The 71866-nt window shown below is 44.9% G+C and overlaps 3 protein-coding genes and 1 pseudogene across 3 annotated transcripts; 1 reads left to right on the top strand and 3 right to left on the bottom strand.

The window, feature by feature from the left end:
- Positions 1–18369: 18369 nt before the first annotated feature.
- Positions 18370–19272, bottom strand: LOC145496749 (uncharacterized). Its single transcript, XM_081476487.1, has 2 exons — positions 18812–19272; positions 18370–18596 (listed from the first exon to the last, which is right to left on the bottom strand). Exons 1-2 carry the CDS (start codon positions 19016–19018, stop codon positions 18372–18374), a joined length of 432 nt encoding a protein of 143 aa, XP_081332613.1. The 5' UTR covers positions 19019–19272; the 3' UTR covers positions 18370–18371.
- Positions 19273–19473: 201 nt separating this feature from the next.
- On the bottom strand, positions 19474–21007 carry LOC145496449 (uncharacterized; annotated as a pseudogene).
- A 32794-nt stretch (positions 21008–53801) lies between these two features.
- Positions 53802–54998, bottom strand: LOC145497444 (uncharacterized). The gene has a single exon (XM_081477247.1). The coding sequence runs from the start codon at positions 54996–54998 to the stop codon at positions 53802–53804; it is 1197 nt and encodes a 398-aa protein (XP_081333373.1).
- Positions 54999–59479: 4481 nt separating this feature from the next.
- On the top strand, positions 59480–64569 carry LOC145497543 (uncharacterized). The gene is made up of 2 exons (XM_081477356.1): positions 59480–59604; positions 59704–64569. Exon 2 carries the CDS (start codon positions 59919–59921, stop codon positions 64476–64478), a length of 4560 nt encoding a protein of 1519 aa, XP_081333482.1. The 5' UTR covers positions 59480–59604; positions 59704–59918; the 3' UTR covers positions 64479–64569.
- Positions 64570–71866: the final 7297 nt, after the last annotated feature.

The following is a 71866-nucleotide window of genomic DNA, read 5'->3' as shown; positions in this document are numbered from 1 at the left end:
GATATTTTCCAGTCCCGAAGACTCTTAAGTAACCCCTGATGGCCTTCGTTTGCATTGAAATGGATACAGCAAAACTTTTTGAACGCTCACTTTTGAGCTTCTGGGCCGAAATATAGCCCCACTTCACTTTAAGACTGAAAGACTAGCCAAGACCGTCTTGCGCGCATCGTGATTTTGACCAACGTCTTCTCGATTTTCCGGAACTTGGGAAATATATTGCAGTCCCGGGGACTCTAAACTAACTCCTGATGGCCTTGGTTTGCAGTGAAATGGACACAGCAAATTTTCTGCAGCGCTCACTTTGGAGCTTCTGGGCCGAAATAGAGCCCCATTTCACTTTAAGACTGAAAGAGTAGCCGAGGCCGCCTTAGACGCATCGTGATTTTGACCAACTTCGGCTTTAGTTGCCAGAACTTAAAAGATATTTTCCACTCCCGGGGACTCTAAACTAACTCATGATGGCCTTGGTTTTCAGTGAAATTGAGAGAGGAAAACTTCTTGAACGCTCACTTTCGAACTTCTGGACCGAAATATAACCCTACTTCACCTTCAGACTGAAAGAGTAGCCGAGACCGCCTTAAGCGAATCGTTATTTTGACCAACGTCGTCTCGATTTCGCGGAACTTGGAGGATATTTTCCAGTTCCGGGGACTGTAAACTACTTCCTGAGGGCCTTGCTTTGTAGTGAAATGGGCACAGCATAACTTTTTGAACGCTCACTTTCGAGCTTCTGGGCCAAAATATACAGCCACGTCACTTTAAGACTAAAAGAGTAGCCGAGACTGCTTTACGCGCATCGTGATTTTGACAAACTTCGGCTCGATTTCCCGGAAATTGGGGGATATTTTGATGTCCCGGAGACTGTAAACTATCTCCTGATGTAGCTTGGTTTGCGGTGAAATGGACACAGTAAAACTTTTTGAACTTTCACTTTCGAGCCTCCGGGCCGAAATATAGCCCGAGTTCACTTTAAGAATGAAAGAATAGCCGAGACCGCCTTACGCGCATCGTGATTTTGACCAACTTTGGCTCGATTTCCCAGGAAATGGGGAATATTTTCCGGTACCGGGGACTCTAAAGTAACTCCTGATTGCCTTGGTTTGCGTTGAAATGGAGAGAGCAAAACTATTTCAACGCTCCCCTTCGGGCTTCTGAGCCGAAATATAGCCCCACTTCAGTTTAAGACTGAAAGAGTAGCCGAGACCGTCTTACGCGCATCGTGATTTTGACCAACTTCGGCTGGATTTCCCGAAACGTCGGGGATATATTCAAGTTGCAAGGACTCTAAACTAACCCCTGATGGCCTTGGTCTGCAGTGAAATAGACACAGCAAATTTTTTTGAGCGCTTACTTTCGAAATTTTGGGCCGAAATATAGCCCCACTTCACTTTAAGACTGAAAGAGTAGCCGGGACCGCCTTACGCGCGTGGTAATTTTGTCGAACTTCGGCGCTATTTCCTGGGACTTGGGGGATATTTTCCAGTCCCGGAAGCTCTAAACTAACTCCTGAATGCCTTGGTTTTTAGTAAAATGGACACAGGTAAAAGGAGCGCACGCTCGGTTTCCAGGTTGTAGGCCGAAATATAGCCCCACTTTATTTTAAGACTGAAAGTGTACACGAAACCGCCTTAAGCGCATCGAAAGTTTTAGCCACTATGGCTCGATATGCCAAAACTTGGGGGATATTTTCCAGTCCCGGGGTCTCTACCCTAACTCTTGATGGCCTTAGTTTTCAGTAAAAAGGTCACAGGTAACAGGAGCGCACGCTCGGTGTCGAGCTTCTAGGCCGAAATGTAGCCCCAGTTCATTTTAAGACTGAAAGAGTAAACCAAACTGCCGTACGCCTATCCTAATTTTAAGAAATTATGGCTCAATTTGCCGAAACTTGGAGGATAGCTTCCAGTCTCGAGGATTCTAAACTATCTCCTGATGGACTTAGTTCTTAGTGAAAGGGACACAGGTAAAAGGAGAGCACGCTCGGTGTCGAGCTTGTAGAACCGAAATATAGCCCCACTTCATTTTCGCAGTAAACGAGTAGCCAAGACCGCCTTACGCGTGTCGTGATTTTGAGCATCTTTGGCTCGATTTGCCGGAATTCGGGGAATATTTTCCAGTCCCGAGGACTCTATGTTAACTCCTGATGAACTTAGTTTTCAGTGATATGTACACAGGCAAAAGGAGCGCACGCTCGGTGTTGAGCTTCTCGGCCGAAATATAGCCCCCCTTCGTTTTAAGACTTAAAGAGTAGCCGAGACCGCCTTACGCGCATCGTTATTTTGAGCAACTTTGGCTCGATCTGCCAGAATTTGGGAAATATTTTCCAGTCCCAAGGACTCTAAACTAACTCCTGATGGCCGAAGATGTCAGTGAAATGGACACAGGTAAAATTAGCGCACGCCCGGTCTCGAGCTTCTAGGTCGAAATATAGCCCCCCTTAATTTTAAGACTGAAAGAGTAGCCGAGACCGCCTTACGCGCATCGTGATTTTGGGCCACTTTTGCTCGATTTCCCGCAAGTTGGCGAATAACTTAAAGTCCCGGGGACGCTAAACTAACTTCCGATGACCTTGGTTTGCAGTTTAATGAACACAGCAAAACATTCCGGACGCTCACCTTCGAGCTTCAGTGCCGCAATATAGCCCTACTTAAATTTAAGACTGAAAGAATAACCGAGAGCCCGTTACGCGCATCGTAATTTTCATCAACTTCGGCGCCATTTCCTGGAGCTTGGAGAATATTTTCCAGTTCCGGGGACTCTAAACTAACTCCTGATTGCCTTGGTTTGCAGTGAAATGGACACAGCAAAGCTTTTTGAACGCTCACTTTCGAGCTTGTGGGCCTAAATATAGCCACACTTCATTTTAAGACTGAAACAGTAGCCGAGACCGCGTTAGGCGCTTCGTGATTTTGAGCAACTTCTGCTCGCTTTCGTGGAACTTGGGGAATATTTTCCAGTCCCGGGGACTCTAAACTAACTCCTGATGGCGATGGTTTGCAGTGAAATTCACACAGCACAAGCTTTTGAACGAACACTTTCGAGCTTTTAGGCCAAAATATAGTCCCACATCAATTACGACTTAAAGAGTAGCCGAGACCGGCGTGCGCGCATCGTGATTTTGACCAACTTCGGGTCGATATTCCGGAACTTGGGGGATATTTTCCAGTCCCAGGGACTCTAAACTAACTCTTGATGGCCTTGGTTTGCAGTGAAATGGAGACAGCAAAACTTTTTGAACGCTCACCTTCAAGCTTCTGGGCCGAAATATAGCCCACTTTACTTTAATACTGAAAAAGTAGCCGAGACCGCCTTACGCGCATCGTGATTTTGAGAAACTTCGGGTGGATTTCCCGGAACTTGGGGGATATTTTCCAGTCCCTTGGACGCTAAACTAGGTGCCGATGGCCTTGTTTTGCAGTGAAATGGACACAGCAAAGCTTTTTGAACCCTCACTTTGGAGCTTGTGGGCCGAAATATGGCCATACTTCACTTTGAGACTCAAACAGTAGCCGAGACCACGTTTCGCGCATCGTGATTTTGATCAACTTCGGCTCGATTTCCCGGAACTTGCGAAATATTTTGCAATTCCATTGGACTCTAAACTAACTCGTGCTGGTCTTGGTTTGCAGTGAAACGGAAACAGAAAAAGTTTTTGAACGCATACTTTCGAGCTTCTGGACCGAAATAGAACCCCACTTCACTTGAAGACTGAAAGAGTAGCCGAGACCGCCTTACGTGCATCGTGATTTTGAGCAACTTCGGCTCGATTTGCCGGAACTAAGGGGATATATTCCAGTTCTGAGGACTCTAAACTAATTCCTGATGGCCTTGGTTTGCAGTAAAATGGACCCACCAAAACTTTTTGAACGCTCAATGTCGAGCTTCTGGGCCAAAATATAGCCCCCCATTACTTTAACACTGAAAGAGTAGCCGAGAGTGCCTTACGTGCATTGTAAATTTGACAAGCTTCGGGTTGATTTCCCGGAAATTGGGGGATATTTTGCAGTCCCGCGGACTCTCAACTAACTCCTGCTTGTCTTGGTTTGCAGTGAAATGGACACAGCGAAAGTTTTTGAACGCTCACTCTCGAGCTTCTTGGCCGAAATACAGCCCCATTTTACTTTAAGACTGAAAGAGTAGGCGAGACCGTCTTGAGCGAATCGTGATTTTGAGCAATTTCGCCTTTATTTCCCGAAACTTGGGGCATATATTCCAGTCAAAGGGACTCTACAGTAACTCCTGATGGCCTTGGTTTTTAGTGAAATGGACAGAGCACAACTTTGGAGCTTCTGGGCAGAAATATAGCCCCACTTTACTTTAAGACTGAAAGAGTAGATGAGATCGCCTTACGCGCATCGTAATTTTGACGAACTTCGAATGGATTTCCCGGAACTTGGGGGATATTTTGCAGTCCCTTGGACGCTAAACTAAGTCCTGATGGCCTTGTTTTGAAGTCAAATGGACACAACAAAACTTTTTGAACGCTCACTTTCTAGCTTGTGGGCCGAAATATAGCCACACTTGACTTTAGGACTGACACAGTAGCCGAGACCACGTTACGCGCATCATGAATTTGATCAACTTCGGCTGGATTTCCCGGGACTTGGGGGATATTTTCCAGTCCCGGGGACTCTAAACTAACTCCTGATGGCCATGGTTTGCAGTGAAATTCACACAGCACAATTTTTTGCACGCACCCTTTCGAGATTCTGGGCCGAAATATAGCCCCACTTCACTTAAGACTGAAAGAGTAGCCGAGACCGCCTTGCTCGCATCGTGAGTTTGACAAACTTCCGGTCGATATTCCGGAACTTGGGGGATATTTTCCAGTCCCAGGAACTCTAAACTAACTCCGCATGGCCTTGGTTTGCAGTGAAATGGACAGAGCAAAACTTTTTTAACGCTCACCTTCCAGCTTCCTGACCGAAATAAAGCCCCACTTTACTTTAAGACTTAAAGAGTAACCGAGATCACCTTACGCGCATTGTGATTTTGACAAACTTCGGGTGGATCTCCCGGAACTTGGGGAACATTTTCCAGTCCCTTGGACGCTAAACTAAGTCCTGATGGCCTTGTTTTGCAGTCAAATGGACACAGCAAAACTTTTTGAACGCTCACTTTCGAGCTTGTGGGCCGAAATATAGCCACACTTTACTTTAAGACTGAAACAGTAGCCGAGACCGCATTTCGCGCATCGTGATTTTGATCAACTTGGGCTCGCTTTCCCGGAACTTGGGGAATATTTTCCAGTCCCGGGGACCCTAAACTAACTTTTGATAGCTTTGGTTTGCAGTGAAATGCACACAGCAAAACTTTTTGAACGCTCACTTTCGAGCTTCTGGACAGAAATATAGCCCCACTTCACTTTAAGACTGAAAGGGTAGCCGAAACCGCTTTGGGAGCATCGTGATTTTGACCAACTTCAGCTCGATTTACCGGAACTTGGCGAATATTTTCCAGTCCCAGGGACGCTAAACTAACTCGTGATGGCCTTGTGTTTCAGTCAAACAACACAGCAAAACTTTTTGAAGGCTCACTTTCGGGCTTCTGGGCCGAAATATAGCCCCACTTCACTTTAAGACTGAAAGAGTAGCCGATACCGCATTTCGCGCATCGTGATTTTGATCAACTTCGGTTCGATTCCGCGGAACTTGGGCAATATTTTCCAGTTCCGGGGACTCTAAACTAACCCGTGATGGCCTTGGTTTGCAGTGAAATGGACCCAACAAAACTTTTTGAACGCTCACTTTCGGGCTTCTGGCCCGAAATATAGCCCCACCTCACTTTAAGACAGAAAGAGCAGCCGAGACCACTTTAGGGGCATGGTGATTTTGACCAACCTCGGCTCAATTTCCCGGACCTTGGGGCATATTTTCGTGGCCCGGGGTCGCTAAACTAACTCCTGATGGCCTTGGTTTGCGGTGAAATGAACACAGCAAAACTTTTTGAACTTTCAATTTCTAGCTTCTCGGCCGAAATATAGCCCCAGTTCACTTTTAGAATCAAAGACTAGCCGAGACCGTCTTACATGCATTGTGATTTTGACAAAATTCGGCTCGATTTCCCCGCACTTGGGCGATATTTTCCAGGCCCGAGCAGTCTAAACTAACTCCTGATGGCCTTGGTTTGCAGTGAAATGAACAAGGTAACAGTTTTTGAACGCTTATTTTCGAGTTTCTGGGATGAAATATAGCCCCACTTCACTTTAAGACTGAAAGAGTAGGCGAGACCGCCTTACGCGCATCATGATTTTGAGGAACTTCCGCTCGATTTTCTAGAATTTTGGCGATATTTTCAAGTCCCGGGGACTCTAAAGTAACTCCTGATGGCCTTGGTTTGATGTGGAATGGACGCAGCAAAACTTTTTGAACGCTCAGTTTCGAGCTTCTGGGCCGAAATACAACCGTACTTCACTTTAAGACTGAAAGGGTAGCCGAGACCGCTTTGGGAGCATCGTGATTTTGACCAACTTCAGCTCGATTTACCGGAACTTGGGAAATCTTTTCCAGTCCCAGGGACGCTAAACTAACTGGTGATGGCCTTGTTTTTCAGTCAAAGAACACAGCAAAACTTTTTGAAGGCTCACTTTCGGGCTTCTGGGCCGAAATATAGCCCCACTTCACTTTAAGACTGAAAGAGTAGCCGATACCGCATTTCGCGCATCGTGATTTTGATCAACTTCGGTTCGATTCCGCGGAACTTGGGCAATATTTTCCAGTCCCGGGGACTCTAAACTAACCCTTGATGGCCTTGGTTTGCAGTGAAATGGACCCAACAAAACTTTTTGAACGCTCACTTTTGGGCTTCTGGCCCGAAATATAGCCCCACCTCACTTTAAGACAGAAAGAGTAGCCGAGACCACTTTAGGGGCATCGTGATTTTGACCAACCTCGGCTCAATTTCCCGGACCTTGGGGCATATTTTCGTGGCCCGGGGTCGCTAAACTAACTTCTGATGGCCTCGGTTTGCGGTGAAATGAACACAGCAAAACTTTTTGAACTTTCAATTTCTAGCTTCTCGGCCGAAATATAGCCCCAGTTCACTTTAAGAATCAAAGAGTAGCCGAGACCGTCTTACGCGCATTGTGATTTTGACAAAATTCGGCTCGATTTCCCCGCACTTGGGCGATATTTGCCAGTCCCGAGCAGTCTAAACTAACTCCTGATGGCCTTGGTTTGCAGTGAAATGAACAAGGTAACAGTTTTTGAACGCTTATTTTCGAGTTTCTGGGATGAAATATAGCCCCACTTCACTTTAAGACTGAAAGAGTAGGCGAGACCGCCTTACACGCATCATGATTTTGAGGAACTTCCGCTCGATTTTCTAGAATTTTGGCGATATTTTCAAGTCCCGGGGACTCTAAAGTAACTCCTGATGGCCTTGGTTTGATGTGGAATGGACGCAGCAAAACTTTTTGAACGCTCAGTTTCGAGCTTCTGGGCCGAAATACAACCGTACTTCACTTTAAGACTGAAAGAGTAGCCGATACCGCATTTCGCGCATCGTGATTTTGATCAACTTCTGTTCGATACCCCGGAACTTGGGCAAAATTTTTCAGTCCCGGCGACTCTAAACTAACTCCTGATGGCGTTCATTTGCAGTGAAATGGACACAGCAAAACTTTTTGAACGCTCACTTTCGGGCTTCATGCTCGAAATATAGCCTCACTTCACTCTAAGACTGAAAGAGTAGCCGACACTACCTTACGCAAATCGTGATTTTGACCAACCTCGGCTCGATTTCCCGGATCTTCGGGGATATTTTCCAGTCCCGCGCCTCTAAAGTAACTCCTGATGGCCTTGCTCTGGAGTGAAATGGACACAGCACAACTTTTTGAACGCTCACTTTCGAGCTTCTGGGAGGAAATATTGCCCCAGTTCTCTTTAAGAATGAAAGGGTAACCGGGACCGCCTTACGCGCATCGTGATTTTGACCAACTTTGGCTCGATTTCCCGGGAAATGGGGGATATTTTCTGGTACCGGGAACTCTAAACTAACTCCTGATTTCCTCGGTTTGCAGTGAAATGGACACAGCACAACTTTTTGAACGCTCACTTTTGAGCTTCTGTGCCGAACCATAGCCCTACGTCACCTTAAGACTGAAAGACTAGCCGAGACCACCTTACGCGCATCGTGATTTTGGGCTACTTCGGCTCGATTTCCCGGAACTTGGGAGATAATTGCCAGTCCCGGGCACTCTAAACTAATTCCTGATGGCCTTGGTTTTCAGTGAAATGGACACAGCCAAACTTTTTGAACGTTCACTTTCGAGCTTCCTGGCCGAAATATAGCCCCACTTCACTTTAAGACTGAAAGAGTAGCCGGCACCGCTTTACGCGCATGGTAATTTTGTCGAACTTCGGCTTGATTTCCTGGTACTTGGGGGATATTTTTCAGTGCCGGAAGCTCTAAACTAACTCCTAAATGCCTTGGTTTTTAGTGAAATGGACACAGGTAAAAGGAGCGCACGCTCGGTTTCCAGGTTGTAGGCCGAAATATAGCCCCACTTTATTTTAAGACTGAAAGTGTACACGAAACCGCCTTAAGCGCATCGAAATTTTTAGCCACTATGGCTCGATATGCCAAAACTTGGGGGATATTTTCCAGTCCCGGGGACTCTACCCTAACTCTTGATGGCCTTAGTTTTCAGTAAAAAGGTCACAGGTAACAGGAGCGCACGCTCGGTATCGAGCTTCTAGGCCGAAATGTAGCCCCAGTTCATTTTAAGACTGAAAGAGTAAACGAAACTGCCGTACGCCTATCCTAATTTTAAGAAAGTATGGCTCAATTTGCCGAAACTTGGAGGATAGCTTCCAGTCTCGAGGATTCTAAACTATCTCCTGATGGACTTAGTTCTTAGTGAAACGGACACAGGTAAAAGGAGAGCACGCTCGGTGTCGAGCTTGTAGAACCGAAATATAGCCCCACTTCATTTTCGGAGTAAACGAGTAGCCGAGACCGCCCTACGCGTATCGTGATTTTGAGCATCTTGGGCTCGATTTGCCGGAATTCGGGGAATATTTTCCAGTCCCGAGGACTCTATGTTAACTCCTGATGAACTTAGTTTTCAGTGATATGTACACAGGCAAAAGGAGCACACGCTCGGTGTTGAGCTTGTGGGCCGAAATATAGCCCCACTTCATTTTAAGACTGAAAGAGTAGCCGAGACCGCCTTACGCGCATCGTTATTTTGAGCAACTTTGGCTCGATCTGCCAGAATTTGGGAAATATTTTCCAGTCCCAAGGACTAGGCTCCTGATGGCCTAAGATGTCAGTGAAATGGACACAGGTAAAATTAGCGCACGCCCGGTCTCGAGCTTCTAGGTCGAAATATAGCCCCCCTTAATTTTAAGACTGAAAGAGTAGCCGAGACCGCCTTACGCGCATCGTGATTTTGGGCCACTTTTGCTCGATTTCCCGCAAGTTGGCGAATAACTTAAAGTCCCGGGGACGCTAAACTAACTCCCGATGACTTTGGTTTGCAGTTTAATGAACACAGCAAAACATTCTGAACGCTCACCTTCGAGCTTCAGTGCCGCAATATAGCCCTACTTAAATTTAAGACTGAAAGAATAACCGAGAGCCCGTTACGCGCATCGTAATTTTCATCAACTTCGGCGCCATTTCCTGGAACTTGGAGAATATTTTCCAGTTGCGGGGACTCTAAACTATGGTGTTCCATCCCCGCCAAAAATCAACTTTAGCACTCGACATCTAACTTTAGCCCTCAACATCCAACTTTATATCACTCAACATCCAACTTTATAGCCCTCAACATTCAACTTTAGCACTCAACATCCAACGTTAGCCATCAACATCCAACTTTAGGCCTCAACATCCAATTTTAGGGCACTCAACATCCAACTTTAAGAATCAATATGTAACTTTAGCACTCAACATTCAACTTTATAGCAATCAATATCCAACTTTAACACTCAACATCCAACTTTAGAACTCAACATCCAACTTTAACACTCAACATGAAACTTTACCACTCAACATCCAACTTTACCACTCAACATCCAACTTCAGCAATCAACATCCAACTTAAGCAATCAACATCCAATTTTACCAATTTCGAAATTATCCTGTCGAAATGGTTTGATATTTTTATTACAAGGAACTTCTAAGCTTATTGTTCAATCGAAGTTAACCTTTTATTAAGGATTCAAGTTTGAATATTTCATTCCGACCACGGGCTTTCTTTCATTCAGCTTCGTAAGTCGAGCTTTCTAAAATGTACAGTCTCTGCGAAATGTTGACTTCAGCTTTGCGAACGGCGTACAATTTCCGCCAAAAAGTGTCAAATGTCAAAAGGTTACGTCACGTCCACAAGGACCTGGATCTGGTAGGTCAAAATGGCGGATTTCTGCAGTGTTGTGCAAGCCATAAATGACCTGGTTGTGAGGATCGAAAGATTGGAAGATTCTTGCGAAATCGGGTCGATAGTGTTAAGATTGGATTATATAACTAGGATGCTGGTTAATCTCGATGTTCCTGATGACATTGTGAACGTAATGAGTGGTCTGTACGAGACTATTGTGGCCATTGAAGCAAATCACAGCACCCAAGCTCGTCATGGTTATCAGGGACAGCTGCGTCGTACTGGGGTTCGAGGACGACCTTCGTTTCAAATACCCCAAGAGCAATTATCATTTCTCTTGGACCAGGGTTTCAAAGTGTCGGAAATCGGCGTTTTGTTGGGTGTAGGACAGAGGACTGTCGAAAGGAGAATGTCAGCGTTTGGCTTGAGTGTTTCTGGTGAGAGCTTTTAAGCTTACATGTAAAAGGTTTTCTCTTTATTTTTTGTGATATGTACCTATATTTTGAAAGTTTACTAGGTTGGAATTATATGGTGTTCCATCCCCGCCAAAAATCAACTTTAGCACTCGACATCTAACTTTAGCTCTCAACATCCAACTTTATATCACTCAACATCCAACTTTATAGCTCTCAACATCCTACTTTAGCACTCAACATCCAACGTTAGCCATCAACGTCCAACTTTAGGCCTCAACATCCAACTTTAGGGCACTCAACATCTAACTTTAGCAATCAACATGCAACTTTAGCACTCAACATTCAACTTTTTAGCAATCAACATCCAACTTTAACACTCAACATCCAACTTTAGAACTCAACATCCAACTTTAACACTCAACATACAACTTTACCTCTCAACATCCAACTTCAGCAATCAACGTCCAACTTTAGCAATCAACATCCAATTTATCAATTTCGAAATTATCCTGTCGAAATGGTTTGATATTTTCATTACAAGGAACTTGTAAGCTTAATGTTGAATCGAAGTTAACCTTTTATTAAGGATTCAAGTTTGAATATTTCATTCCGACCACGGGCTTTCGTTGATTCAGCTTCGTAAGTCGAGCTTTCTAAAATGCACAGTCTGCGAAATGTCGACTTCAGCTTTGCGAACGACGTACAGTTTCCGCCAAAAAGTGTCAAATGTCAAAAGGTTACGTCACATCCGCAAAGGTGACCTTTGATTTCCCGCCAGAACGGACCATTCGATCCAAGCTCACACAAGCTAATACACCGACCGATTAGTCTACAAAAATTCTCAATTAGTTGTTTGTTCAATTGTTCCCGCTACATTGATCAAATTCGATTCGAGATGAATAACGAACAGGGTCAACTGGGTGCAGTAAAAGACGCTCTGCGTCGAGTAGCTGAGAGACTAGATGAAATGAATCGAACCGGCACGTCTCATGCCGCGAGTCAAGGTAAGAACGTGATTTGGCGATCGTACCAGTAAAAACAGCCATTGATTTGTTTTTTTTTCGTGCATACCACGTACCTCATCGATCCACAAGTGAGATCATTATGCTTCCAGAAACAATGATAAAAGGTTCACTTTTAGGGGAAATTGGTGTGCACGCCACGTGTAAAATAAATCAATGGGTTTCATACAGGCGAAGCAACCGTCTACGTGACTGTGTGCGTTGGTGACTGCGTGACTTTTTTAGGCATAAGAGGCGCTAAACTTATATCTGTTTACAATTTTACAGCTAAATGGCGTGCTTCGTTTGAAAACCAGAGCATTTTGAATTTCAGAGTTTACAGCGGTGCGTGGCACAAAGCTACGATCGAGTTTGTTGAAAAATATATACTTATCTCATGATTTTGAGCCGTTTTAGAAGTCAATGCATTCGGGAAAGTGCTTATGTAAATGCTTGTTTGTTCAGTACAGATAATCAGCCGCCTATATAGCCAAAGTAAGCTGAGTAAGTTCCAGATGTACCACGGATATACACCGTTTGTGCGTTTTCAGACGGGGCTCTAAATTTCTGCGCAACATTTCGAGGAATACTCGGCTGAAGTTTGGGGAAACGCACAGGCCTAAAACTTGGAAAGTTCTTTCCTCTTTATTTATCCTCTATAACATCACAATTTCTTGACTTTTTCCATTGGATGTTTTTCGATTTTTCATTTCATAGGGTTAGACAGCGTCATTTAACATTTTGAGCGATTTCGAACGATTTTCGCGCTTTCCCACCACGTCTTTTAAATTGTCACACAGTCGCCAACAGACATAACGTACCTGTGGTATTTGCTAGTTGTTTTAATGTATTCTGTGAACACGCTCTCTAGTCAAGGATGGGGCGAAGAGAGAGCGGGAAGAAAGGGAAGAGACGAGAGAGGAGGGGAGAGGTTCCGACGCCCCAAACCCCGCCCCCATTCCCCTATGACTACTTAAAACTGCGATCGCTTGGATGCTCCAAAGAAAGTTAAATATCCGAGTTTTGTAGTCCTTGAGCAAAAGAAATATATGATCTATGGAGAACTACAATGTTAAATGAAAAAAAAAAGGGATAGGTGCAAAAATCAGTTTTCCAATTGGGTTATTTTTATAAGCATTGGAAGAGTGTACGGTTCTATTACAAATTCACCCGTAATTAGGAAAAAACTCCTTAATGCTGTTGGTCCTTTTAACTATCGTTCAATTTGAATAATTATACTTCACTTCCTTTGACGCATTTTGTTCACACTTGATCTGTTTTAACTTGTACATGAATACTGCCAGGGTCGCATTCCGTACGTACGAGCTCCCCCGGATCAACCACCCTTGTCGCACCGTCCACTAGTCAGCTGGATCTAGGGATGCAGCCGCCTATCACCACGAACCAGGCTGCACAGGAGCACAGGAGGCTCTTTTCTTCAAGAGGAAAGAATGCTTTCGTAAGGGGAGCTGACAGAAAAACGAGAGGCTCTAGTCGCGGGAAAGGCAGGCGGATCCCCACCTGCACGTTAAAGTTCTTTTGTCTTTCCCAGGCCAACGCTATTAAACCGCCAACTGCGGTCAAAGAGAGGACCGCGCTGTTGAACGCCGGTCTGGGAGATCCCACTATTCAATTCCAAATGGACAGTAGCACTTTGGAGTGCCATCAGCAGATAGTGAGCAAGTTTCCCAAACTGCTGGAAACTGGCTATGAATTGCTTTTGTACCAGCGAGGGGAGGACGCAGGCTTTTACAACATCCCTTCCCCTTACACTCCGCAACGTATGAGGGATACCGCCGGAAGTTCTAAAATATATTTAAGGCCCCTTCAGAAAGATTTAGACGAAAGCCCTGTGGAACATTGTACCGAGTTACTTAAGGTAATTAGTTTAATATTGAAATTCTTTTCTTCAATACTATTATATAGTGAACAAAAACAGCGAGAGCTAGAGTCTTCAGATGCAATATAACCACAAATGAGTACGAACGCAACAACGCTCACCTACGCCCCACTTTTAATGCTATTGAACGCGTCCCTCTATTAGGATGAAGATGGTCCTAAAGTGAACTGCTTACAATGTGGAATTGCAGTCCCAATGGCAAGTTTGAGTAGCCATATAACCGATGAGCACAACGATGAGCGTGATGTTCCCCAGTTAAAGGTAAAGAGATATACATGTTCACGGCAACCATTTATTACTGATTTTCTGATTTTTAAGCAAATGCCATTTTACATGCTCTGGTATTCATTGAAAAAAACAAAAAAAACAGTAATGATATGTTCATGCATGTGTTAATGCCACATTTCTGTTGCTGATAGAGACAACGAACCATAGACGAACTAGTCATTGAGGATGACCACAATGACATACCTTGTACTTCGTCAAGGTAAATATAAACTTTTAAAGGACGGACCTATAGATTGATCTCAAACACAGCTTTGAGGATAGGGGAACAGAAGTCTGACATACAGTGCAGAAGGCCTTTACTCTTTTTATTTCTGGAATAACTTTGTCAACCTCCTCATGTGAAATGTCGTTCTACATCGTAGTCCAGAATACACTCGGGAGTGGGTGTGGAAGAGTCGGTTTAAGCCCAAATTTTAGTCTAGGATTCTACCTATGGGCCTGTATCTTGCCAAACTCAGTTTAAGTTTCAGCACGTCTTGTCTTGTTGGGTTATTTTTTTCTTGAGTAACCACTTTTTTTCTTGTAATATATATACAATGTGGGAGGAAAAACACAAATAAACTACAAGTTCATCCCTACAAGCCTGTTTCGTGGTTGCCCACTCATCAGGGGATTTTCCCTTGATGATTCCCTTGATTTTCCCTTTAATAGGTCCGTCCTTTAAAAGTTTATATCCCAAAATCCCCTGATGAGTGGGCAACCACGAAACAGGCTTGTAGAGATGAACTTGTAGTTTATTTGTGTCTTTCCTCCCACATTGTATACTTCGCTCTACTCTGATGTATTGAGCACTTTTCTACGAAAATCAAATTTTACACACACACACACACACACATATATATATATTTTGGGTTTTCAATGCAGGTCGCAACGAAACATAAGTATGGCTTCGTTTTTAGAGGAAATATGTCCTGATGCAACGACTGGAGAGATTGAGGCAGCGCTATCCGCATCTGGAGGCGATGCAAACCAGGCAGCACATGCTTTACTGGGTAACTTAATCAGATTTTCCAATAGCTTGCAAGTACTAGCAAAGCCACACGCTATCAAATTAATTTTACGTGTCCATCATAATCCAGGGATACATGTTTTTGCTGACTTTTCGTCAACAAATTCGCAAGGAGATTTTATATTCTGTTGGATTCCGATTTTAGTGTTGAAAGAACAAACGAAAAGCAACGCACCATAACACGTTTTCAGCGTATTCGATAAACTTTAAATGGTTATTCAATCGTTAATTAAAACTTACAATAAAATTAAAATAACCCGGCTAAAATTGTTTCACATAACCCCATACCCACCGGATGAATTTCTCTCTACGTATACAAGCCAGCTGGTCAGCAAGTATGACTGATCTGAAATGCCTCCTAAATTATGTATTTCAGGTGCACAGCAGGATGAAGAGGATGACTGCCATCCCGTGAAAATTACTGACTCCAGAAACGAAGACGCGCAACCGGTAGATGCCATGGACGCCCTTCAACGTTTCAGGGACGAAGTTACAGAGGAGAATAATCCGCGGCAGCTGTTTTCGGTCTCGCGCATGGAGGGCGTCGAGGAACTTAAACGCGATATTTTAGTGAATTACAAATCAAAAAAATCGAATCTGAAGGCACGACCAAGGGTGAGGTTCGAGGGGGAGGAGGGTGCCGGAAGTGGACCCGTGCGGGAATTCCTTCTCGGTGCCATGAAAATTGCAGACGAAGGGATCGCCAACACGTTCAAGCCCATAATGTTCTTCGAAGGCGACAAAGATCACAGACTGCCTGTACATGACCAGTCGCTGAGACTGACAGGGGCATTCAAGGCGATCGGTCGCATCATAGGGCACTGTGCCCTACACGGTGGTCCAGCTTTGCATGGTCTTTCACCTGCCATCAAATATTATTTGGCAAGCCCCTCTGCAGATATGTGCGAAAATCCCCCGCCTATATCTGTCGAAGACATCCCAGACACAGATCTTAGGCATTTAATAAGTGAGGTTAGTCTGACATTAAATCAACTCAAATAATCTACCAACTCTTTTCCTCCACCCACTCCCCCCCCCCATCTCTATCGCTCCCCCCTTTCTCCTAAAAAGCCAGTCCAATAATTTTGAATAAAAGCAAATTTACCGCCGTAGCGAATTTGGAAAGCTTATTTTTACTTGGTACCTACCTACTCCTCTGTGTTTAGGCCCAACTCACAAACCGTTAACAATAATCTTAACCAAGTAAATAGCTTTGTTCTTTTATTAAACCACCATTCAATTGGTCTCCCCTGTGTTTTACATTCAGATTGATTCCTTGGGAAGAGATAACCATCCGGGAAGCGAGCTCCGAGAGAACATCCAACCGTACTTAAACGAAGCTGGCCTTGACATCGATAAACTGAAGGAGGCGCCTAGATTGATAACCCAAGGACTCATGCTGTACAATGTCATCCTTAAACGTAAGCTTGAGTTGGATGACATTGCCAAAGGTAAGAAATGACAATACCGATGACCACTACCAAGGAACATTCAAACATTTTAACGCAACCTTTTCTTTTCCTTCACTAGGAATGGAGGAGGTTGGTTTACAAACCGCCCTGGCTAAGTGGCCTTGCCTCGTGGATGTCATCTTTGCTTGTGAAAAAGATAGAACATTAACAGGAGACGAGTTTACAGGAAAAATTACTTTTGAAGAAAGAGATGCTTCAAACAATACCAAGGCTGCTGAATTCTTTATCAGATACATCGAGTTCATGGAATTAAGAAAAGAAGGTATTTCGCGGTTAATGTTACAGGGGTGAATAAACACACAATCAACCACAGAACCAAATGGGCACATGTAGAACAACTAACTGCTTTCAAGAAAACAGGGTCAATTCTTAGTCTGAAAAGCAATTTAAAATAGCGTCCAACAAATGACCCTTTTCCTTTTCCCACCAGGAATTCATTGTAATGACTTGTAACAGTGTCTTTGAAAACTATGTTCTGAACAAACTTTCTTTGCATTAAAAAAGGAGTTTTGGTATTGATATGTTTCAGATGGCGCTGACCTCGTTGACCTATGTAGCTTCTGGACAGGCAGTAACATCCTGCCAGCAAGATACACCGACCTGTTGGTAAAATTCGACGATAGCATCGACCTCCCAATAGCGGAAACGTGTTTCCTCAGTCTTACAATCCCGACAAAATACCAGTCTTTCGAAGATTTTCAGAAATTCTTCGACATCGCCATCAAATATGGAGCACAAGGATTTAGTTTCACATGACACAAATTGCACAAGTCAGTTTACAAGCTTCCATGTATGGAAGTCAAACAGGCTTATAATTCACCCTTAAGCTACTTGATGAAAGAATTAATTTCCTAACAAATTTTCCCTGCTTTCCACATGTGATTCTGTTTAATGCAAAATACTATGAATGTTAGCTGTTGTAGAATGGCCAACTAAGGAAGGTCTAAATGGTTCTTTAATTAATTCAGTAACAGGCAAAACCTGTGTTAGTAGAAAAAAAATGCAGATTGAAGTTTTCAAATCTGTTTTCTGTTTATCACAAAATTATCGAGTTGTGTTAACAATACCAATACCACTAAGAGCCCTTAATTAAGTGTGGGTTAAATTGTTTGCAACAAGTTGGGGAGGGGGGTAATAAGGAAAAGGACAATAGGGTCATTTATACAAGAAAAATAAGCTGTGGCTTATGTTATCCATGGCTCATGTAAGACTTGAACTGGTTAAAATGTACCGTTTACACAGTTAGTTCGCATCTTATGTAAGCAGTGGCTTGTGTAATCTGCGGCTTTTTTTCCTTGTATAAATAGCCCTAATTGTTATAAGTCACTACTTGGTATTAAGAGCTATAAGTATTGAGTTTGACAAGTGACTGAAACTTATATTCCAAACTGAACGTTATGGAATAGTTTCCTTTCATAAAATACACATATTTGCAAATTTTGAAAGATTTATGTAATTACTGGGGTTTGTACAGTATATTGATGTCATATCAAAACTGGAGTGTCAGTTCATCTGCAGTTAATAGTTATGTTACAGTTATTTGTAGGCTTTTGAATCAATCAATTCCCAACTTGAGTCATGCAGCCTAATTTGATAGTTGAGGTTTTATAAAAAAGGACTTATTTTAGGTCAGTACTTGTCCATTAAACACAGAAAGGATTTGCCATTTGGGATTTGCAATTAGAGAATTGACTGATCTTTGTAGTACTTAACAATTTTATTAAAGTAGCATTGTTCCTGTTGTTTACAATGGCATTTGCAATAAGCTTCTTCAGCATGTTGGCCTGTCATTTGCCTTGACTGATTGCATTTAACAAGCTACACTGAGCCTTGTATTGTTTTTTAAATTAGTACTGTATTACTGATGTTTACCAGAAACATTAGGTTTACATGATAATATTAATTTCAACCATGTTTTAGGTTTATCATTAAAAACGACTTATTATGGAGAAATACCTATGTTGTTACGTGGAATGCTGAGGATTCAACATCTCATACACATGTGTAACAGCACGCACAAATAACTCAATAACATCATTAACTGATGCATTATGAGGGGGATAAAATAAGGACAAAGATTGCAGTCTTTCAGGATCAATAGGGCATCTAGTTTCTGGAACCTCTACACTTTCAGGAGATGGAGCTGGTATGGGTCCATCCCAGTCAATTCCATAGTTTGAGAAGTCGTTCTGCGAACAAAAAGGCTACAGTTATTTATGTCGTTGTTTACATATAAAACCCACAACTCGATTATTTCTGATTTATGGGGGTTCTCTAAAATTTTCACCAGTCATTAAAAACCAAGCCCAATAATGTCTTATGACATGTTTACATTATGATATTAAAAGTAAGATAAGAAATGGAATTGAAAACAAACAAACAAACAAACCAGCAAAATGTTCACCTGAAAAACCTCTCTATCAATTGTTGATCCACTCCCCCAGATACCATGGAGTCCCCTTATCCATAACTGCATTGGAGTGGAGTTCCGCTCAGACCTCAAAGGATGATGAATCCATGCATTTTTCCAGTTTGTCAAATGCTTGTTAATGACTGGTAAAAATGTGTAGTGCAGGCACCACAAATGAATTTCATCATTTGGATTTAGCATCCCAGACCTCTCCAACTCATAAAACAAATTGTAAAACAATGTTGAGCATCCATCAGAAACGTCTCTCCAAAGCCTCTCTATCCGTTGATTGTGTGTGCTTTTACCTACAATTTATGAAAGTAATCAATGGCAAGCACAATTAAGACAAAGTTTCATATTATCAATTCCTTTCATCAATTTATTACCCGTTATCATACTTCCTCTTCCGGAGCCCCTTTGTGGATGTGTAAGCATGTACCATGATATATCCACATTCTCTCCACCCTTGTCTGAGCGTACTCGTGATGGTAAACCATATTCATTAACTGCATCAAGAAACAGGTTAAGGACAGTGGTTGCCTTGTTGTTGCCTGATGCATGGAGATAGACTGGTATTCTGGAATATCCATCGATGCCTCCGTGGATGACTATTCTCCATCTAGAAATAACATTAGGTATGCAAGGCAGCGAAAAGGTGGAAAATCGGAACTTAATACTCCTAAGTGAAGTCACGTTTTTACTATTATTATGATTATTATTTTTGCATTACCCATTGACTTGCACTTTTGAAATCAGCAGAGTACACCTTTGAAGGACATAACTAATTCTTAATTCCATATTTACCTTATAAGTTTATGGTTGCCATCAATATGCCAAAGAGCCAATGGAGAGTGGACATTGTATCGTCTTCTTCTTACTGCGTCTCTCCATCGCTGCATCACTCCAATAGAATCTGTCCTCAATAATGACTGTCTGATCCGTTCTCTTTGCACCCGATGTCCTTTACTGTGTAGTAAGCCTTTCGCCATCCTAATGCCAATATTAGGATGAGACTGTTGTGCAGATCTCAACAAGTTTTCTAGTTCTTCATCACTCAGGTTACTAAACGTACCTGAAGTAAACAAGGTTTCCTTGGATTTATTGAAATTCAAACTGTTGTTAAACTAAACACGCATTACCTCTGTTACTGACGTTGTAACTGATAAATTATTTACCCACCCCATCCCCACGGCCTTCAATTCTACATAAGCTTACACCTTGTTTATAAGTAAAGTAAGTCAGTGAACTTTATTTATTCACATATCGCAGATGAGCTAAGGCTGGTTTAAATGCAGATTTGAGGTTAAAAATTACAAAAAGAGAAAATAACTTAAAATTTAAAATATGCAAATGAGAATTAAAATTATATGAAAAATAGAAGGATGAAATCTTTGGCATTAACGATCAACAGCAACAGAAAAGGACTTCGTGGTAACAGTACTAATTCCAACCTAGTAAACTTTCAAAATATAGGTACATATCACAAAAAATAAAGAGAAAACCTTTTACATGTAAGCTTAAAAGCTCTCACCAGAAACACTCAAGCCAAACGCTGACATTCTCCTTTCGACAGTCCTCTGTCCTACACCCAACAAAACGCCGATTTCCGACACTTTGAAACCCTGGTCCAAGAGAAATGATAATTGCTCTTGGGGTATTTGAAACGAAGGTCGTCCTCGAACCCCAGTACGACGCAGCTGTCCCTGATAACCATGACGAGCTTGGGTGCTGTGATTTGCTTCAATGGCCACAATAGTCTCGTACAGACCACTCATTACGTTCACAATGTCATCAGGAACATCGAGATTAACCAGCATCCTAGTTATATAATCCAATCTTAACACTATCGACCCGATTTCGCAAGAATCTTCCAATCTTTCGATCCTCACAACCAGGTCATTTATGGCTTGCACAACACTGCAGAAATCCGCCATTTTGACCTACCAGATCCAGGTCCTTGTGGACGTGACGTAACCTTTTGACATTTGACACTTTTTGGCGGAAATTGTACGCCGTTCGCAAAGCTGAAGTCAACATTTCGCAGAGACTGTACATTTTAGAAAGCTCGACTTACGAAGCTGAATGAAAGAAAGCCCGTGGTCGGAATGAAATATTCAAACTTGAATCCTTAATAAAAGGTTAACTTCGATTGAACAATAAGCTTAGAAGTTCCTTGTAATAAAAATATCAAACCATTTCGACAGGATAATTTCGAAATTGGTAAAATTGGATGTTGATTGCTTAAGTTGGATGTTGATTGCTGAAGTTGGATGTTGAGTGGTAAAGTTTCATGTTGAGTGTTAAAGTTGGATGTTGAGTTCTAAAGTTGGATGTTGAGTGTTAAAGTTGGATATTGATTGCTATAAAGTTGAATGTTGAGTGCTAAAGTTACATATTGATTCTTAAAGTTGGATGTTGAGTGCCCTAAAATTGGATGTTGAGGCCTAAAGTTGGATGTTGATGGCTAACGTTGGATGTTGAGTGCTAAAGTTGAATGTTGAGAGCTATAAAGTTGGATGTTGAGTGATATAAAGTTGGATGTTGAGGGCTAAAGTTAGATGTCGAGTGCTAAAGTTGATTTTTGGCGGGGATGGAACACCATAAGACCGGCGTGCGCGCATCGTGATTTTGACAAACTTCGCGTCGATATTCCGGAACTTGGGGGATATTTTCCAGTCCCAGGGACTCTAAACTAACTCTTGATGGCCTTGGTTTGCAGTGAAATGGAGACAGCAAAACTTTTTCAACGCTCACCTTCAAGCTTCTGGGCCGAAATATAGCCCACTTTACTTTAATACTGAAAAAGTAGCCGAGACCGCCTTACGTGCATCGTGATTTTGACAAACTTCCGGTGGATTTCGCGGAACTTGGGGGATATTTTCCAGTCCCTTGGACGCTAAACTAGGTGCCGATGGCCTTGTTTTGCAGTGAAATTGACACAGGAAAGCTTTTTGAACGCTCACTTTCGAGCTTGTGGGCCGAAATATAGCCACACTTCACTTTAAGACTCAAACAGTAGCCGAGACCACGTTTCGCGCATCGTGATTTTGATCAATTTCGGCTCGATTTCCCGGAACTTGCGAAATATTTTGCAGTCCCGGGGACTCTAAACTAACTCGTGCTGGTCTTGGTTTGCAGTGAAACGGAAACAGAAAAAGTTTTTGAACGCATACTTTCGAGCTTCTGGACCGAAATAGAACCCCACTTCACTTGAAGACTGAAAGAGTAGCCGAGACCGCCTTACGTGCATCGTGATTTTGAGCAACTTCGGCTCGATTTGCCGGAACTAAGGGGATATATTCCAGTTTTGAGGACTCTAAACTAATTCCTGATGGCCTTGGTTTGCAGTAAAATAGACCCAGCAAAACTTTTTGAACGCTCAATGTCGAGCTTCTGGGCCAAAATATAGCTCCCCATTACTTTAACACTGAAAGAGTAGCCGAGACCGCCTTACGTGCACTGTGATTTTGACAAGCTTCGGGTTGATTTCCCGGAACTTGGGGGATATTTTTCAGTCCCGGGGACTCTCAACTAACTCCTGCTTGTCTTGGTTTGCAGTGAAATGGACACAGCAAAACTTTTTGAACGCTCACTTTCGGGCTTCTCGCCCGAAATATAGCCTCACTTCACTCTAAGACTGAAAGAGTAGCCGACACTACCTTACGCAAATCGTGATCTTGACGAACTTCGGCTCGATTTGCCGGAAGCTGGGGGATATTTTCCAGTCCCGGGGACTCTAAACTAGCTCGTGATGGCTTTGGTTTGCAGTCAAATAAACACAAGGAAGCTTTTTTAACGCTCACTTTCAAGCTCCTGGGCAGGAATAAAGCCTCACTTCACTTTAAGACTGAAACAGTAAGCGAGACCGCCTAACGCGCACCGTGATTTTGACCAACTTCGGCTAAACTTCCCTGAACTTGGTGGGAAATTTTCCAGTCCCGAAGACTCTTAAGTAACCCCTGATGGCCTTCGTTTGCATTGAAATGGATACAGGAAAACTTTTTGAAGCTCACTTTTGAGCTTCTGGGCCGAAATATAGCCCCACTTCACTTTAAGACTGAAAGACTAGCCAAGACCGTCTTGCGCGCGTCGTGATTTTGACCAACGTCTTCTCGATTTTCCGGAACTTGGGAAATATATTGCAGTCCCAGGGACTCTAAACTAACTCCTGATGGCCTTGGTTTGCAGTGAAATCTACACAGCAAATTTTCTGCAGCGCTCACTTTGCAGCTTCTGGGCCGAAATAGAGCCCCACTTCACTTTAAGACTGAAAGAGTAGCCGAGGCCGCCCTAGGCACATCGTGATTTTGACCAACTTCGGCTTGAGTTGCCAGAACTTAAAAGATATTTTCCAGTCCCGGGGACTCTAAACTAACTCATGATGGCCTTGGTTTTCAGTGAAATGGCGAGAGCAAAACTTTTTGAACGCTCACTTTCGAGCTTCTGGACCGAAATATAGCCCTACTTCACTTTCAGACTCAAAGAGTAGCCGAGACGGCCTTACGCGAATCGTTATTTTGACCAACGTCGTCTCGATTTCGCGGATTTTGGAGGATATTTTCCAGTTCCGGGGACTGTAAACTACTTCCTGAGGGCCTTGCTTTGCAGTGAAATGGGCACAGCATAACTTTTTGAACGCTCACTTTCGAGCTTCTGGGCCAAAATATACAGCCACGTCACTTTAAGACTAAAAGAGTAGCCGAGACTGCTTTACGCGCATCGTGATTTTCACAAACTTCGGCTCGATATCCCGGAACTTGGGGGATATTTTGATGTCCCGGAGACTGTAAACTATCTCCTGATGTGGCTTGGTTTGCGGTGAAATGGACACAGCAAAACTTTTTGAACTTTCACTTTCGAGCTTCTGGGCCGAAATATAGCCCCAGTTCACTTTAAGAATGAAAGAATAGCCGAGACCGCCTTACGCGCATCGTGATTTTGACCAACTTTGGCTCGATTTCCCAGGAAATGGGGAATATTTTCCGGTACCGGGGACTCTAAAGTAAGTCCTGCTTGCTTTGGTTTTCGTTGAAATGGAGAGACCAAAACTTTTTCAACGCTCCCCTTCGGGCTTCTGAGCCGAAATATAGCCCCACTTCACTTTAAGACTGAAAGACTAGCCAAGACCGTCTTGCGCGCATCGTGATTTTGAGCAACGTCTTCTCGATTTTCCGGAACTTGGGAAATATATTGCAGTCCCGGGGACTCTAAACTAACTCCTGATGGCCTTGGTTTGCAGTGAAATGGACACAGCAAATGTTTTGCAGCGCTCACTTTGGAGCTTCTGGCCCGAAATAGAGCCCCACTTCACTTTAAGACTGAAAGAGTAGCCGAGGCCGCCTTAGGCGCATCGTGATTTTGACCAACTTCGGCTTGAGTTGCCAGAACTTAAAAGATATTTTCCAGAGCCGGGGACTCTAAACTAACTCACGATGGCCTTGGTTTTCAGCGAAATTGCGAGAGCAAAACTTTTTGAACGCTCACTTTTGAGCTTCTGGACTGAAATATAGCCCTACTTCACATTCAGACTCAAAGAGTAGCCGAGACTGCCTTACGCGAATCGTTATTTTGACCAACGTCGTCTCGATTTCGCGGATTTTGGAGGATATTTTCCAGTTCCGGGGACTGTAAACTACTTCCTGAGGGCCTTGCTTTGCAGTGAAATGGGCACAGCATAACTTTTTGAACGCTCACTTTCAAGCTTCTGGGCCAAAATATACAGCCACGTCACTTTAAGACTAAAAGAGTAGCCGAGACTGCTTTACGCGCATCGTGATTTTCACAAACTTCGGCTCGATTTCCCGGAACTTGGGGGATATTTTGATGTCCCGGAGACTGTAAACTATCTCCTGATGTGGCTTGGTTCGCGGTGAAATGCACACAGCAAAACTTTTTGAACTTTCACTTTCGAGCTTCTGGGCCGAAATATAGTTCGAGTTCAGAATAAAGTAAAGAATAGCCGAGACCGCCTTACGCGAATAGTGATTTTGACCAACTTTGGCTCGATTTCCCAGGAAATGGGGAATATTTTCCGGTACCGGGGACTCTAAAGTAAGTCCTGCTTGCTTTGGTTTTCGTTGAAATGGAGAGACCAAAACTTTTTCAACGCTCCCCTTCGGGCTTTTGAGCCGAAATATAGCCCCACTTCAGTTTAAGACTGAAAGAGTAGCCGAGACCGTCTTACGCGCATCGTGATTTTCACCAACTTCGGCTGGATTTCCCGAAACTTCGGGGATATATTCAAGTTCCAAGGACTCTAAACTAACCCCTGATGGCCTTGGTCTGCCGTGAAATGGACACAGCAAATTTTTTTGAACGCTTACTTTCGAAATTCTGGGCCGAAATATAGCCCCACTTCACTTTAAGACTGAAATAGTAGCCGAGACCACCTTAGACGCATCGTGATTTTGACCAACTTCGGCTTGAGTTGCCAGAACTTAAGGGATATTTTTTAGTCCTGCGGACTCTAAACTAACTCATGATGGCCTTGGTTTTCAGTTAAATTGAGAGAGCAAAACTTTTTGAACGCTCACTTTCGAGCTTCTGGGCCGAAATATACAGCCACGTCACTTTAAGACTAAAAGAGTAGCCGAGACTGCACTACGCGCATCGTGATGTTGACAAACTTCGGCTCGATTTCCAGGGACTTGGGGGATATTTTGATGTCCCGGAGACTGTAAACAATCTGCTGATGTGGCTTGGTTTGCGGTGAAATGGACACAGCAAAACGTTTTGAACTTTCACTTTCGAGCTTCTTGGCCGAAATACAGCCCCATTTTACTTTAAGACTGAAAGAGTAGGCGAGACCGTCTTGAGCGAATCGTGATTTTGAGCAATTTCGCGTTTATTTCCCGAAACTTGGGGGATATATTCCAGTCAAAAGGACTCTACACTAACTCCTGATGGGCTTGGTTTTCAGTGAATTGGACAAAGGAAAGCTTTTTGAACACTCTCTTTGTAGCTTCTGGGCCGAAATAGAATCCCACTTCACTTTCAGACTGAAATAGTAGCCGAGACCGCCTCACGCGCATCGTGAGTTAGACCAAATTCAGCTCGATTTCACGCAACTTTTGGGATATTTTCCAGTCCGAGGGACTCTAAACTAACTCCGGATGGCCTTGGTTAGCACTGAAATACGCACAGCATAAATTTTTGAGCGCCCACTTTGGAGCTTCTGGGCCGAAATATAGCCCCACTTCACTTTAAGACTGAAAGAGTAGCCGAGATCGCCTTACGCGCATCATGATTTTGACCATTTTCGGATAGATTTCTCGGAACTTGGGGGATATTTTCCAGTCCCGGGGACTGTAAACTAACTCCTGATCGCCTTGCTTTGCATTGAAATGGACACAGCAAAACTTTTTCAACGCTCACTTTCGAGCTTGTGGGCCGAAATATAGCCACATTTTACTTTAAGACTGAAACAGTAGCCGAGACCGCATTTCGCGCATCGTGATTTTGTTCAACTTCGGCTCGCTTTCCCGGAACCTGGGGAATATTTTCCAGGCCCGGGGACCCTAAACTAAGTCCTGATGGCCTTGTTTTGAAGAGAAATGCACACAGCAAAACTTTTTGAACGCTCGCTTTCTAGCTTGTGCGCCGAAATATAGGCACACTTGACTTTAAGACTGAAACAGTAGCCGAGACCACGTTACGCGCATCATGAATTTGACCAACTTCGGCTGGATTTCCCGGGACTTAGGGGATATGTTCCAGTCCTGGGGACTCTAAACTAACTCCTGATGGCCTTGGTTTGCATTGAAATGGACACAGCACAATTTTTTAAACGCACACTTTCGAGATTCTGGGCCGAAATATAGCCCCACTTCACTTAAGACTGAAAGACTACCAGAGACCGCCTTGCTCGCATCGTGCGTTTGACAAACTTCCGGTCGATATTCCGGAACTTGAGGGATATTTTCCAGTCCCAGGAACTCTAAACTAACTCCTCATGGCCTTGGTTTGCAGTGAAATGGACAGAGCAAAACTTTTTGAACGCTTACCTTCGAGCTTCCCGGCCGAAATAAAGCCCCACTTTACTTTAAGACTTAAAGAGTAACCGAGACCACCTTACGCGCATTGTGATTTTGACAAACTTCGGGTGGATCTCCTGGAACTTGGGGAACATTTTCCAGTCCCTTGGACGCTAAACTAAGTCCTGATGGCCTTGTTTTGCAGTCAAATGGACACAGCAAAACTTTTTGAACGCTCACTTTCGAGCTTGTGGGCCGAAATATAGCCACACTTTACTTTAAGACTGAAACAGTAGCCGAGACCGCATTTCGCGCATCGTGATTTTGATCAACTTGGGCTCGCTTTCCCGGAACTTGGGGAATATTTTCCAGTCCCAGGGACCCTAAACTAACTTTTCATAGCTTTGGTTTGCAGTGAAATGCACACAGCAAAACTTTTTGAACGCTCACTTTCGAGCTTCTGAACAGAAATATAGCCCCACTTCACTTTAAGACTGAAAGGGTAGCCGAGACCGCTTTGGGAGCATCGTGATTTTGACCAACTTCAGCTCGATTTACCGGAACTTGGGGAATATTTTCCAGTCCCAGGGACGCTAAACTAACTCGCGATGGCCTTGTGTTTCACTCAAAGAACACAGCAAACTTTTTGAAGGCTCACTTTCGGGCTTCTGGGCCGAAATATAGCCCCACTTCACTTTAAGACTGAAAGAGTAGCCGATACCGCATTTCGCGCATCGTAATTTTCATCAACTTCGGCGCCATTTCCTGGAACTTGGAGAATATTTTCCAGTTCCGGGGACTCTAAACTAACTCCTGATGGCGTTGGTTTGCAGTGAAATGGACAAAGCAAAACTTTTTAAACGCTCACTTTCGGGCTTCTCGCCCGAAATATAGCCTCACTTCACTCTAAGACTGAAAGAGTAGCCGACACTACCTTACGCAAATCGTGATTTTGACCAACTTCGGCTCGATTTGCCGGAAGGTGGGGGATATTTTCCAGTCCCGGGGACTCTAAACTAGCTCGTGATGGCTTTGGTTTGCAATCAAATAAACACACGGAAACTTTTTGAACGCTCACTTTCAAGCTCCTGGGCAGGAATAAAGCCTCACTTCACTTTAAGACTGAAACAGTAAGCGAGACCGCCTAACGCGCACCGTGATTTTGACCAACTTCGGCTAAACTTCCCTGAACTCGGGGGGAAATTTTCCAGTCCCGAAGACTCTTAAGTAACCCCTGATGGCCTTCGTTTGCATTGAAATGGATACAGCAAAACTTTTTGAAGCTCACTTTTGAGCTTCTGGGCCGAAATATAGCCCCACTTCACTTGAAGACTGAAAGACTAGCCAAGACCGTCTTGCGCGCATCGTGATTTTGAGCAACGTCTTCTCGATTTTCCGGAACTTGGGAAATATATTGCAGTCCCAGGGACTCTAAACTAACTCCTGATAGCCTTGGTTTGCAGTGAAATGAACACAGCAAATTTTCTGCAGCCCTCACTTTGGAGCTTCTGGGCCGAAGTATAGCCCCACTTCACTTTAAGATTGAAAGAGTAGCCGAGGCCGCCTTAGGCGCATCGTGATTTTGACCAACTTCGGCTTGAGTTGCCAGAACTTAAAAGATATTTTCCACTCCCGGGGACTTTAAACTAACTCATGATGGCCTTGGTTTTCAGTGAAATTGAGAGAGCAAAACGTTTTGAACGCTCACTTTCGAGCTTCTGGACCGAAATACAGCCCTACTTCACTTTCAGACTCAAAGAGTAGCCGAGACCGCCTTACGCGAATCGTTATTTTGACCAACTTCGTCTCGATTTCGCGGATTTTGGAGGATATTTTCCAGTTCCGGGGACTGTAAACTACTTCCTGAGGGCCTTGCTTTGCAGTGAAATGGGCACAGCATAACTTTTTGAACGCTCACTTTCGAGCTTCTGGGCCAAAATATACAGCCACGTCACTTTAAGACTAAAAGAGTAGCCGAGACTGCTTTACGCGCATCGTGATTTTGACAAACTTCGGCTCGATTTCCCGGAAATTGGGGGATATTTTGATGTCCCGGAGACTGTAAACTATCTCCTGATGTGGCTTGGTTTCCGGTGAAATGGACACAGCAAAACTTTTTGAACTTTCACTTTCGAGCTTCTGGGCGAAATATAGCCCGAGTTTACTTTAAGAATGAAAAAATTGCCGAGACCGCCTTACGCGCATCGTGATTTTGACCAACTTTGGCTCGATTTCCCAGGAAATGGGGAATATTTTCCGGTACCAGGGACTCTAAAGTAACTCCTGATTGCCTTGGTTTGCGTTGAAATGGAGAGACCAAAACTTTTTTAACGTTCCCCTTCGGGCTTCTGAGCCGAAATATAGCCCTACTTCAGTTTAAGACTGAAAGAGTAGCCGAGACCGTCTTACGCGCATCGTGATTTTCACCAACTTCGGCTGGATTTCCCGAAACTTCGGGGATATATTCAAGTTCCAAGGACTCTAAACTAACCCCTGATGGCCTTGGTCTGCAGTGAAATGGACACAGCAAATTTTTTTGAACGCTTACTTTCGAAATTCTGGGCCGAAATATAGCCCCAATTCACTTTAAGACTGAAATAGTAGCCGAGACCACCTTAGACGCATCGTGATTTTGACCAACTTCGGCTTGAGTTGCCAGAACTTAAGAGATATTTTTTAGTCCCGCGGACTCTAAACTAACTCATGATAGCATTGGTTTTCAGTTAAATTGAGAGAGCAAAACTTTTTGAACGCTCACTTTCGAGCTTCTGGGCCGAAATATACAGCCACGTCACTTTAAGACTAAAAGAGTAGCCGAGACTGCTTTACGCGCATCGTGATTTTGAAAACCTTCGGCTCGATTTCCAGGGACTTGGGGGATATTTTGATGTCCCGGACACTGTAAACAATCTGCTGATGTGGCTTGGTTTGCGGTGAAATGGACACAGCAAAACGTTTTGAACTTTCACTTTCGAGCTTGTGGGCCGAAATATAGCCCCAGTTCACTTTAAGAATCAAAGAGTAGCCGAGACCGCCTTACGCGCATCGTGATTTTGACAAAATTCGGCTCGATTTCCCCAAACTTGGGCGATATTTTCCAGTCCTAAGGCGTCTAAACTAACTCCTGAGAGCCTTGGTTTGCAGTGAAATGAACACAGCAAAACTTTTTGAACTTTCACTTTCTAGCTTCTCGCCCGAAATATAGCCCCGGTTCACTTTAAGAATCAAAGAGTAGCCGATACCGCCTTACGCGCATCGTGATTTTGACAAAATTCGGCTCGATTTCCCCGAACTTGGGCGATATTTTCCAGGCCCGAGCAGTCTAAACTAAATCCTGATGGCCTTGGTTTGCAGTGAAATGAACAAGGTAACACTTTTTGAACGCTTATTTTCGAGCTTCTGGGACGAAATATAGCCCCACTTCACTTTAAGACTGAAAGAGTAGGCGAGACCACCTTACGCGCATCGTGATTTTCAGCAACTTCCGCTCGATTTTCTAGAATTTTGGCGATATTTTGAAGTCCCGGGGACACTAAACTAACTCCTGATGGCCTTGGTTTGATGTGAAATGGACGCAGGAAAACTTTTTGAACGCTCAGTTTCGAGCTTCTGGGCCGAAATACAACCGTACTTCACTTTAAGACTGAAATAGTAGCCGAGACCTTCTTAAGAGCATCGTAATTTTGACCCAGTTCAGCTCGATTTCCCGGAATTAGGGGGACATTTTCCAGTCCAGGGGACTTTAAACTAACTCCTGATGGCCTTGGTTTGCAGTTAAATGCACAAAGCGTAACTTTTTAAAGGTTCACTTTCGAGCTTCTGGGCCGAAATATAGCCCCACTTTACTTTAAGACTGAAAGAGTAGCCGAGACCGTCTTACGCGCATCGTGATTTTGACCAACTTCCGTTGGATTTCCCGGAACTTCGGGGATATATTCCAGTCCCGGGGACTCTAAACTAACTGCTGATGGCCTTCATTTACAATGAAATGGACACAGCAGATTTTTTTGAACGCTCACTTTCGAGCTTCTCGGCCGAAATATAGCCCTACTTCACTTTAAGACTGAAAGAGTAGCCGAGACTGCCTTACGCGCATCGTAATTTTGACCAACTTCCGCTCGATTTCCCGGAAGTTGGCGAATATTTTCAATTCCAAGGGAAGCTAAACTATCTTCCAATGGCCTTAGTTTGCAGTTAAATGGACACAGCAAAACTTTTTGAACGCTCACTTTCGAGCTTATGGCTCGAAATATAGCCCCACTTAATTTTAAGACTGAAAGATTAGCCGAGACCGCCTTACGCCCATCGTAATTTTGACCAACTTCGGCTCGATTTCCCGGAACTTGGGGGATATTTTCCAGTCCCGCGGACTCTAAAGTAACTCCTGATGGCCTTGCTCTGGAGTGAAATGGACACAGCACAACTTTTTGAACCCTCACTTTCGAGCTTCTGGGGGGAAATATTGCCTCAGTTGACTTTAAGAATGAAAGAGTAACCGGGCCCGCCTTACGCGCATCGTGATTTTGACCAACTTTGGCTCGGTTTCCCGGGAAATGGGGGATATTTTCTGGTACCGGGGACTCTAAACTAACTCCTGATTTCCTCGGTTTGCAGTGAAATGGACACAGCACAACTTTTTGAACGCTCACTTTTGAGCTTCTGGGCCGAAGCATAGCCCTACTTCACCTTAAGACTGAAAGACTAGCCGAGACCGCTTTACGCGCATCGTGATTTTGGGCTACTTCGGCTTAATTTCCCGGAACTTGGGAGATAATTGCCAGTCCCGGGCACTCTAAACTAATTCCTGATGGCCTTGGTTTTCAGTGAAATGGACACAGGTAAAAGGAGCGCACGCTCGGTTTCCAGGTTGCAGGCCGATATATAGCCCCACTTTATTTTAAGAGTGAAAGTGTACACGAAACCGCCTTAAGCGCATCGAAATTTTTAGCCACTATGGCTCGATATGCCAAAACTTGGGGGATATTTTCCAGTCCCGCGGACTCTACCCTAACTCTTGATGGCCTTAGTTTTCAGTAAAATGGTCACAGGTAACAGGAGCGCACGCTCGGTGTCGAGCTTCTAGGCCGAAATGTAGCCCCAGTTCATTTTAAGACTGAAAGAGTAAACGAAACTGCCGTACGCCTATCCTAATTTTAAGAAAGTATGGCTCAATTTGCCGAAACTTGGAGGATATCTTCCAGTCTCGAGGATTCTAAACTATCTCCTGATGGACATAGTTCTTGGTGAAACGGACACAGGTAAAAGGAGAGCACGCTCGGTGTCGAGCTTGTAGAACCGAAATATAGCCCCACTTCATATTCGGAGTAAACGAGTAGCCGAGACCGCCTTACGCGTATCGTGATTTTCAGCATCTTTGGCTCGATTTGCCGGAATTCGGGGAATATTTTCCAGTCCCGAGGACTCTATGTTAACTCCTGATGAACTTAGTTTTCAGTGATATGTACACAGGCAAAAGGAGCGCACGCTCCGTGTTGAGCTTGTCGGCCGAAATATAGCCCCACTTCATTTTAAGACTGAAAGAGTAGCCGAGACCGCCTTACGCGCATCGTGATTTTGAGCAACTTTGGCTCGATCTGCCAGAATTTGGGAAATATTTTCCAGTCCCAAGGACTCTAAACTAACTCCTGATGGCCTAAGATGTCAGTGAAATGGACACAGGTAAAATTAGCGCACGCCCGGTCTCGAGCTTCTAGGTCGAAATATAGCCCCCCTTAATTTTAAGACTGAAAGAGTAGCCGAGACCGCCTTACGCACATCGTGATTTTGGGCCACTTTTGCTCGATTTCCCGGAAGTTGCCGAATAATTTAAAGTCCCGGGGACGCTAAACTAACTCCCGATGACCTTGGTTTGCAGTTTAATGAACACAGCAAAACATTCTGAACGCTCACCTTCGAGCTTCAGTGCCGCAATATAGCCCTACTTAAATTTAAGACTGAAAGAGTAACCGAGAGCCCGTTACGCGCATCGTAATTTTCATCAACTTCGGCGCCATTTCCTGGAACTTGGAGAATATTTTCCAGTTCCGGGGACTCTAAACTAACTCCTGATTGCCTTGGTTTGCAGTGAAATGGGCACAGGAAAACTTTTTGAACGCTCACTTTCGAGCTTGTGGGTATAAATATAGCCACACTGCACTTTAAGACTGAAACAGTAGCCGAGACCGCGTTACCCGCATTGTGATATTGAGCAACTTCTGCTCGCTTTCCTGGAACTTGAGGAATATTTTCCAGTCCCGGGGACTCTAAACTAACTGCTGATGGCCATGGTTTGCAGTGAAATTCACACAGCACAAGTTTTTGAACGAACACTTTCGAGCTTTTAGGCCAAAATATAGTCCCACATCACTTACGACTTAAAGAGTAGCCGAGACCGCCTTACGCGCATCGTGATTTTGACAAACTTCGGGTGGATTTCTCGGAACTTGGAGGATCTTTTCCAGTCCCTTGGACGCTAAACTAGGTGCCGATGGCCTTGTTTTGCAGTGAAATGGACACAGCAAAACTTTTTGAACGCTCACTTTCGAGGTTGTGGGCCTAAATATAGCCACACTTCACTTTAAGACTGAAACAGTAGCCGAGACCGCGTTACGCGCATCGTGATTTTGAGCACCTTCTACTCGCTTTCCTGAAACTTGGGGAATATTTTCCAGTCCCGGGGACTCTAAACGAACTCCTGATGGCCATGATTTGCAGTGAAATTCACACAGCACAAGTTTTTGAACGAACACTTTCGAGCTTTTAGGCCAAAATATAGTGCCACATCACTTACGACTTAAAGAGTAGCCGAGACCGGCGTGCGCGCATCGTGATTTTGACAAACTTCGGGTCGATATTCCGGAACTTGGGGGATATTTTCCAGTCCCAAGGACTCTAAAATAACTCTTGATGGCCTTGGTTTGCAGTGAAATGGAGACAGCAAAACTTTTCGAACGCTCACCTTCAAGCTTCTGGGCCGAAATATAGCCCACTTTACTTTAATACTGAAAAAGTAGCCGAGACCGCCTTACGCGCATGGTGATTTTGACAAACTTCGGGTGGATTTCCCGGAACTTGGGGGATATTTTCCAGTCCCTTGGACGCTAAACTAGGTGCCGATGGCCTTGTTTTGCAGTGAAATGGACACAGGAAAGCTTTTTGAACGCTCACTTTCGAGGTTGTGGGCCTAAATATAGCCACACTTCACTTTAAGACTCAAACAGTAGCCGAGACCACGTTTCGCGCATCGTGATTTTGATCAACTTCGGCTCGATTTCCCGGAACTTGCGAAATATTTTGCAGTCCCGGGGACTCTAAACTAACTCGTTCTGGTCTTGGTTTCCAGTGAAACGGAAACAGAAAAAGTTTTTGAACGCATACTTTCGAGCTTCTGGACCGAAATAGAACCCCACTTCACTTGAAGACTGAAAGAGTAGCCGAGACCGCCTTACGTGCATCGTGATTTTGAGCAACTTCGGCTCGATTTGCCGGAACTAAGGGGATATATTCCAGTTTTGAGGACTCTAAACTAATTCCTGATGGCCTTGGTTTGCAGTAAAATAGACCCAGCAAAACTTTTTGAACGCTCAATGTCGAGCTTCTGGGCCAAAATATAGCCCCCCATTACTTTTACATTGAAAGAGTAGCCGAGACCGCCTTACGTGCATTGAGATTTTGACAAGCTTCGGGTTGATTTCCCGGAACTTGGGGCACATTTTCCAGTCTCGGGGACTCTCAACTAACTCCTGCTTGTCTTGGTTTGCAGTGAAATGGACACAGCGAAAGTTTTTGAACGCTCACTCTCGAGCTTCTGGGCCGAAATACAGCCCCATTTTACTTTAAGACTGAAAGAGTAGGCGAGACCGTCTTGAGCGAATCGTGATTTTGCGAAATTTCGCGTTTATTTCCCCAAACTTGGGGGATATATTCCAGTCAAAACGACTCTACAGTCACTCCTGATGGCCTTGGTTTGCACTGAAATGGACAGAGCACAACTTTGGAGCTTCTGGGCCGAAATATAGCCCCACTTTACTTTAAGACTGAAAGAGTAGATGAGACCGCCTTACGCGCATCGTAATTTTGACGAACTTCGAATGGATTTCCCGAAACTTGGGGGATATTTTGCCGTCACTTGGACGCTAAACTAGGTGCCGATGGCCTTGTTCTGCAGTGAAATGGACACAGCAAAGCTTTTTGAACGCTCACTTTCGAGATTCTGGGCCGAAATATAGCCATACTTCACTTTAAGACTCAAACAGTAGCCGAGACCACGTTTCGCGCATCGTGATTTTGGTCAACTTCGGCTCGATTTCCCGGAACTTGCGAATTATTTTGCAGTCCCGGGGACTCTAAACTAACTCGTGCTGGTCTTGGTTTGCAGTGAAACGGAAACAGAAAAAGTTTTTGAACGCATACTTTCGAGCTTCTGGACCGAAATAGAACCCCACTTCACTTGAAGACTGAAAGAGTAGCCGAGACCGTCTTAAGCGCATCGTTATTTTGACCAACGTCTTCTCGATTTTCCGGAACTTGGGAAATACATTCCACTCCCGGGGAGTCTAAACTAACTACTGATAGCCTTGGTTTGCAGTGAAATAGACACAGTAATTTTTTTGGAGCTTTGAGCTTGTGGGCCGAAATAGGGCCCCACTTCACTTTAAGACTGAAGGAGTAGCCGAGACCGCCTTAAGCGCACCGTGATTTTGACCAACTTCGGCTCGATTTGCCGGAACTTGGGGGATATTTTCCAGTCCCGGGGACTCTAAACTAACTCCTGATTGTCTTGGTTTTCAGTGAAATGGACACAGCGAAACTTTTTGAACGCTCACTCTCGAGCCTCTGGACCGAAATATAGCCCCACTTTACTTTAAGAACTGAAAGAGTAGCCGAGACCGTCTAGCGCAAATCGTGATTTTGACCAACTTCGGGCCGGTTTCCCGAAACTTGGGGGATATATTCCATTTCCGCGGGCTCTAAACTAACTCCTGATGGCCTCGGTTTTCAGTGAAATGGACAAAGGAAAGCTTTTTGAACACTCTCTTTGTAGCTTCTGGGCCGAAATAGAATCCCACTTCACTTTCAGACTGAAATAGTAGCCGAGACCGCCTCACGCGCATCGTGAGTTAGACCAAGTTCAGCTCGATTTCACCCAACTTTTGGGATATTTTCCAGTCCCGGGGACTCTAAACTACTCCGGATGGCCTTGGTTTGCACTGAAATGCGCACAACATAAATTTTTGAACGCCCACTTTGGAGCTTCTGGGCCGAAATATAGCCCCACTTCACTTTAAGACTGAAAAAGTAGCCGAGATCACCTTACGCGCATCGTGATTTTGACCATTTTCGGATCGATTTCTCGGAAGTTGGGGGATATTTTCCACTCCCGGGGACTCTAAACTAACACCTGATCGCCTTGCTTTGCATTGAAATGGACAGAGCAGAACTTTTTGAACGCTCAGTTTCGAGCTTGTGGGCCGAAATATAGCCACACTTTACTTTAAGACTGAAACAGTAGCCCAGACCGCATTTCGCGCATCGTGATTTTCATCAACTTCGGCTCGCTTTCCCGGAACTTGGAGAATGTTTTCCAGCCCCGGGGACTCTAAACTAAGTCCTGATGGCCTTGTTTTGAAGTGAAATGGACACAGCAAAACTTTTTGAACGCTCACTTTCTAGCTTGTGGGCCGAAATATAGGCACACTTGACTTTACGACTGAAACAGTAGCCGAGACCGCGATACGCGCATCATGAATTTGATCAACTTCGGCTCCAATTCCCGGGCCTTGGGGGATATGTTCCAGTCCCGAGGACTCTAAACTAACTCCTGATGGCCTTGGTTTGCATTGAAATGGACACAGCACAATTTTTTGAACGCACACTTTCGAGATTCTGGGCCGAAATATAGCCCCACTTCACTTAAGACTCAAAGAGTAGCCGAGACCGCCCTGCTCGCATCGTGAGTTTGACAAACTTCCGGTCGATATTCCGAAACTTGGGGGATATTTTCCAGTCCCAGGAACTCTAAACTAAGTCCTCATGGCCTTGGTTTGCAGTGAACTGGACAGAGCAAAACTTTTTGAACTTTCATTTTCCAGCTTCTCGCCCGAAATATAGCCCCGGTTCACTTTAAGAATCAAAGAGTAGCCGAGACCGCCTTACGCGCATCGTGATTTTGACAAAATTCGGCTCGATTTCCCCAAACTTGGGCGATATTTTCCAGTCCTAAGGCGTCTAAACTAACTCCTGAGAGCCTTGGTTTGCAGTGAAATGAACACAGCAAAACTTTTTGAACTTTCACTTTCTAGCTTCTCGCCCGAAATATAGCCCCGGTTCACTTTAAGAATCAAAGAGTAGCCGATACCGCCTTACGCGCATCGTGATTTTGACAAAATTCGGCTCGATTTCCCCGAACTTGGGCGATATTTTCCAGTCCCGAGCAGTCTAAACTAACTCCTGATGGCCTTGGTTTGCCGTGAAATGAACAAGGTAACACTTTTTGAACGCTTATTTTTGAGCTTCTGGGATGAAATATAGCCCCACTTCACTTTAAGACTCAAAGAGTAGGCGAGGCCACCTTACGCGCATCGTCATTTTGAGCAATTTTCGGTCGATTTTCTAGAATTTTGGCGATATTTTCAAGTCCCGGGGACTCTTAACTAGCTCCTGATTGCCTTGATTTGATGTGAAATGGACGCAGGAAAACTTTTTGAACGCTCAGTTTCGAGCTTCTGGGATAAAATACAACCGTACTTCACTTTAACACTAAAATAGTAGCCGAGACCTCCTTACGAGCATCGTGATTTTGACCCAGTTCAGCTCGATTTTCCGGAACTTGGGGGATATTTTCCAGTCCGCGGGACTTTAAACTAACTCCTGATGGCCTTGGTTTGCAGTTAAATGCACAAAGCGTAACTTTTTAAAGGTTCACTTTCGAGCTTCTGGGCCGAAATATAGCCCCACTTTACTTTAAGACTGAAAGAGTAGCCGAGACCGTCTTACGCGCATCGTGATTTTGACCAACTTCCGTTGGATTTCCCGGAACTTCGGGGATATATTCCAGTCCCGGGGACTCTAAACTAACTGCTGATGGCCTTGGTTTGCAGTGAAATGGACACAGCAGATTTTTTTGAACGCTCACTTTCGAGCTTCTCGGCCGAAATATAGCCCTACTTCACTTTAAGACTGAAAGAGTAGCCGAGACCGCCTTACGCGCATCGTAATTTTGACCAACTTCGGCTCGATTTCCCGGAAGTTGGCGAATATTTTCAATTCCCAGGGAAGCTAAACTAACTTCCGATGGCCTTAGTTTGCAGTTAAATGGACACAGCAAAACTTTTTGAACGCTCACTTTCGAGCTTATTGCTCGAAATATAGCCCGACTTAACTTTAAGACTGAGAGAGTAGCCGAGACCGCCTTACGCGCATCGTGATTTTGGGATACTTCGGCTCGATTTCCCGGAAATAGGGAAATATTTTCCAGTCCCGGGGACTCTAAACTAACTCCTGATGGCCTTGGTTTCCAGTCAAATGGACACAGGAACACTTTTTGAACGTGCACTTTCGAGCTTGCTGGCCGAAATATAGCCCTACTTCTTTTTAAGACTGAAAGAGTAGGCGGGAGCGCCTTACGCGCATTGTGATTTTGAGGATCTTCGGCTCGATCTGGCGAAACTTGGGAGATATTTTCCAGTCCCAAAGTCTCTAAACTCACTCCTGATTGTCTAAGATGTGAGTGAAATAGACACAAAAATTTTTCAACCCTTACTTTCGAGCTTCTGGAGTTAAATCTAAGCCCACTTTACCTTAAGACTGAAAGAGTAGCCGAGACCCCCTTAAGCGCATGGTGATTTTGACTAACTCCGGGTGGATTTCCCGTAACTTGGGGGATATTTCCAGTTCCTTTGACGCTAAACTAAGTCGTGATGGCCTTGTTTTGCAGTGAAATGGACACAGCAAAACTTTTTAAACACTCAGTTTCGAGCTTCTGGGCCGAAATATTGCCCCAATTCACTTTAAGACTGAAAGAGCAGCCGAGACTGCCGTACGCGCGTCGTGATTTGACCAACTTCGCTTAAATTTCCCGGAACTTGGGGGATATTTTCCAGACCCGGGGACTCTAAACTGAGCCCCGACGTCCTTCGTCTGCAGTAAAATGGACACAGGAAAACTTTTTGAACGCTCACTTTGAGCTTCTGAGCCGAAATATAGCTCCACTTCACTTTAAGAGTGAAAGACTAGCCGAGCCCGCCTTACGCCCATCGTAATTTTGACCAGCTTCGGCTCGATTTCCCGGAACTTGGGGGATATTTTCCAGTCCCGCGGACTCTAAAGTAACTCCTGATGGCCTTGCTCTGGAGTGAAATGGACACAGCACAACTTTTTGAACGCTCACTTTCGAGCTTCTGGGGCGAAATAATGCCCCAGTTTACTTTAAGAATGAAAGAGTAACCGGGACCGCCTTACGCGCATCGTGATTTTGACCAACTTTGGCTCGATTTCCCGGGAAATGGGGGATATTTTCCGGTACCGGGGACTCTAAACTAACTCCTGATTTCCTCGGTTTGCAGTGAAATGGACGCAGCACAACTTTTTGAACGCTCACTTTTGAGCTTCTAGGCCGAAGCATAGCCCTACTTCACTTTAAGACTGAAAGACTAGCCGAGACCGCCTTACGCGCATCGTGATTTCGGGCTACTTCGGCCCGATTTCCCGGAACTTTGGAGATAATTGCCAGTCCCGGGCACTCTAAACTAATTCCTGATGGCCTTGGTTTTCAGTGAAATGGACACAGCCAAACTTTTTGAACGTTCACTTTCGAGCTTCTGGACCGAAATATAGCCCCACTTCACTTTAAGACTGAAAGAGTAGCCGGGACCGCCTTACGCGCATGGTAATTTTGTCGAACTTCGGCTTGATTTCCTGGGACTTGGGGGATATTTTTCAGTCCCGGAAGCTCTAAACTAACTCCTGAATGCCTTGGTTTTTAGTGAAATGGACACAGGTAAAAGGAGCGCACGCTCGGTTTCCAGGTTGTAGGCCGAAATATAGCCCCACTTTATTTTAAGACTGAAAGTGTACACGACACCGCCTTAAGCGCATCGAAATTTTTAGCCAGTATGGCTCGATATGCCAAAACTTGGGGAATATTTTCCAGTCCCGGGGACTCTACCCTAACTCTTGATGGCCTTAGTTTTCAGTAAAATGGTCACAGGTAACAGGAGCGCACGCTCGGTGTCGAGCTTCTAGGCCGAAATGTAGCCCCAGTTCATTTTAAGACTGAAAGAGTAAACGAAACTGCCGTACGCCTATCCTAATTTTAAGAAAGTATGGCTCAATTTGCCGAAACTTGGAGGATAGCTTCCAGTCTCGAGGATTCTAAACTATCTCCTGATGGACTTAGTTCTTAGTGAAATGGACACAGGTAAAAGGAGAGCACGCTCGGTGTCGAGCTTGTAGAACCGAAATATAGCCCCACTTCATTTTCGGAGTAAACGAGTAGCCGAGACCGCCTTAGGCGTATCGTGATTTTGAGCATCTTTGGCTCGATTTGCCGGAATTCGGGGAATATTTTCCAGTCCCGAGGACTCTATGTTAACTCCTGATGAACTTAGTTTTCAGTGATATGTACACAGGCAAAAGGAGCGCACGCTCCGTGTTGAGCTTGTCGGCCGAAATATAGCCCCACTTCATTTTAAGACTGAAAGAGTAGCCGAGACCGCCTTACGCGCATCGTGATTTTGAGCAACTTTGGCTCGATCTGCCAGAATTTGGGAAATATTTTCCAGTCCCAAGGACTCTAAACTAACTCCTGATGGCCTAAGATGTCAGTGAAATGGACACAGGTAAAATTAGCCCACGTCCGGTCTCGACCTTCTAAGTCGAAATATAGCCCCCCTTAATTTTAAGACTGAAAGAGTAGCCGAGACCGCCTTACGCGCATCGTGATTTTGGGCCACTTTTGCTCGATTTCCCGCAAGTTGGCGAATAATTTAAAGTCCCGGGGACGCTAAACTAACTCCCGATGACCTTGCTTTGCAGGTTAATGAACACAGCAAAACATTCTGAACGCTCACCTTCGAGCTTCAGTGCCGCAATATAGCCCTACTTAAATTTAAGACTAAAAGAATAACCGAGAGCCCGTTACGCGCATCGTAGCTTTCATCAACTTCGGTGCCATTTCCTGGAACTTGGAGAATATTTTCCAGTTCCGGGGACTCTAAACTAACTCCTGATTGCCTTGGTTTGCAGTGAAATGGACACAGCCAAGCTTTTTGAACGCTCACTTTCGAGCTCGTGGGCCTAAATATAGCCACACTTCACTTTAAGACTGAAACAGTAGCCGAGACCGCGTTACGCGCATCGTGATTTTGAGCAACTTCTGCTCGCTTTCCTGGAACTTGGGGAACATTTTCCAGTCCCGGGGACTCTAAACTAACTGCTGATGGCCATGGTTTGTAGTGAAATTCACACAGCACAAGTTTTTGAACGAACAGTTTCGAGCTTTTAGGCCAAAATATAGTCCCACATCACTTACGACTTAAAGAGTAGCCGAGACCGGCGTGCGCGCATCGTGATTTTGACAAACTTCGGGTCGATATTCCGGAACTTGGGGGCTATTTTCCAGTCCCAGGGACTCTAAACTAACTCTTGATGGCCTTGGTTTGCAGTGAAATGGAGACAGCAAAGCTTTTTGGACGCTCACTTTCGAGGTTGTGGGCCGAAATATAGCCATACTTCACTTTAAGACTCAAACAGTAGCCGAGACTACGTTTCGCGCATCGTGATTTTGATCAACTTCGGCTCGATTTCCCCGAACTTGCGAATTATTTTGCAGTCCCGGGGACTCTAAACTAACACGTGCTGGTCTTGGTTTGCAGTGAAACGGAAACAGAAAAAGTTTTTGAACGCATACTTTCGAGCTTCTGGACCGAAATAGAACCCCACTTCACTTGAAGACTGAAAGAGTAGCCGAGACCGCCTTACGTGCATCGTGATTTTGAGCAACTTCGGCTCGATTTGACGGAACTAAGGGGATATATTCCAGTTCTGAGGACTCTAAACTAATTCCTGATGGCCTTGGTTTGCAGTAAAATAGACCCAGCAAAACTTTTTGAACGTTCACTTTCGGGCTTCTCGCCCGAAATATAGCCCCACTTCACTCTAAGACTGAAAGAGTAGCCGACACTACCTTACGCAAATCGTAATATTGACGAACTTCGGCTCAATTTCCCGGAAGTTGGGGGATATTTTCCAGTTCCGGGGACTCTAAACTAGCTTCTGATGGCTTTGGTTTGCAGTCAAATAAACACGCGGAAACTTTTGGAATGCTCACTTTCAAGCTCCTGCGCAGGAATAAAGCCTCACTTCACTTTAAGACTGAAACAGTAAGCGAGACAGCCTAACGCGCACCGTGATTTTGACCAACTTCGGCTAAATTTCCCTGAACTTGGGGGGATATTTTCCAGTCCCAAAGACTCTTAAGTAACCCCTGATGGCCTTCGTTTGCATTGAAATGGATACAGCAAAACTTTTTGAAGCTCACTTTTGAGCCTCTGGGCCGAAATATAGCCCCACTTCACTTTAAGACTGAAAGACTAGCCAAGACCGTCTTGCGCGCATCGTGATTTTGAGCAACGTCTTCTCGATTTTCCGGAACTTGGGAAATATATTGCAGTCCCGGGGACTCTAAACTAACTCCTGATAGCCTTGGTTTGCAGTGAAATGGACACAGCAAATGTTTTGCAGCGCTCACTTTGGAGCTTCTGGCCCGAAATAGAACCCCACTTCACTTTAAGACTGAAAGAGTAGCCGAGGCCGCCTTAGGCGCATCGTGATTTTGACCAACTTCGGCTTGAGTTGCCAGAACTTAAAAGATATTTTCCAGTCCCGGGGACTCTAAACTAACTCACGATGGCCTTGGTTTTCAGTGAAATTGCGAGAGCAAAACTTTTTGAACGCTCACTTTTGAGCTTCTGGACTGAAATATAGCCCTACTTCACATTCAGACTCAAAGAGTAGCCGAGACCGCCTTACGCGAATCGTTATTTTGACCAACGTCGTCTCGATTTCGCGGATTTTGGAGGATATTTTCCAGTTCCGGGGACTGTAAACTACTTCCTGAGGGCCTTGCTTTGCAGTGAAATGGGCACAGCATAACTTTTTGAACGCTCACTTTCAAGCTTCTGGGCCAAAATATACAGCCACGTCACTTTAAGACTAAAAGAGTAGCCGAGACTGCTTTACGCGCATCGTGATTTTCACAAACTTCGGCTCGATTTCCCGGAAATTGGGGGATATTTTGATGTCCCGGAGACTGTAAACTATCTCCTGATGTGGCTTGGTTCGCGGTGAAATGCACACAGCAAAACTTTTTGAACTTTCACTTTCGAGCTTCTGGGCCGAAATATAGTTCGAGTTCAGAATAAAGTAAAGAATAGCCGAGACCGCCTTACGCGAATGGTGATTTTGACCAACTTTGGCTCGATTTCCCAGGAAATGGGGAATATTTTCCGGTACCGGGGACTCTAAAGTAACTCCTGATTGCCTTGGTTTGCATTGAAATGGAGAGAGCAAAACTTTTTCAACGCTCCCCTTCGCGCTTCTGAGCCGAAATATAGCCCCACTTCAGTTTAAGACTGAAAGAGTAGGCGAGACCGTCCTGAGCGAATCGTGATTTTGAGCAATTGCGCGTTTATTTCCCGAAACGTGGGGGATATATCCCAGTCAAAGGGACTCTACAGTAACTCCTGATAGCCTTGGTTTTCAGTGAAATGGACAGAGCACAACTTAGGAGCTTCTGGGCAGAAATATAGCCCCACTTTACTTTAAGACTGAAAGAGTAGATGAGACCGCCTTACGCGCATCGTAATTTTGACGAACTTCCAATGGATTTCCCGGAACTTGGGAGATATTTTGCAGTCTCTTGGACGCTAAACTAAGTCCTGATGGCCTTGTTTTGAAGTCAAATGGACACAACAAAACTTTTTGAACGCTCACTTTCTAGCTTGTGGGCCGAAATATAGCCACACTTCACTTTAGGACTGACACAGTAGCCGAGACCACGTTACGCGCATCAAGAATTTGATCAACTTCGGCTGGATTTCCCGGGACTTGGGGGATATTCTCCAGTCCCGGGGACTCTAAACTAACTTCTGATGGCCTTGGTTTGCACTGAAAGTGACAGAGCAAAACTTTTTAAACATTCACTTTCGAGCTTCTGGGCCGAAATATAGCCCCACTTCACTTTAAGACTGAAAGAGTAGCCGAGACCACCTTGCGCACATCGTGATTTAGACCAACTTCGGCTGGATTTACCGGAACTTGGGGAATATTTTCCAGTCCCTAGGACTCTTAAGTAACCCCTGATGGCCTTGGTTTGCATTGAAATGGATACAGCAAAACTTTTTGAACGCTCACTTTTGAGCTTCTGGGCCGAAATATAGCCCCACTTCACTTTAAGACTGAAAGAGTAGCCGAGACCGTCTTACGCGCATCGTGATTTTGACCACCGTCTTCTCGATTTTCCGAAACTTGGGAAATACATTCCACTCCCGGGGACTCTAAACTAACTACTGATAGCCTTGGTTTGCAGTGAAATAGACACAGTAATTTTTTTTGAGCTTTGAGCTTGTGGGCCGAAATAGAGCCCCACTTCACTTTAAGACTGAAGGAGTAGCCGAGACCGCCTTAAGCGCACCGTGATTTGGACCAACTTCGGCTCGATTTGCCGGAACTTGGAGGATATTTTCCAGTGCCGGGGACTCTAAACTAACTCCTGATTGTCTTGGTTTTCAGTCAAATGGACACAGCGAAACTTTTTGAACGCTCACTCTCGAGCTTCTGGACCGAAATATAGCCCAACTTTACTTTAAGACTGAAAGAGTAGCCGAGACCGTCTTGCGCAAATCGTGATTTTGCCCAACTTCGGGTCGGTTTCCCGAAACTTGTGGGATATATTCCATTTCCGCGGGCTCTAAACTAACTCCTGATGGCCTTGGTTTTCAGTGAAATGGACAAAGGAAAGCTTTTTGAACACTCTCTTTGTAGCTTCTGGCCCGAAATAGAATCCCACTTTACTTTCAGACTGAAATAGTAGCCGAGACCGCCTCACGCGCATCGTGAGTTAGACCAAGTTCAGCTCGATTTCACCCAACTTTTGGGATATTTTCCAGTCCCGGGGACTCTAAAATAACTCCGGATGGCCTTGGTTTTCACTGAAATGCGCACAACATAAATTTTTGAACGCCCACTTTGGAGCTTCTGGGCCGAAATATAGCCCCTCTTCACTTTAAGACTGAAAGAGCAGCCGAGATCGCCTTACGCGCATCGTGATTTTAACCATTTTCGGTTCGATTACTCGGAAGTTGGGGGATATTTTCCAGTCCCAGGGACTCTAAACTAACTCCTGATCGCCTTGCTTTGCATTGAAATGGACAGAGCAGAACTTTTTGAACGCTCACTTTCGAGCTTGTGGGCCGAAATATACCCACACTTTACTTTAAGACTGAAACAGTAGCCAGGACCGCATTTCGCGCATCGTGATTTTCATCAACTTCGGCTCGCTTTCCCGGAACTTGGGGAATGTTTTCCAGTCCCGGGGACCCTAAACTTAGTCCTGATGGCCTTGTTTTGAAGTGAAATGGACACAGCAAAACTTTTTGAACGCTCACTTTCTAGCTTGTGGGCCGAAATATAGGCACACTTGACTTTCAGACTGAAACAGTAGCCGAGACCGCGTTACGCGCATCATGAATTTGATCAACTTCGGCTCCGATTCCCGGGACTTGGGGGATATGTTCCAGTCCCGAGGACTCTAAACAAACTCCTGATGGCCTTGGTTTGCATTGAAATGGACACAGCACAATTTTTTGAACGCACACTTTCGAGAGTCTGGGCCGAAATATAGCCCCACTTCACTTTAAGACTGAAAGAGTAGCCCAGACCGCCTTGCTCGCATCGTGAGTTTGACAAACTTCCGGTCGATATTCCGGAACTTGGGGGATATTTTCCAGTCCCAGGAACTCTAAACTAAGTCCTCATGGCCTTGGTTTGCAGTGAAATGGACAGAGCAAAACTTTTTGAACGCTCACCTTCGAGCTTCCTGGCCGAAATAAAGCCCCACTTTACTGTAAGACTTAAAGAGTAACCGAGACCACGTTACGCGCATTGTGATTTTGACAAACTTCGGGTGGATCTCCCGGAACTTGGGGAACATTTTCCAGTCCCTTGGACGCTAAACTAAGTCCTGATGGCCTTGTTTTGCAGTCAAATGGACACAGCAAAACTTTTTGAACGCTCACTTTCGAGCTTGTGGGCCGAAATATAGCCACACTTTACTTTAAGACTGAAACAGTAGCCGAGACCGCATTTCGCGCATCGTGATTTTGATCAACTTGGGCTCGCTTTCCCGGAACTTGGGGAATATTTTCCAGTCCCGGGGACCCTAAACTAACTTTTTATAGCTTTGGTTTGCAGTGAAATGCACACAGCAAAACTTTTTGAACGCTCACTTTCGAGCTTCTGGACAGAAATATAGCCCCACTTCACTTTAAGACTGAAACGGTAGCCGAGACCGCTTTGGGAGCATCGTGATTTTGACCAACTTCAGCTCGATTTACCGGAACTTGGGGAATATTTTCCAGTCCCAGGGACGCTAAACTAACTCGTGATGGCCTTGTTTTTCAGTCAAAGAACACAGCAAACTTTTTGAAGGCTCACTTTCGGGCTTCTGGCCCGAAATAGAGCCCCACTTCACTTGAAGACAGAAAGAGTAGCCCAGACCGACTTACGCGCATCCTGATTTTGAGCAACTTCGGCTCGATTTGGCGGAACTTAGGGGATATATTCCAGTTCTGAGGACTCTAAACTAATTCCTGATGGCCTTGGTTTGCATTGAAATGGACACAGCAAAACTTTTTGAACGCTCACTTTCGAGCTTCTGGGCCAAAATATAGCCCCACTTTACTTTAACACTAAAAGGGTAGCCGAGACCGCCTTACGCGCATGGTGATTTTGACAAACTTCGGGTTGATTTCCCGGAACTTGGGGGATATTTTCCAGTCGCGGGGACTCTAAACTAACTCCTGCTTGTCTTGGTTTGGAGTGAAATGGAAACAGCAAAACTTTTTGAACGCTGAGTTTCCAGCTTCTGGGCCCAAAAGTTTAGCCCCACTTCATTGTAAGATTGAAAGACTAGCCGAGGCCGCCTTACGCGCATCGTAATTTTGACTAACTTAAGCTCGATTTTCGGAAACTTGGGGGTTATTTTCCAGACCCGGGAGCTTTAAAGTAACTCCTGATTGCCTTGGTTTGCAGTAAAATGGAAAAGGCAAAACTTTTTCAACGCTCACTTTAGAGTTTCTGGGCCAACACATAGCCCCACTTCACTTTAAGACAAAGAGTAGCCGAGACCGTCTTAAGCGCATCGTGATTTTGACCAATTTCGGGTCCATTTCCCGGAACTGGGGGGATATTTTCCAGTCCCGGGGACTCTAAACTAAATCCTGATTGCCTTGGTTGGCCGAGCAATGGACACAGGAAAAGTTTTTGAACGCTCACTTTCGAGCTGCTGGGTCGAAATATAGCCCCACTTCACTTTAAAACTGAAAGAGTAGCCGAGACCGCCTTGCACGCAACGTGATTTTGACCAACTTCCGTTTGATTTACCGGAACTTGGAAGATATTTTACAGTCCCGGGGACTCTAACGTATTTCCTCTTGGCCTTGGTTTGCAGTGAAATGGACACAGGAAAACATTTTTAACGCTCACTTTCGAGCCTTTGGGCCGAAATATAGCCCATTTCATTTTAAGGCTGAAAGAGTAGACGAGACCGCCTTACGCGCATCGTGATTTTGAGCCTCTATGGCTGGGTTTCCCGGAACTTGGGGGATAGTTTCCAGCTTTGGGAGCTCTAAACTAACTCCTGATTGCCTTAGTTTTCAGTAAAATCGACACAGATTAAATTAGCGCACGCTCGGTGCCGAGCTTCTAGGTCGAAATATAGCCCCACTTCATTTTAAGACTGAAAAAATAGACGAAACGGCCTTACGCGCATCGTGATTTTGAGCAACTTTGGCTCAATTTGCCGGAACTTGTGGGATATTTTTCAGTCCCAGGGACTGTAAACTAACTCCCGATCGCCTTGGTTTGCATTGAAATGGACAGAGCAAAACATTTTAAACGCTCACCTTCAAGCTTCTGAGCCGAATATAGCCCCACTTCACTTTAAGCCTGAAAGAGTAGCCGAGACCATCTTACGCGCATCGTGATTTTCACCAACTTTGGCTTGATGTTCCGGAACTTGGGGGATATTTTCCAGTCCCGGGAACTCTAAACTAACTCCTGATGGCCTTGCTTTGCAGTGAAATGGACACAGCAAAACTTTTTGAATGCTCACTTTGGACCTTCTGGGCCCAAATATAACCCCACTTCACTTTAAGACTTAAAGAGTTGCCGAGACCGCTTTACGCGCAGCATGATTTTGACCATCTTCGGCTTGATTTCCCGAGATTTGGGGGATATTTTCTAGTCTCGGGGACTTTAAACTAAGTCCTGATGACCTTGTTTTGCAGTGAAATTGGAAGAGCAAAAGTTTTTGAAAGCAGAGTTTCGAGCTTCTTGGCCGAAATATAGCCCCACTTCACTTGAGGAGTGAAAGATGAGCCGAGTCCGCCTTGCGCGCATCGTGATTTTGACCAACTTCGGCTCGATTGGCCGGAACTTAGGGAATATTTTCCAGTTCTGTGGACTCTAAACTAATTCCTGATGGCCTTGGTTTGCAATGAAATGGACACAGCAAAACTTTTTGAACGCTCATCTTCGAGCTTCTGCGCCAAAATATAGGCCCACTTCACTTGAAGACTGAAAGAATAGCCGAGACCGCCTTACACACATCGTGATTTTGACCAAGTTCAGCTCGATTTCCCGGAACATGGAGGATATTTTTTAGTCCAGGGGACTTTAAAATAACTCCTGATGGCCTTTCTTTGCAGTTAAATGCATGAAGCGTAACTTTTTAAACGGTCACTTTCGAGCTTCTAGGCTGAAATATAGCCCCACTTCACTTTAAGACGACAACAATAGCCGACCCGCGTTTCGCGAATCGTGATTTTGACCACCCTCGGATCGATATCCCGGAACTTGGGGGATATTTTCCAGTCCTGGGGACCCTAAACTAACTCCTGATCACCTTGGTTTGAGGTGAACTTGACAAGGGAAAACTTTTTGAATGCTCACTTTCGAGCTTCTGGCGCGAAATATAGCCCCACTTCACTTTAAGACTGAAAGATTACCCAAGACCGTCTTACGCTCACGTGATTTTGACAAACTTAGGCTAAATTTCCCGGAATTTGGGGGATATTTTTCACTGTCTGGGGCTCCATACTAACTTCCGATGGCCTTGCTTTGCAGTGAAATTGACACAGCAAAATTTTTTAAACACTCAGTTTCGAGCTTCTGGGCCGAAATATTGCCCCACTTCCCTTTAAGACTGAAAGAGTAGCCGAGACCGCGTACGCGCGTCGTGATTTTGACCAACTTCGGCTAAATTTCCCAGAACTTGGGGGATATTTTCCATTCCCGGGGACTCTAAACTGACCCCCGACGTCCTTGGTGTGCAGTAAACTGGACACAGCGAGGCTTTTTGAACGCTCATTTTCGAGCTTCTGGGACGAGATATAGCCCCACTTTACTTTAAGACTAAAAGAGTAGCCGAGCCCGCCTTACGCGCATCGTGATTTTGACCAACTTCGGCTCGGTTTCCCGGTACTTGGGGAATATTTTTTAGTCCCGCGGACTCTAAAGTAACTCCTGATGGCCTTGGTTCGCATTGAAATGGACACAGCAAAACTTTTTGAACGTTCACTTTCGAGCTTCTTGGCCCAAATATAGCCCCACTTCACTTAAAGACTGAAAGAGTAAGCGAGAGCGCCTTACGCGCATCGTGATTTTGACCAACTTCCGCTCGATTTCCCGAAACTTGGGGGATATTTTTTTAGTCCCGGGGACTCTAAACTAACTCCTGATAGCCTTGGTTTGCATTGAAATGGACATAGGCAAACATTTTTAACGCTCACCTTCGAGCTTCTGTGCCCAAATATAGCCCCAGTTCACTTTCAGACTTTAAGAGTAGCCGAGACCGCCTTACGCGCATCGTGATTTTGACCAGCTTAGGCTCGATTTCCCGGAACTTGGGGGACATTTTCAAATCCGGCGGACTCTAAACCAACACCTGATTGCCTTCGTTTGCAGTGAATTGGGCACAGCATAACTTTTTCAACGCTCAGTTTCGACCTTCTTTGCCGAAATATAGCCACACTTCACTTTAAGACTGAAAGAGTAGCCGAGATCGCTTTACGCGCATCGTGATTTTGAGCAACTTTGGATCGATTTCTAGGAGCTTGGGGGGTATTTTCCAGTCCCGAAGACTCTAAACTAACCCCTGATCGCCTTGGTTTGTATTGAAATGGACAGAGGAAAACATTTTGAACGCTCACCTTCGAGCTTCTGGGCCGAAATATAGCCCCACTCTACTTTAAGATTGAGAGAGTAGCCGAGTCCGTCTTACGCGCATCGTGAGTTTGACAAACTTTGGCTCGATTTCCCGGAACTTAGGGGATATATTCAAGTCTCGGGGACTCTAAACTATCTCCTGATTGCCTTGGTTTGCAGTGAAATGGACACAGCAGTTTTTTTTTGAACGCTCACTTTGGACCTTCTGGGCCGAAGTAGAGCCTCACTTCACTTTAAGACTGAACGAATAGCCGAGACGGCCTTACGCGTATCTTCATTTTGACAACCTTTGTCCCCATTTTCCCGCACTTACAGGGTATTTTCCAGTCCCTGGGACTCTAACCTAACTTGTGCTCGCCTTTGTTTGCAGTGAAATTGACACAGGAAGACCTTTTGAACGGTCACTTTCGAGCTTCTGGGCAGAAATATAGCCCCACTTCACTTTAAGACTGAAAGATTAGCCGAGACCGCCTTACGCACATGGTGATTTTGACCAACTTCGGCTAAATTTCCCTGAATTTTGGGGGATATTTTCCACTCCCTGGGTCTCTAAACTAATTCCTGATGGCTTTGGTTTGCAGTGAAATCGACACAGCAAAACCTTTTTAAACACTCACTTTAGAGCTTCTGGGCCGAAATATTGCCCCACTTCACTTTAAGACTGATAGAGTAGCCGAGACCGCCTTACAGGCATGGTGATTTTAACCAACCTCGGCTCGATTGCCAGGAAGTTGGGGGATATTTTCTACTCCTGGAAACTCTAATTTAACTCCTGATGGCCTTCGTTTGCAGTGAAATAGACAGAGCAAAACTTTTTAAACGCTCACTTTCAAGCTCTTGGGCAGCAATGTAGCCCCACTTCACTTCAAGACTGAAAGAGTAGCCGAGACCGCCTTACGCGCATCGTGATTTTGATCAACTTCGGCTCGATTTTCCGGAAATTGGGGGATATTTTCCAGTGCCAGAAACTCTAAACTAAACGCGGATGTCTTTATTTTTTGCTGAAATGGACACAGGTTAAAGAAGCGCAAGCTAGGTGTCGAGCTTCTAGGCCGAAATATAGCCCCACTTCATTTTAAGACTAAAAGAGTAGCCGAGACCGCCTTACGCGAATGGTGATTTTTGAGCATCTTTGGCTGGATTTGCGGGGACTAAGGGGTTATTTTTCAGTCCCGGGGACTCTAAACTAACTCCTGATTGCCGTATTATTAAGTGAAAAGGACAGAGCTAAACGAAGCGGACGCTAGGTGTCGAGCTTCTAGGCCGAAATATAGCCCCACTTTAATTTAAAACGGTAAGAGTACCATAAACTCTTACGCACATCGTGATTTTCAGCAACTTTGCTTCTTTTGCCGGATTTTGGTTGATATTTTACAGTCCCGGGGACTCTAAACTAACTTCTGATGGCCTTAATTTTTACTAAAATGGACACAGATAAAAGGAGCGCTCGCTCGGTGTCGAGCTTCTAGGCCGAAATATAGCCCCACTTCACTTTAAGACAGAAAGAGTAGCAAAGAGCGCCTTCCGCGCATCGTGATTTTCACCAACTTCGGCTCGATTTCCCGCAACTTCGAGGATATTTTCCAGTCCCGGGATTTCTAAACTAACTCCTCATTGTCGTGGTTTGCAGTGAAGTGGACTTAGCAGAACTTTTTAAACGCTCACTTGTGAGTTTCTGGAACAAAATATAGCCCAACTTTACTTTAAGACTGATAGAGTAGCCGAGACCGGCTTACGCGCATGGTGATTTTGACCAAATTTGGCTCGATTTCCCGGAACTTGGGGGATATATTCCAGTCCCTGGGACTCTAAGCTAACTCCTGATGGCCTGGGTTTGCGGTGAAATGGACACAGGAAAACTTTTTGAACGCTTCCTTTCGAGCTTCTGGGCCGAAACATAGCCCCACTTCACTTTAAGACTTAAAGAGTAGCGGAGACCGCCTTACGCGCATCGTGATTTTGACCATCTTCGGCTTGATTTCGCGGGACTTGGGGGATATTTTCTAGTCCCGGGGATTCTAAACTAAGTCCGGATGGCCTTGTTTTGCAGTGAGATTGAAACAGCCAAACTTTTTGAATAATAATAATAATACATTTGTATAGCGCCATATCCAGGGCTCATGGCGCTTTACAGTAAAAAATGTTATTAAAAATAAAATTTACATTAAAAATTTACATCAGTGATAAAAAATTACTAACAAATAAAATAGCTAAGCTGTAAAAATGAAAGTAAAACTAGGAATCATTAAAACCTTTAAGTAAAAACTGACTAACTTAACTAAGTGACTGACTAACTAGCTAAACTATCTAATCTACTAATTAACTAACTAACCAAAAGTCTAGTTAGAAAATTTGTTAAAAAGATATGTCTTTATACAAGTCTTAAAATCTGATAGCGAGCCGCTCCCTCTTATATTGTTCGGAAGAGAGTTCCATAGGCTAGGTGCTACAAAAGAGAAACACCTATGACCATAGCCTATTAACTTGACAGGTGGTACTTTCAACAGGTTTTTGGAGGAGGATCGAAGATTTCTGCTTGGTACATAAGGCTCTAGCAGCTCAGTAATGTAATTAGGGGCCTGGCCGTTGAGCGCTTTATAGGTTAAAAGTAAAATCTTATAATTGATGCGCTGGCTTATTGGAAGCCAGTGTAGCTGCTTTAAAACCGGCTTGATATGATCGTATTTCCTTGTTCTGGTAACAACGCGAGCCGCAGCATTCTGGACATTTTGTAGACGATCTATCAAAAATTTTGGTAGTCCATATAGAAGCGAGTTGGCGTTATCTAGTTTGGAAGTGATGAATGCATGTACTAACTTTTCAGTGTCTGCTAGAGATAGACAGACTCTTATCCTGCTAATGTTTCTAAGATGGAAGAAACAGGCCTTGCAGGTACTGGTAACATGCTTTTCCAGTGACATGTACTCATCAAAGATGACTCCAATGTTCTTTGCAGAAGTAGATGGCTCGATCTGTTCACCAGACACATCGACGTGGTCTATAAATGGGGGTGGACGATGTCGTGCGCTCAAGATCAAAAGCTCCGTCTTTCCTCTGTTTAGTTTCAGCTTATTGCACACCATCCACGAGTCGATCTCAGAAACACATGCTCCTATTTTAGCTATAGAACCAGGTTGTTCGGCGTAGTTGGGCTTAAATGAGAGGTAGAGCTGGGTGTCATCAGCGTATAGATGGTACTTAAGTCCGTGCCGTTTGATGATGTCCCCGATGGGCGATGTGTATAACAAATACAGGATTGGCCCTAAACGGATCCCTGGGGAACACCGTAGCGAAGTTCTTTCATCTCTGACTTGGTTCCGTCAATCATCACAAACTGTTTTCGGTCTTGAAGATAGGATCGAAACCATTTTAGCGCATTTCCTTTCACGCCGTAGCGTTTTTCCATTCTTTCTAGTAGCAGTTTATGGTCGACGGTATCAAACGCCGCAGACATGTCCAACAGTAGCAGGATAACGCATTTCTGATTATCTATCTCACAGAGAATGTCATTTTGCACCCTCAGGAGAGCAGTCTGATTCCTCTAGATCATTATCGCGTAGATAGTCGCTCAATTGACAAGATACTGCCTTTTCAATTATCTTAGATACAACCTTCAGATTTGAGATAGGTCTAAAGTTTGAATAATCCTCAGAGTCCAGGTTGTCCTTCTTCAGCTTCGGTTTGATCATTGCTTCTTTCAGTGCAGCGGGCATAGATGCTGATTGGAGAGACATGTTAACGATGTTAGTTAACACAGGTAGAATAGTTGATTTACATTCCTTAAGAATAGAAGCCGGTATAGGGTCAAGATCAGAGGATTTTTTACCGATTTTGTCCACAAAACTTTCAATCTCTCTTTCTGACATCACCCTGAACTCTGTGAATTCGGCTTGACATGGCTGTTTGTATGCTTCGCAGGACTGGGTACCAGAAGTCACTTCTTTGGATAGCTCCGTTCTTATGGATGCTATCTTCTTGTCAAAAAAGTCGGCATAATTGTTCGTAAGCACAAACGTTGAGGGTGCGGTCGGATAGCGTCCATCTACTCTGCGGTGTAATAGCTTGTCGACTGCGTTGAAAAGTATTTTTGGATCTGATGCATTCTCTGAAATAATAGATGAATAGTATGAAGCCTTTGCGTCCCTTAGCATTTTGTTCACTACCTGGCACTGGTCGACAAACATCTGTCTGTCGACGCACAGTCTCGACGATCGCCAGTGGCGCTCCAGCCTTCGACGTTTTCTCTTGGCGTTACTAATACCCTCATGGTACCACGGTGCTGATGGACGGAGAGTTATCATGCGTCGTTTTAAAGGTGCATGCCTTTGAAGTATTTCCGTCAGAGTATTTTCGTATTTTTCAGTGAGATCCATAAGATCAAAGGCGTTGGTTGTCAGGAGGTCAGATTGCTTTAGGTCGTCATTAAAACTGACCATATTTACCGAGCGTAGTTTACGATAACTAATTTCCATTCGTTCCAGAGGTGGTTTCTTTAGGTGTAGCTTGCAGTGTACAGCAGAGTGATCGGACAGCATTGGATCACGTATTTCAACGCTAGTAACTAGCTCGTCCTCGGCCCTAGTTATGATCAGGTCTAAGGTGTGGCCTTTTTTATGGGTGGGTCCATTTACATGCTGGACTAGACTGAGCGATTCTAAGATCTTGTTAAATTTTACAGTCTCCAAATTGCTGATTTTATCCATGTGATAATTGAAGTCACCCACTATTAGAAGGTTGCCAGGGGAAACAACGAACTGTTCTGCGAGGGTGCAAAATTCTTCAAAGAATACAGAACAATTTCATTGATTTCCCTTGGATGGAGGCGGTCTATGGATAGTTACAATTCTTATAGAACCAGTGGAGCATGTCGTCACAATGTCCAGGTATTCGAAGGAGCTGAAATTTGTCTGGGTTTGTTTCGTGACTTTCATTTGTTTCTTTATTAGGAGACCAACTCCTCCCCCTCGTGAGTTTTTCCGTAGAACATGGTAGAAGCGGTATCCGGTTGGACAAACTTCAGCAATTGAAAATTATAGTTTTCATTATTGCGCAGCCATGTCTCAGTCACTGCAAAAATATCCACGTTATTGCCGACTGTATAATCTTTTATCGCAAGTTCCTTCTTGTTGATCGATCTAGTGTTCAATAAACAGAAGTCGATTGGTATAATACTATTCTGCAGATTTTTGTTTGAGCATCTTATGCTGGTAAGATTGTGCCAATTCACTCCTCTGGAGCAGCAATTTTTGGAGCCAAGGGTGACGTTGTGTGACACAGTGGTGGGCCGTGATGCATGGCTGCGTTTGGCTTGCGATGAAACAATGACCGGTATTGTTCTGTTCACAGAAGGCCCGGGATTTAGCTTGAATGTCAGATCGCCAATTAATTCCATGTTGAAAGCGGCGGAGCTGTTGGGATAATAAAAACATGGTCTTTTGTGTCTTTTCATCCTATGCCGCTTTGGTAAGTACCTGTGTAGAAGATTATCAGTGATTGCGTAATTATCCATCCAGCCGTGTGGTATGCGCATTGTAAACAATACATCATTGCTTGAGTACAAAGCGAAATCAAGAAAATTTTCTTTGTACGAAATTCCGTCACCTTCAAACCACCAAGTCGCTTGTAGTCCAGAAGTAAAATTCCGTATTTCCTGAGTGGATAAATGGTCTTGAGTCTTGAAACTTTCCCACACATGACCTTTTTGGCTTAGACCATCTGCCAAGTACTTGTATTCCGTAACCGAGCATCTTAAAAGCACTAAAATGGCTAAGAGCAGGCAGCTTCTATAAATACGTCTTACCCTCATTACGAAAGCAAAGTTTCGAGCTTCTAGGCCCAAATATAGCCCCACTTCACTTGAAAAGTGAAAGATGAGCCGAGTCCGCCTTACGCACATCGTGATTTTGACCAACTTCGGCTCGATTTGCCGGAAATTAGGGAATATTTTCCAGTTCTGTGGACTCTAAACTTATTCCTGATGGCCTTGGTTTGCAGTGAAATGGACACAGCAAAACTTTCTGAACGCTTATCTTCGAGCTTCTGGCCTAAAATATAGCCTAACTTCACTTTAAGACTGAAAGAATAGCTGAGACCGCCTTGCGCGCATCGTGATTTTGACCAGCTTCGGCTCGATTTCCCGGAATTTGGGGGATGTTTTCCAGTCCCGGAGACTCTAAACTAACTCCTGATCGTCTTGGTTTGCATTGAAATGGACACAGCGAAACTTTTTGAACGCTCACTTTCGAGCTTCTGGCCCGAAATATAGCCCACTTTACTTTAAGACTGAAAGAGTAGCCGAAACCGTCTTGCGCGAATCGTGATTTTGACCAACTTCGGGTCGATTTTCCGGAGCTTGGCGGATATATTCGAGTCCCGCGAGCTCTAAATTAACTCCTTATGGCCTTGGTTTTCGGAGAAATGGACAGAGCAGAACTTTTTTAACACTCACCCTCTAGCTTGTGGGCTTAAATAGAAGCCCACTTCACTTTAACCCTGAAATAGTAGCCCAGACCGCCTTACGCGCATCGTGGTTTTGACCAAGTTCAGCTATATTTCCCGGAACTTGGGGGATATTTTCCAGTCCGGGGGACTCTAAACTAACTCCTGATGGCCTTGGTTTGATGTGAAATGCACAGAGCATAACTTTTTTAACGATCACTTTGCAGCTTCTGGGCCGAAATAGAGCCCCACTTCACTTTAAGACTGAAAGAGTAGCGAAGACCGCTTTCCAGGCATCGTGATTTTGACCAACTTTAGCTCGACTTCCCGGAACTTGGCGGATATTTTCCAGTCCGGGAGACTTTAAACTAACTCCTGATGGCCTTTGTTTGCAGTTACATGCACGAAGCGTAACTTTTTAAACGGTCACTTTCGAGCTTCTGGCCCGAAATATAGCCCCACTTCACTTTAAGACTGAAACAATAGCCGAGATCGCGTTTCGCGCATCGTGATTTTGACCAACTTCGGATCGATATCCCGGAACTTGGGGGATATTTGCCAGTCCCGGGGACTCTAAACTAACTCCTGATCGCCTTGCTTTGCATTGAAACTGACAGAGCAAAACGTTGTGAAGACTCACCTTCGAGCTTCTGGGCCGAAATATAGCCCCACTTCTTTTTAAGAGTAAGAGTAGCCGAGTCTGTCTTACGCAAATCGTGATTTTGACTAACTTCGGCTCGATTTGCCGGAACCTGGGGGATATATTCCAGTCCCGGGAGCACTAAACTAACCCCTGATGGCCTTGGCTTCCAGTGAAATGGAAACAGCAAATTTTTTTGAACCCTTACTTTGGAGCTTCTGGGCCGAAATAGAGCCCCACTTAATTTTAACACTAAAAGAGTAGCCGAGACGGCCTTACGCGCTTTTTTATTTTGCAAACTTTGTCCCGATTTTTCGGCACTTACGGGATATTTTCCCCTCCCTGGGTCTCTAAACTAACTCCTGATGGCCTTGGTTTGCAGTGAAATTGACACAGCAAAACTTTTCAAACACCCAGTTTCGAGCTTCTGGGCCGAAATATTGTCCCACTTCACTTTAAGACTGAAAGAGTGGCCGAGACCGCCGTACGCGCGTCGTGATTTTGACCAACTTTGGCTAAATTTCCCGGAACTTGGGGGATATTTTCCATTCCCGGGGACTCTAAACTGGCTCCCGACGTCCTTCGTCTGCAGTAAAATGGAAACAGCAAAACTTTTTCAACGCTCACTTTTGAGCTTCTGGGCCGAAATATAGCTCCACTTTACTTTAAGATTGAAAGAGTAGCCGAGACCGGCTTACGCGCATCGTAATTTTGACCAACTTCGGCTCGATTTCCCGGAGCTTGGGGGATATTTTACAGTCCTGCGGACTCTAAAGTAACTCCTGATGGCCTTGCTTTGGAGTGAAATGGACACAGCAAAACTTTCTGAACGCTCACTTTCAAGCTTCTGCGCGAAAATGTTGCCCCAGGTCACCTTAAGAATGAAAGAGTAGCCAAGACCGCCTTACGCTTATCGTGATTGTGACCAACTTTGGCTCGATTTCCCGGGATATGGGGGATATTTTCCGGTACCGGAGACTCTAAATTAACTCCTGATTGCCTTGGTTTGCATTGAAATGGAGAGAGCAAAACTTTTTGAACGCTCCCCTTGGAGGCTTCTGAGCCGAAATATAGCCTCACTTCACTTTAAGACTGAAAGAGTAGCCGAGACCGTCTTACGCGCATCGTGGTTTTGACCAACTTCGGCTAGATTTCCCGAAACTTCGGGGACATATTCCAGTCCCAAGGACTCTAAAGTAATTCCTGATGGCCTTGGTTTGCAGTGAAATGGACACAGCCAACTTTTTTGAACGCATGCTTTCGAAATTCTGGGCAAAAATATAGCCCCACTTCACTTTAACACTGAAAGAGTAGCCGAGACCGCCTTAGGCGCATCGTGATTTTGACCAACTTCGGCTCGAGTTTCCGGAACTTAAGGGATATTTTTCAGTCCCGGGGACTCTAAACTAACTCACGATGGCCTTGGTTTTCAGTTAAATTGAGAGAGCAAAACGTTTTGAACGCGCACTTTCGAGCTTCTGGACCGAAATATAGCCCTACTTCACTTTAAGACTGAAAGAGTAGCCGAGACCGCCTTACGCGCATCGTGATTTTGACCAACTTCGTCTCGATTTCGCGGAACTTGGGGGATATTTTCCAGTTCGGGGGACTCTAAACTAACTCCTGATGGGTTTGGTTTGCAGTGAAATGGACACAGGATAACTTTTTGAACGCTCACTTTCGAGCTTCTGGGCCGAAGCATAGCCCCACTTCACTTTAAGACTGAAAGAGTAGCTGAGATTGCCTTACGCATACCGTGATTTTGGGTTACTTCGGCTCGATTTCCCGGAACTTGGGAAATAATTCCCAGTCCCGGGCACTCTAAACTAATTCCTGATGGCCTTGGTGTAAGATCCAAGTGTAACATTTTTTCTATTATTCGTTCTTGCGTAATTTGTTTTTCCTTTGCGTACGCAAATTAGTTTATACTTTTTTTCGTCCTTTTGTTTCGTCCTTTTTTTTCGCGTCAATTTAGGTGTTTATTCCTTTCTGTCAGTTTTCGCGCCCTCGTTAGCGTTTCTTTGCTGTTTCATCTTCATTAGCGCCTTTCTAAGCTTCTATAGTTTTATTTTCCGCATGTTCTAGCGTATTTTCCATGTCATAGCTTTGCAGTACAGTTTTGGGGCAGTTCATTTTGGTCCGCGCTTAGCGCAGTTCTATTTAGCTTTCGTGCTAGTCTCTTCGCGTCATTCGCAGTCCGTTTCACAACAGTTTTCTCTGGCCGAAACAATGTAAGTGTAATTCACAGTCCTCGTTTTGCAGTTTTGTTATTTCTTTATTCGAATTTAGCTTAGTCGCAACTTGTAACTTTTGCTCTTTTACTGTTTTAGTTTCAACCCACGCTGTTTGTATCCACGCTGTTTGTATCCACGCTGTTTGTATCCACGCTGTTTGTATCCACGCTATTTGCATCTACGCCGCTCGTATGCACACTCTTTGTACCACGCCGTTTTGATTTGTGGAGTTGTTTATTAAAGGCCAAGAGAGTTTTTTACGCTTATTGCAGTTTCATCGTTGAAAATTGTTGGTGACATGTCGTTTCGTCATGAGCTCTAGCCGCAAGCAGCTTACAGATCCCGCCGCCCGGCGAGTTGGAACACGCGTGCGACAACCAAACCGTTCGCTGGATTTTGAGGCGTCTAACCTGGAAACACTTCGTTTAAAGAAAAATTCAAGGTCTGGTCACCTATCTACCGTAACAGCCATTTCCAATGAAATTTCTGGCTTGCTTACTGATGATCATAATCTTCAGGAGGTTAAGGAGAAGCTTCCTTACTTGGACAACGCTTTTGAAAGATTCAAAGAGGCCCATCGCGACTACGTCGGAGAAATTCTGGATGAGAACGCCATTATTGAGGGTCAACGCTATCTTGAAGACAAAGAGAGAAAGGTTCGTGTGTTCCGTCAGGAGATCGTCGGCTGGATAATTAATATTGAACACAAGCTATTAGCTGAATCGTTTCAAGTAGATTCGGCGGTGAATCCCGAGGATTCAATTAGTTGTGCTGGCACACCAATTCCTTCAGGTGCTTCCAAGGTTTCAAAACATTCAAGTCGAGCAAGTTCACGTGGTAGCCGTGCTTCATCAGTTGCAGCCGCGAGAGCCAAAGAAGCCGTAAGAATTGCCGAGTTAAAAGCCGAAATTTCTATGCTCGAAAAGCGCCAAACACTCGAAGAGAAAAAGTTTCGTTTGCAGCAGGAAGAATTACGCCTTAACCTCGAAGCCGAAATGGTCAAGACAACAGCTAAGGAGAGGGTCTACGCAGCAATGACCTCCCCTTCTCTACCGGATGTGAAGCCTTTAAAATTGGAGACAGAGCTCCAGGATCAGGATCCCCCTCGTACCAGCCCCCGCGCGAAAAGGTCCTTTCCAGGCGAGGTGCACCACCCAGGCCAGGGAGTGTCCATGGATTCTGTTCCTTACGGCCAGTTTGATTATCAAGCGTGTACAGTCGGCGAGGATCTGAGAAAGGAAACGATTGGTTTGCAGCGGCAACAGACTGCTCTTCAGTTTCAGCAGAATAGAATAATGGAATTGCTAGCGCATAATCAGAATAGAAACAAACTTCCGCAGCCCCGTGTTCCTGTGTTTGACGGAAACCCTATTGAATACCGCACCTTCGTTCGCGCTTTTGAAAATTTGGTTGAATCCAGAACATTTAGCAGTACTGATAGACTCTATTACCTCGAGCAGTTCACCGCAGGGGACGTTAAGGAACTTGTGAGATCCTGTCATCATTTACCAGCGGAAGAAGGTTACGATGAGGCTCGTAGGGTTTTGAGAAGGAAGTATGGTGACGATTATCGCATAGCATCCGCTTACGAGATGAAGGCCCTCGATTGGCCGAGCATAAAGGCAGAAGATGGTGTGGCTTTGAATCGTTTTTCAGTCTTTCTCGCAAGTTGCAAGAACGCATTGGCAGGTAGCCAGTACATTTCTAAGTTTGATCAGCCAGGAAACATTCAAAAGTTGGTGCTCAAGATTCCTTACAGCATGAGAGAAAGATGGCGTCGCTTAGCTGATGACATCATGAACAGACAGTTAAGGCCAGTACAGTTCAGTGACTTCGTTGCCTTTGTTGATCGCGAAGCAAGAATACTAACCAACCCAGTCTTTGGCAAGATATCCGATACCGTAAGATCGGCGCCTGGTCAGCGGTCCTCTGGTGGCAAGACATCCAATCCCAAGAACCTCAGCCTCTTAGCACATGTAGGCGATAGTGAAGGTCCTACCAGTGAGACGGTTCCGCAGGGTGTAAAGGAGCCAAGTCAACGCGCCGATGGAGAGCAGGGACCTCAGACTCGCAAGGTTCAGCTATCTGGAATCGATCAGGGTCCCTCACAAGGGAAAAATCGGTGTCTCTATTGTAGCAGAAACCACGCCCTTGAGGATTGTCAGTCATTGCGGTGGAAACCCTACCAAGAGAGAATTCAATTCCTATTGTCCAAAAAGCTGTGCTTTGGATGTTTATCCACCGAACATGTCGCAAAGTTTTGCCCGCAGAGGAAAAATTGCAAGATTTCGAACTGTAAAGGACGGCATCCTACTGTTTTACATACTAGCCCTCGTGAGAGACCAGCTGTCGGCGTTGGAGTGGGTACGGAGGACGTAATCAGCACTCAAGTTTGTAGTCACATGGTAAAAACGGGCACCAGTGCTAACAGTGAGACTTCGGGAGAGGGTCGTAGGACAGGCATGGCCGTAATACCAGTTAGAGTGAGAGCGAAAGATAGTGATAAGAGCGTCATCACCTACGCCTTCTTGGATAACGGTAGCAACTCCAGTTTCTGTACTGAATCGCTCATGAAGCAGCTCGGGATTAATGGTCAGCAAGTTAAGATATCCTTGTCTACTCTTGAGAAGAAAAATAGCATCACCAACAGCTTCCTGGTTCGCGACCTTCTTGTATCCGATTTGGATGAGAACGAGTGGATTAGCCTCCCGACCCTTTACACCAGGCCGGAGATTCCTGTGTCCAGCAGTGACATTCCAACTCAGGACGACGTTGATCAGTGGCCCCACTTGCAAGGAGTTTTTCTACCTCGTCTCGACGCTGAGGTTGGCCTTTTGATTGCTAGTGACGTTCCCAAGGCTCTCGATCCACTTGATATCAAACACAGTCAAGACGGTGGTCCTTATGCTTCAAGAACGCGAATCGGCTGGGCGGTAAATGGTCCCTTACGCCGTCGTCACCATAGTTCACGGTCATCCACTTTTGTTGCTAAAGTCGATCACCGGCTCCAACAGATGATAGAAGACTTCTACAATCGCGATTTTACTGATCCCACCGTTGATAGCAAGACAGAGATGTCTCAAGACGAACGTAGATTTATGCAAATCGCCGAACAGACGGTGGAATTGAGAAATGGGCACTATCAAATCTCTTTACCGTTTAAGGATCGCCAAACGCCTGTACCCAGCAACAAGGCTCAGGCCTGGCAGCGCGCCATTTGGTTGAAGAAAAGGCTGGAACGAGACCCGAAGTTGTACCAAGATTATAAGGCCTTTATGGGAGACATTCTCTCCAAAGGATATGCACGCAAAGTGTCCCCTGATCAGAAGAGCCCCGCGAAGGGCACCGCCTGGTACATACCGCACCATGGTGTTTACCACCCTCGCAAGCCAGGAAAGATCCGCGTCGCGTTTGACTGTTCTGCCAAATTTATGGGAAAGTCTCTCAATGACATGCTGTACAAGGGCCCGGACCTAACCAGTTCGCTTGTAGGAGTCCTGTTGAGGTTTCGTGAAGAGAGAGTGGCCGTTATGGCGGACATAGAGTCCATGTTCCACCAAGTGAGAGTTCCCGATCCTGACAGTTCCTTTCTACGTTTTCTTTGGTGGGAGGATGGCAACATGGCGCGCGAATTACAAGAATATCAGATGGTAGTTCACTTGTTTGGAGCCATTTCATCACCGGCTTGCGCAAATCTCGCACTCCGCAAGACAGCAGAAGATAATCGTCACAGCTTCCCTCCTGACGTCATCAACACAGTTAAAAGAAACTTTTATGTTGATGATTGTTTGAAGTCCCTCCCTGGCGAGCAGAAAGCCATTGAGCATGTTGGCAGTTTATGCACTTTACTATCACGTGGTGGTTTCAAGCTAACCAAATGGGTCAGCAATAGCCGTGATGTTCTGCAAGCCATCCCTGAGAAGGAGCGCGCAAAGGACATCAAGGACATGGACATAAGGAAGGACGAGTTGCCTGTTCAGCGAGCCCTAGGAGTTCAGTGGTGTGTAGAATCCGACTCGTTTTGCTTCAGAGTCAACATTAGCTCTCGTCTACCAACGCGTAGGGGTATCTTGTCTCTAGCGAGTGCTATTTTCGATCCGTTGGGATTCCTGGCACCGTTCGTTCTGACCGCAAAAGAAATCCTTCAAGATCTTTGTCGCATTAAGCTAGGATGGGATGACGAGATCCCGACTGAGTACGCTGCACGTTGGGAAAATTGGCTAGCAGATGTTCCAAAGCTCTCGGAGTTTGCTGTGAGTCGCTGTTTAAAGCCAGAGGATTTTGGTCCCGTTAAATCCAGTCAGCTGCATCACTTCTCTGATGCCTCAGAAGCTGCTTATGGTTCAGTGTCTTACCTTCGTCTGGTCAGCCATGAGGACCGAGTTCATTGTTCCTTCCTGTTTGGAAAATCACGCGTTGCTCCTTTGAAAGCTGTTTCTGTTCCTCGTTTAGAGCTCTCGGCCGCAACCGTTTCTGAGCGACAAGACAAGATGCTCAAGGAAGAGCTGGAGATGCCTCCTAATTGCGAATCCGTGTTTTGGTCAGACAGCATGTCAGTGCTTCGTTATGTGAAGAACGAAAGTACGCGTTTCCACACGTTTGTTGCCAATCGGGTTGCCGTACTACGAGAGGGCTCAAATCCAGATCAGTGGCGCTATGTGGAAGGTGTAGCGAATCCTGGAGATTGCGCTTCAAGAGCGTTGACTGCCAATGCATTGTTGAGCTGCCAAAGATGGTTACTGGGGCCGGAGTTTCTCTGGAAGTCAGAAGAAGATTGGCCTAGGAACCCCTCATCGCTTGGATGTCTTCAAGACGGAGACCCGAAAGTGGAGCGCGGAAAATTCCCCTCGCAATTCATGGCCCCTTGGTAGAGTGGTAGAAGTCTTCGCCGACAAGAAAGGTTTGGTGCGCCGTACCAGGGTGAAAGTAAAAGGAGCAGTTTTGGAGAGGCCAATTGACAAGCTTTGCTGATAGAAGCTTGAACTTTTCCTTTGGAGTTATTTTCTGTGCAATTTTCTAATTCAGGAGAAGAGAACATTAAGAACTCTTAGAAAGACACTTAGATCTTTAATTGTTTAATTTAAGTGCCTCGCGTGTGCTCCTCACTTATGGGGCCGGTATGTAAGATCCAAGTGTAACATTTTTTCTATTATTCGTTCTTGCGTAATTTGTTTTTCCTTTGCGTACGCAAATTAGTTTATACTTTTTTTCGTCCTTTTGTTTCGTCCTTTTTTTTCGCGTCAATTTAGGTGTTTATTCCTTTCTGTCAGTTTTCGCGCCCTCGTTAGCGTTTCTTTGCTGTTTCATCTTCATTAGCGCCTTTCTAAGCTTCTATAGTTTTATTTTCCGCATGTTCTAGCGTATTTTCCATGTCATAGCTTTGCAGTACAGTTTTGGGGCAGTTCATTTTGGTCCGCGCTTAGCGCAGTTCTATTTAGCTTTCGTGCTAGTCTCTTCGCGTCATTCGCAGTCCGTTTCACAACAGTTTTCTCTGGCCGAAACAATGTAAGTGTAATTCACAGTCCTCGTTTTGCAGTTTTGTTATTTCTTTATTCGAATTTAGCTTAGTCGCAACTTGTAACTTTTGCTCTTTTACTGTTTTAGTTTCAACCCACGCTGTTTGTATCCACGCTGTTTGTATCCACGCTGTTTGTATCCACGCTGTTTGTATCCACGCTATTTGCATCTACGCCGCTCGTATGCACACTCTTTGTACCACGCCGTTTTGATTTGTGGAGTTGTTTATTAAAGGCCAAGAGAGTTTTTTACGCTTATTGCAGTTTCACTTGGTTTTCAGTGAAATGGACACAGCCAAACTTTTTGAACCTTCACTTTCGAGCTTCTGGGCCGAAATATAGCCCCACTTCACTTAAAGACTGAAAGAGTAGCCGAGACCGCCTTACGCGCATGGTAAATTTGTCCAACTTCGGCTTGATTTCTCGGGCTTTGGGGGATATTTTCCAGTCCCGGAAGCTCTAAACTAACTCCTGATTGCCTTGGTGTTCAGTGAAATGGACACAGGTAAAAGGAGCGCACGCTAGGTTTCCAGGTTGTAGGCCGAAATCTAGCCCCACTTTATTTTAAGACTGAAAGGGTAGACGAATCCGCCTTAAGCGCATCCAAATTTTTAGCCACTATGGCTCGATCTGCCAAAACTTGGGGGATTTTTTCCAGTCCCGGGGACTCTAAGCTAACTCCTGATAACCTTAGTTTTTAGTAAAATGGTCACAGGTAACAGGAGCGCACGCTCCCTGTCGAGCTTCTAGGTCGAAATAAAGCCCCACTTCATTTTAAGACTGAAAGAGTAAACGAAACTGCCGTACGCTTATCGTAATTTTAAGAAACTCAATTTGCCGAAACTTGGAGATAGTTTCTAGTCTCGAGGACTCTAACTATCTCTCGATGGACTTAGTTCTTAGTGAAAAGGACACAGGCAAAAGGAGCGCACGCTCGGTGTCAAGCTTGTAGAACCGAAATATGGCCCCACTTCATTTTCAGAGTGAAAGAGTAGGCGAGACCAGCTTACTCGCATCTTGATTTTGAGCATCTTTGGCTCGATTTGCCGGAATTCGGGCAATATTTTCCAGTCCCGAGGACTCTATGCTAACTCATGATGAACTTAGTTTTCAGTGATATGTACACAGGCAAAAGGAGCGCACGCTCGGTGTCGAGCTTCTCGGCCGAAATATAGCCCCACTTCACTTTAAGACTGAAAGAGTAGCCGAGACCGCCTTAGGCGCATCGTGATTTTGAGCAACTTTGGCTCGATCTGCCAGAATTTTGGGAATATTTTCCAGTCCCAAGGACTCTAAACTAACACCTGATCGCCTAAGATGTCAGTGAAATGGACACAGGTAAAATTAGCGCACGCCAGGTCTCGAGGTTCTAGGTCGAAATATAGCTCCCCTTAATTTTAAGACTGAAAGAGTAGCCGAGACCGCCTTACGCGCATCGTGATTTTGGGCCACTTTTGCTCGATTTCCCGGAAGTTAGCGAATAATTTAAAGTCCCGGGGATGTTACACTAACTCCCGATGACCTTGGTTTCCAATTTAATGAACACAGCAAAACATTCTGAACGCTCACCTTCGAGCTTCAGTGCCGCAATATAGCCCTACTTAAATTTAAAACTGAAAGAATAGCCGAGAGCCCGTTGCGCGCATGGTGATTTTGATCAACTTCGGCGCGATTTCCTGGAACTTGGAGAATATTTTCCAGTCCCGGGGACTCTAAACTAACTCCTGACGGCCTTAGTTTCCAGTGAAAGGGACAGAGCAAAACTTTTTGAACGTGCACTTTCGAGCTTCTTGGCCGAACTATAGCCCAACTTCACTTTAAGACTGAAAGACTAACCGAGAGCGCGTTACGCGCATCGTGACTTCGACCAACTTCGGCTCGATCTGGCGGAACTTGGGAAATATTTTCTAGTCCCAAGGACTCTAAACTAACTCCTGATGGCCTTCCTTTGCAGTGAAATGGAGACAGCAAAACTTTTTGAACGCTCACTTTCGAGCTTGTGGGCCGAAATACAGCCACACCTCACTTTAAGACTGAAAGAGTAGCCGACACCGCCTTGCGCGCATCGTGATTTTGACCAACATGGGCTCGATTTCCCGGAACTGGGAGGATATTTTCTACTTCCGCGTACTCTAAACTAACGCCTGATGGCCTTGGTTTGCAGTGAAATGGACACAGCAAAACTTTTTGAACGCTCACTTTCGAGCTTGTGGGCCGAAATACAGCCACACTTCACTTGAAGACTGAAACAGTAGCCGAGACCGCGTTACGCGCATCGTGATTTTGATCAACTTCTGCTCGATTTCCCGGAACTTGGGAAATATTTTCCAGTCCAGGGGACTCTAAACTAACTCCTGATGGCCATGGTTTGCAGTGAAATTTACACAGCACAAGTTTTGAACGCACACTTTCGAGGTTCTGGACCAAAATAGAGCCCCACTTCACTTGAAGACTCAAAGAGTAGCCGAGACCGACTTACGCGCATCCTAGTTTTTGAGCAACTTCGGCTCGATTTGGCGGAATTTAGGGGATCTATTCCAGTTCTGAGGACTCCAAACTAATTCCTGATGGCCTTGGTTTGCAGTAAAATGAACACAGCAAAACTTTTTGAACGCTCAATTTCGAGCTTCTGGGCCAAAATATAGCCCCACTTTACTTTAACACTAAAAGGGTAGCCGAGACCGCCTTACGCGCATGGTGATTTTGACAAACTTCGGGTTGATTTCCCGGAACTTGGGGGATATTTTCCAGTCCCGGGGACTCTAAACTAACTCCTGCTTGTCTTGGTTTGGAGTGAAATGGAAACAGCAAAAGTTTTTGAACGCTGACTTTCCAGCTTCTGGGCTCAAAAGTTTAGCCCCACTTCACTTTAAGACTGAAAGAGTAGCCGAGACCGCCTCATGCGAATCGTGATTTTGACAAACTACGCCTCGATTTCCCGGAACTTGGGGGATATTTTCCAGACCCGGGAACTTTAAGCTAACTCCTGATTGCCTTGGTTTGCAGTAAAATGGAAACGGCAAAACTTTTTCAACGCTCACTTTAAAGCTTCTGGGCCAACACATAGCCCCACTTCACTTTAAGACTTAAAGAGTAGCCGAGACCGTCTTAAGCGCATCGTGATTTTGACCAAGTTCGGCTCCATTTCCCGGAACTGGGAGGATATTTTCCAGTCCCGGGGACTCTAAACTAACTCCTAATTGCCTTGGTTGGCCGAGCAATGGACACAGGAAAATCTTTTGAACGCTTACTTTCGAGCTGCTGGGTCGAAATATAGCCCCACTTCACTTTAAAACTGAGAGAGTAGCAGAGACCGCCTTACACGCAACGTGATTTTGACCAACTTACGCTTGATTTCCCGGAATTTGGGGGATATTTTGCAGTCCCGTGGACTCTAACGTATTTCCTCTTGGCCTTGGTTTGCAGTCAAATGGACACAGGAAAACTTTTTGAACGCTCACTTTCGAGCCTTTGGCCCAAAATATAGCCCATTTCATTTTAAGGCTGAAAGAGTAGACGAGACCGCCTTACGCGCATCGTGATTTTGAGCCTCTATGGCTGGATTTCCCGGAACTTGGGGGATAGTTTCCAGCTTTGGGAGCTCTAAACTAACTCCTGATTGCCTTAGTTTTCAGTAAAATCGACACAGATTAAATTAGCGCATGCTCGGTGCCGAGCTTCTAGGTCGAAATATAGCCCCACTTCATTTTAAGACTGAAAAAATAGACGAAACGGCCTTACGCGCATCGTGATTTTGAGCAACTTTGGCTCAATTTGCCGGAACTTGTGGGATATTTTTCAGTCCCAGGGACTCTAAACTAACTCCCGATCGCCTTGGTTTGCATTGAAATGGACAGAGCGAAACATTTTAAACGCTCACCTTCAAGCTTCTGAGCCGAATATAGCCCCACTTAACTTTAAGCCTGAAGGAGTAGCCGAGACCGTCTTACGCGCATCGTGATTTTCACCAACTTTGGCTTGATTTTCCGGAACTTGGGGGATATTTTCCAGTCCCGGGGACTCTAAACTAACTCCTGATGGCCTTGCTTTGCAGTGAAATGGACACAGCAAAACTTTTTGAACCCTCACTTTGGACCTTCTGGGCCCAAATATAACCCCACTTCACTTTAAGACTTAAAGAGTTGCCGAGACCGCTTTACGCGCATCGTGATTTTGACCATCTTCGGCTTGATTTCCCGAGATTTGGGGGATATTTTCTAGTCTCGGGGACTTTAAACTAAGTCCTGATGACCTTGTTTTGCAGTGAAATTGGAAGAGCAAAAGTTTTTGAAAGCAGAGTTTCGAGCTTCTTGGCCGAAATATAGCCCCACTTCACTTGAGGAGTGAAAGATGAGCCGAGTCCGCCCTACGCGCATCGTGATTTTGACCAACTTCGGCTCGATTGGCCGGAACTTAGGGAATATTTTCCAGTTCTGTGGACTCTAAACTAATTCCTGATGGCCTTGGTTTGCAATGAAATGGACACAGCAAAACTTTTTGAACGCTCATCTTCGAGCTTCTGCGCCAAAATATAGCCCCACTTTACTTGAAGACTGAAAGAATAGCCGAGACCGCCTTACAGACATCGTGATTTTGACCAAGTTCAGCTCGATCTCCCGGAACTTGGCGGATATTTTCCAGTCCGGGGGACTTTAAAATAACTCCTGATGGCCTTTTTTTGCAGTTAAATGCACGAAGCGTAACTGTTTAAACGGTCACTTTCGAGCTTCTAGGCTGAAATATAGCCCCACTTCACTTTAAGACTGCAACAATAGCCGACCCGCGTTTCGCGAATCGTGATTTTGACCAACTTCGGATCGATATCCCGGAACTTGGGGGATATTTTTCAGTCCTGGGGACCCTAAACTAACTCCTGATCACCTTGGTTTGAAGTGAACTTGACAAGGGAAAACTTTTTGAACGCTCACTTCCGAGCTTCTGGCGCGAAATATAGCCCCACTTCACTTTAAGACTGAAAGATAAGCCAAGACCGTCTTACGCCCATAGTTTTTGACAAACTTAGGCTAAATTTCCCGGAAGTAGGGGGATATTTTCCACTCCGTGGGTCTCTATACTAACTCCTGATGGCCTTGGTTAGCAGTGAAATTGACACAGCAAAACTTTTTGAACACTCAGTTTCGAGCTTCTGGGCCGAAATATTGCCCCACTTCACTTTAAGACTGAAAGAGTAGCCGAGACCGCGTACGCGCGTCGTGATTTTGACCAACTTCGGCTCGGTTTCCCGAAACTTGGAGAATATTTTTTAGTCCCGCGGACTCTAAAGTAACTCCTGATGGCCTTGGTTCGCATTGAAATGGACACAGCAAAACTTTTTGAACGTTCACTTTCGAGCTTCTTCGCCAAAATATAGCCCCACCTCACTTAAAGACTGAAAGAGTAAGCGAGAGCGCTTACGCGCATCGTGATTTTGACCAACTTCGGATTGATATCCCGGAACTTGGGGGATATTTTCCAGTCCCGGGAACTCTAAACTAACTCCTGACGGCCTTGCTTTGCATTGAAACTGACAGAGCAAAATGTTGTGAAGACTCACCTTCGAGCTTTCTGGCCGAAATATTGCCCCACTTCACTTTAAGACTGAAAGAGTAGCCGAGACCGTCTTACGCGCATCGTGGTTTTGACCAACTTCGGCTAGATTTCCCGAAACTTCGGGGACATATTCCAGTCCCAAGGACTCTAAAGTAATTCCTGATGGCCTTGGTTTGCAGTGAAATGGACACAGCCAATTTTTTTGAACGCATACTTTCGAAATTCTGGGCAGAAATATAGCCCCACCACTTTAAAACTGAAAGAGTAGCCGAGACCGCCTTAGGCGCATCGTGATTTTGACCAACTTCGGCTCGAGTTTCCGGAACTTAAGGGATATTTTTCAGTCCCGGGGACTCTAAACTAACTCCTGACAGCCTTGCTTTGCATTGAAACTGACAGAGCAAAATGTTGTGAAGACTCACCTTCGAGCTTTCTGGCCGAAATATAGCCCCACTTCACTTAAAGACTGAAAGAGTAGCCGAGACCGCCTTACGCGCATGGTAAATTTGTCCAACTTCGGGTTGATTTCTCGGGGTTTGGGGGATATTTTCCAGTCCCGGAAGCTCTAAACTAACTCGTGATTTCCTTTGTTTTCAGTGAAATGGAGACAGGTAAAATTAGCGCACGCCAGGTCTCGAGCTTCTTGGTCGAAAATATAGCCCCCTTAATTTTAAGACTGAAAGAGTAGCCGAGACCGCCTTACCCGCATTGTGATTTTGGGCCACTTTTGCTCGATTTCCCGGAAGTTGGCGAATAATTTAAAGTCCCGGGGACGCTAAACTAACTCCCGATGACCTTGGTTTCCAATTTAATGAACACAGCAAAACATTCTGAACGCTCACCTTCGAGCTTCAGGGCCGAAATAGAGCCCTACTTAAATTTAAGACTGAAAGAATAGCCGAGAGCCCGTTACGCGCATGGTGATTTTGATCAACTTCGGCGCGATTTCCTGGAACTTGGAGAATATTTTCCAGTCCCGGGGGCTCTAAACTAACTCCTGACGGCCTTAGTTTCCAGTGAAAGGGACAGAGCAAAACTTTTTGAACGCGCACTTTCGAGCTTCTTGGCCGAACTATAGCCCAACTTCACTTTAAGACTGAAAGCCTACCGAGAGCGCTTTACGCGCATCGTGACTTTGACCAACTTCGGCTCGATCTGGCGGAACTTGGGAAATATTTTCTAGTCCCAAGGGC

The sequence above is a fragment of the Orbicella franksi genome, chromosome 9 (assembly GCF_964199315.1).
Source record: "Orbicella franksi chromosome 9, jaOrbFran1.1, whole genome shotgun sequence".
Lineage (NCBI taxonomy): Eukaryota > Metazoa > Cnidaria > Anthozoa > Scleractinia > Merulinidae > Orbicella > Orbicella franksi.
Note: the sequence above shows the minus strand (reverse complement) of the source record. Positions and strands in the feature narration are given on the sequence as shown.

Coding starts and splice junctions, on each gene's coding strand:
- LOC145496749 (XM_081476487.1), bottom strand. CDS start 19,018: ATGCTAAATCCAAATGATGAAATTCATTTGTGGTGCCTGCACTACACA. Junction 18,597..18,811: donor TTGATAGAGAGGTTTTTCAG/GTGAACATTTTG, acceptor TTTTGTTCGCAG/AACGACTTCTCAAACTATGG.
- LOC145497543 (XM_081477356.1), top strand. CDS start 59,919: ATGAGCTCTAGCCGCAAGCAGCTTACAGATCCCGCCGCCCGGCGAGTT.
- LOC145497444 (XM_081477247.1), bottom strand. CDS start 54,998: ATGGATAAAATCAGCAATTTGGAGACTGTAAAATTTAACAAGATCTTA.